The 72,089-nt window shown below is 37.1% G+C and overlaps 1 long non-coding RNA gene across 1 annotated transcript; it reads left to right on the top strand.

The window, feature by feature from the left end:
- The first annotated feature begins 19,643 nt into the window (after window positions 1–19,643).
- LOC146580678 (uncharacterized) lies at window positions 19,644–45,761 on the top strand. Its single transcript, XR_014891298.1, has 5 exons — window positions 19,644–19,807; window positions 21,333–21,514; window positions 21,609–22,025; window positions 22,579–22,735; window positions 43,468–45,761. It is a non-coding gene; the product is annotated as an uncharacterized LOC146580678 (long non-coding RNA).
- The last annotated feature ends 26,328 nt before the right edge of the window (window positions 45,762–72,089 follow it).

Here is a 72,089-nt window from a genome sequence, read left to right as displayed (position 1 = left end):
AAGTTACAGCGATTTATATGAAGTTGTTCAAAAACGCTTTCTTTCGCCAAGACAATGCGTTTCTCACTGTTACATGCATTTGAATGGGAAACTCACCCGAGACAAAGTATAGGTTTTCATTATGTGAATAATTTTAAAATCTTAGCTCAAACGGCTGCAAAACCTGTTTGCCCAGCACGGAGATATTGAGTTTTATAAGATAAAGCCATAAACATGTGTGTCTGAGTCTTCTATCAAAAGTTACAGCGATTTATATGAAGTTGTTCAAAAACGCTTTCTTTCGCCAAGACAATGCGTTTCTCACTGTTACATGCATTTGAATGGGAAACTCACCCTAGACAAAGTATAGGTTTTCATTATGTGAATAATTTTAAAATCTTAGCTCAAACGGGTGTAAAACCTGTTTGCCCAGCACGGAGATATTGAGTTTTATAAGATAAAGCCATAAACATGTTTGTCTGAGACCTCTATCAAAAGTTACAGCGATTTATATGAAGTTGTTCAAAAACGCTTTCTTTCGCCAAGACAATGCGTTTCTCACGGTTACATGCATTTGAATGGGAAACTCGCCTGAAACAAAGTATAGGTTTTCATTATGTGAATAATTTTAAAATCTTAGCTCAAACGGCTGCAAAACCTGTTTGCCCAGCACGGAGATATTGAGTTTTATAAGATAAAGCCATAAACATGTTTGTCTGAGACCTCTATCAAAAGTTACAGCGATTTATATGAAGTTGTTCAAAAACGCTTTCTTTCGCCAAGACAATGCGTTTCTCACGGTTACATGCATTTGAATGGGAAACTCGCCTGAAACAAAGTATAGGTTTTCATTATGTGAATAATTTTAAAATCTTAGCTCAAACGGCTGTAAAACCTGTTTGCCCAGCACGGAGATATTGAGTTTTATAAGATAAAGCCATAAACATGTTTGTCTGAGACCTCTATCAAAAGTTACAGCGATTTATATGAAGTTGTTCAAAAACGCTTTCTTTCGCCAAGACAATGCGTTTCTCACGGTTACATGCATTTGAATGGGAAACTTGCCTGAAACAAAGTATAGGTTTTCATTATGTGAATAATTTTAAAATCTTAGCTCAAACGGCTGCAAAACCTGTTTGCCCAGCACGGAGATATTGAGTTTTATAAGATAAAGCCATAAACATGTTTGTCTGAGTCTTCTATCAAAAGTTACAGCGATTTATATGAAGTTGTTCAAAAACGCTTTCTTTCGCCAAGACAATGCGTTTCTCACTGTTACATGCATTTGAATGGGAAACTCGCCCGAGACAAAGTATAGGTTTTCATTATGTGAATAATTTTAAAATCTTAGCTCAAACGGCTGCAAAACCTGTTTGCCCAGCACGGAGATATTGAGTTTTATAAGATAAAGCCATAAACATGTGTGTCTGAGTCTTCTATCAAAAGTTACAGCGATTTATATGAAGTTGTTCAAAAACGCTTTATTTCGCCAAGACAGTGTGTTTCTCACTGTTACATGCATTTGAATGGGAAACTCGCCCGAGACAAAGTATAGGTTTTCATTATGTGAATAATTTTAAAATCTTAGCTCAAACGGCTGCAAAACCTGTTTGCCCAGCACGGAGATATTGAGTTTTATAAGATAAAGCCATAAACATGTGTGTCTGAGTCTTCTATCAAAAGTTACAGCGATTTATATGAAGTTGTTCAAAAACGCTTTCTTTCGCCAAGACAATGCGTTTCTCACTGTTACATGCATTTGAATGGGGAACTCGACCGAAACAAAGTATAGGTTTTCATTATGTGTATAACTTGGAAATCTTAGCTCAAACAGCTGCAAATCCTGTTTTCCCAACACAGGGACCTTGAGTTCTATAAGATAAAGCCATAAACATGTTTGTCTGAGTCTTCTATCAAAAGTTACAGCTATTTATATGAAGTTGTACAAAAACGCTTTATTTCGCCAAGACAATGCGTTTCTCACTGTTACATGCATTTGAATGGGAAACTCGCCCGAGACAAAGTATAGGTTTTCATTATGTGAATAATTTTAAAATCTTAGCTCAAACGGCTGTAAAACCTGTTTGCCCAGCACGGAGATATTGAGTTTTATAAGATAAAGCCATAAACATGTTTGTCTGAGACCTCTATCAAAAGTTACAGCGATTTATATGAAGTTGTTCAAAAACGCTTTCTTTCGCCAAGACAATGCGTTTCTCACGGTTACATGCATTTGAATGGGAAACTCGCCTGAACCAAAGTATAGGTTTTCATTATGTGAATAATTTTAAAATCTTAGCTCAAACGGCTGCAAAACCTGTTTGCCCAGCACGGAGATATTGAGTTTTATAAGATAAAGCCATAAACATGTTTGTCTGAGACCTCTATCAAAAGTTACAGCGATTTATATGAAGTTGTTCAAAAACGCTTTCTTTCGCCAATACAATGCGTTTCTCACGGTTACATGCATTTGAATGGGAAACTCGCCTGAAACAAAGTATAGGTTTTCATTATGTGAATAATTTTAAAATCTTAGCTCAAACGGCTGCAAAACCTGTTTGCCCAGCACGGAGATATTGAGTTTTATAAGATAAAGCCATAAACATGTGTGTCTGAGTCTTCTATCAAAAGTTACAGCGATTTATATGAAGTTGTTCAAAAACGCTTTATTTCGCCAAGACAATGCGTTTCTCACTGTTACATGCATTTGAATGGGAAACTCGCCCCAGACAAAGTATAGGTTTTCATTATGTGAATAATTTTAAAATCTTTGCTCAAACGGCTGCAAAACCTTTTTGCCCAGCACGGAGATATTGAGTTTTATAAGATAAAGCCATAAACATGTGTGTCTGAGTCTTCTATCAAAAGTTACAGCGATTTATATGAAGTTGTTCAAAAACGCTTTCTTTCGCCAAGACAATGCGTTTCTCACTGTTACATGCATTTGAATGGGGAACTCGACCGAAACAAAGTATAGGTTTTCATTATGTGTATAACTTGGAAATCTTAGCTCAAACAGCTGCAAATCCTGTTTTCCCAACACAGGGACCTTGAGTTCTATAAGATAAAGCCATAAACATGTTTGTCTGAGTCTTCTATCAAAAGTTACAGCTATTTATATGAAGTTGTACAAAAACGCTTTATTTCGCCAAGACAATGCGTTTCTCACTGTTACATGCATTTGAATGGGAAACTCGCCTGAAACAAAGTATAGGTTTTCATTATGTGAATAATTTTAAAATCTTAGCTCAAACGGCTGCAAAACCTGTTTGCCCAGCACGGAGATATTGAGTTTTATAAGATAAAGCCATAAACATGTTTGTCTGAGACCTCTATCAAAAGTTACAGCGATTTATATGAAGTTGTTCAAAAACGCTTTCTTTCGCCAATACAATGCGTTTCTCACGGTTACATGCATTTGAATGGGAAACTCGCCTGAAACAAAGTATAGGTTTTCATTATGTGAATAATTTTAAAATCTTAGCTCAAACGGCTGCAAAACCTGTTTGCCCAGCACGGAGATATTGAGTTTTATAAGATAAAGCCATAAACATGTTTGTCTGAGTCTTCTATCAAAAGTTACAGCGATTTATATGAAGTTGTTCAAAAACGCTTTCTTTCGCCAAGACAATGCGTTTCTCACTGTTACATGCATTTGAATGGGAAACTCGCCCGAGCCAAAGTATAGGTTTTCATTATGTGAATAATTTTAAAATCTTAGCTTAAATGGCTTCAAAACCTGTTTGCCCAGCACGGAGATATTGAGTTTTATAAGATAAACCCATAAACATGTGTTTCTGAGTCCTCTATCAAAAGTTACAGCGATTTATATGAAGTTGTTCAAAAACGCTTTCTTTCGCCAAGACAATGCGTTTCTCACTGTTACATGCATTTGAATGGGAAACTCGCCTCAGACAAAGTATAGGTTTTCATTATGTGAATAATTTTAAAATCTTAGCTCAAACGGCTGCAAAACCTGTTTGCCCAGCACGGAGATATTGAGTTTTATAAGATAAAGCCATAAACATGTTTGTCTGAGTCTTCTATCAAAAGTTACAGCGATTTATATGAAGTTGTTCAAAAACGCTTTCTTTCGCCAAGACAATGCGTTTCTCACTGTTACATGCATTTGAATGGGAAACTCGCCCGAGCCAAAGTATAGGTTTTCATTATGTGAATAATTTTAAAATCTTAGCTTAAATGGCTTCAAAACCTGTTTGCCCAGCACGGAGATATTGAGTTTTATAAGATAAACCCATAAACATGTGTTTCTGAGTCCTCTATCAAAAGTTACAGCGATTTATATGAAGTTGTTCAAAAACGCTTTCTTTCGCCAAGACAATGCGTTTCTCACTGTTACATGCATTTGAATGGGAAACTCGCCTCAGACAAAGTATAGGTTTTCATTATGTGAATAATTTTAAAATCTTAGCTCAAACGGCTGCAAAACCTGTTTGCCCAGCACGGAGATATTGAGTTTTATAAGATAAAGCCATAAACATGTGTGTCTGAGTCCTCTATCAAAAGTTACAGCGATTTATATGAAGTTGTTCAAAAACGCTTTCTTTCGCCAAGACAATGCGTTTCTCACGGTTACATGCATTTGAATGGGAAACTCGCCTGAAACAAAGTATAGGTTTTCATTATGTGAATAATTTTAAAATCTTAGCTCAAACGGCTGCAAAACCTGTTTGCCCAGCACGGAGATATTGAGTTTTATAAGATAAAGCCATAAACATGTTTGTCTGAGTCTTCTATCAAAAGTTACAGCGATTTATATGAAGTTGTTCAAAATCGCTTTCTTTCGCCAAGACAATGCGTTTCTCACTGTTACATGCATTTGAATGGGAAACTCGCCCGAGCCAAAGTATAGGTTTTCATTATGTGAATAATTTTAAAATCTTAGCTTAAATGGCTTCAAAACCTGTTTGCCCAGCACGGAGATATTGAGTTTTATAAGATAAAGCCATAAACATGTGTTTCTGAGTCCTCTATCAAAAGTTACAGCGATTTATATGAAGTTGTTCAAAAACGCTTTCTTTCGCCAATACAATGCGTTTCTCACGGTTACATGCATTTGAATGGGAAACTCGCCTGAAACAAAGTATAGGTTTTCATTATGTGAATAATTTTAAAATCTTAGCTCAAACGGCTGCAAAACCTGTTTGCCCAGCACGGAGATATTGAGTTTTATAAGATAAAGCCATAAACATGTGTGTCTGAGTCTTCTATCAAAAGTTACAGCGATTTATATGAAGTTGTTCAAAAACGCTTTATTTCGCCAAGACAATGCGTTTCTCACTGTTACATGCATTTGAATGGGAAACTCGCCCCAGACAAAGTATAGGTTTTCATTATGTGAATAATTTTAAAATCTTTGCTCAAACGGCTGCAAAACCTTTTTGCCCAGCACGGAGATATTGAGTTTTATAAGATAAAGCCATAAACATGTGTGTCTGAGTCTTCTATCAAAAGTTACAGCGATTTATATGAAGTTGTTCAAAAACGCTTTCTTTCGCCAAGACAATGCGTTTCTCACTGTTACATGCATTTGAATGGGGAACTCGACCGAAACAAAGTATAGGTTTTCATTATGTGTATAACTTGGAAATCTTAGCTCAAACAGCTGCAAATCCTGTTTTCCCAACACAGGGACCTTGAGTTCTATAAGATAAAGCCATAAACATGTTTGTCTGAGTCTTCTATCAAAAGTTACAGCTATTTATATGAAGTTGTACAAAAACGCTTTATTTCGCCAAGACAATGCGTTTCTCACTGTTACATGCATTTGAATGGGAAACTCGCCTGAAACAAAGTATAGGTTTTCATTATGTGAATAATTTTAAAATCTTAGCTCAAACGGCTGCAAAACCTGTTTGCCCAGCACGGAGATATTGAGTTTTATAAGATAAAGCCATAAACATGTTTGTCTGAGACCTCTATCAAAAGTTACAGCGATTTATATGAAGTTGTTCAAAAACGCTTTCTTTCGCCAATACAATGCGTTTCTCACGGTTACATGCATTTGAATGGGAAACTCGCCTGAAACAAAGTATAGGTTTTCATTATGTGAATAATTTTAAAATCTTAGCTCAAACGGCTGCAAAACCTGTTTGCCCAGCACGGAGATATTGAGTTTTATAAGATAAAGCCATAAACATGTTTGTCTGAGTCTTCTATCAAAAGTTACAGCGATTTATATGAAGTTGTTCAAAAACGCTTTCTTTCGCCAAGACAATGCGTTTCTCACTGTTACATGCATTTGAATGGGAAACTCGCCCGAGCCAAAGTATAGGTTTTCATTATGTGAATAATTTTAAAATCTTAGCTTAAATGGCTTCAAAACCTGTTTGCCCAGCACGGAGATATTGAGTTTTATAAGATAAACCCATAAACACGTGTTTCTGAGTCCTCTATCAAAAGTTACAGCGATTTATATGAAGTTGTTCAAAAACGCTTTCTTTCGCCAAGACAATGCGTTTCTCACTGTTACATGCATTTGAATGGGAAACTCGCCTCAGACAAAGTATAGGTTTTCATTATGTGAATAATTTTAAAATCTTAGCTCAAACGGCTGCAAAACCTGTTTGCCCAGCACGGAGATATTGAGTTTTATAAGATAAAGCCATAAACATGTTTGTCTGAGTCTTCTATCAAAAGTTACAGCGATTTATATGAAGTTGTTCAAAAACGCTTTCTTTCGCCAAGACAATGCGTTTCTCACTGTTACATGCATTTGAATGGGAAACTCGCCCGAGCCAAAGTATAGGTTTTCATTATGTGAATAATTTTAAAATCTTAGCTTAAATGGCTTCAAAACCTGTTTGCCCAGCACGGAGATATTGAGTTTTATAAGATAAACCCATAAACATGTGTTTCTGAGTCCTCTATCAAAAGTTACAGCGATTTATATGAAGTTGTTCAAAAACGCTTTCTTTCGCCAAGACAATGCGTTTCTCACTGTTACATGCATTTGAATGGGAAACTCGCCTCAGACAAAGTATAGGTTTTCATTATGTGAATAATTTTAAAATCTTAGCTCAAACGGCTGCAAAACCTGTTTGCCCAGCACGGAGATATTGAGTTTTATAAGATAAAGCCATAAACATGTGTGTCTGAGTCCTCTATCAAAAGTTACAGCGATTTATATGAAGTTGTTCAAAAACGCTTTCTTTCGCCAAGACAATGCGTTTCTCACGGTTACATGCATTTGAATGGGAAACTCGCCTGAAACAAAGTATAGGTTTTCATTATGTGAATAATTTTAAAATCTTAGCTCAAACGGCTGCAAAACCTGTTTGCCCAGCACGGAGATATTGAGTTTTATAAGATAAAGCCATAAACATGTTTGTCTGAGTCTTCTATCAAAAGTTACAGCGATTTATATGAAGTTGTTCAAAATCGCTTTCTTTCGCCAAGACAATGCGTTTCTCACTGTTACATGCATTTGAATGGGAAACTCGCCCGAGCCAAAGTATAGGTTTTCATTATGTGAATAATTTTAAAATCTTAGCTTAAATGGCTTCAAAACCTGTTTGCCCAGCACGGAGATATTGAGTTTTATAAGATAAAGCCATAAACATGTGTTTCTGAGTCCTCTATCAAAAGTTACAGCGATTTATATGAAGTTGTTCAAAAACGCTTTCTTTCGCCAATACAATGCGTTTCTCACGGTTACATGCATTTGAATGGGAAACTCGCCTGAAACAAAGTATAGGTTTTCATTATGTGAATAATTTTAAAATCTTAGCTCAAACGGCTGCAAAACCTGTTTGCCCAGCACGGAGATATTGAGTTTTATAAGATAAAGCCATAAACATGTGTGTCTGAGTCTTCTATCAAAAGTTACAGCGATTTATATGAAGTTGTTCAAAAACGCTTTATTTCGCCAAGACAATGCGTTTCTCACTGTTACATGCATTTGAATGGGAAACTCGCCCCAGACAAAGTATAGGTTTTCATTATGTGAATAATTTTAAAATCTTTGCTCAAACGGCTGCAAAACCTTTTTGCCCAGCACGGAGATATTGAGTTTTATAAGATAAAGCCATAAACATGTGTGTCTGAGTCTTCTATCAAAAGTTACAGCGATTTATATGAAGTTGTTCAAAAACGCTTTCTTTCGCCAAGACAATGCGTTTCTCACTGTTACATGCATTTGAATGGGGAACTCGACCGAAACAAAGTATAGGTTTTCATTATGTGTATAACTTGGAAATCTTAGCTCAAACAGCTGCAAATCCTGTTTTCCCAACACAGGGACCTTGAGTTCTATAAGATAAAGCCATAAACATGTTTGTCTGAGTCTTCTATCAAAAGTTACAGCTATTTATATGAAGTTGTACAAAAACGCTTTATTTCGCCAAGACAATGCGTTTCTCACTGTTACATGCATTTGAATGGGAAACTCGCCTGAAACAAAGTATAGGTTTTCATTATGTGAATAATTTTAAAATCTTAGCTCAAACGGCTGCAAAACCTGTTTGCCCAGCACGGAGATATTGAGTTTTATAAGATAAAGCCATAAACATGTTTGTCTGAGACCTCTATCAAAAGTTACAGCGATTTATATGAAGTTGTTCAAAAACGCTTTCTTTCGCCAATACAATGCGTTTCTCACGGTTACATGCATTTGAATGGGAAACTCGCCTGAAACAAAGTATAGGTTTTCATTATGTGAATAATTTTAAAATCTTAGCTCAAACGGCTGCAAAACCTGTTTGCCCAGCACGGAGATATTGAGTTTTATAAGATAAAGCCATAAACATGTTTGTCTGAGTCTTCTATCAAAAGTTACAGCGATTTATATGAAGTTGTTCAAAAACGCTTTCTTTCGCCAAGACAATGCGTTTCTCACTGTTACATGCATTTGAATGGGAAACTCGCCCGAGCCAAAGTATAGGTTTTCATTATGTGAATAATTTTAAAATCTTAGCTTAAATGGCTTCAAAACCTGTTTGCCCAGCACGGAGATATTGAGTTTTATAAGATAAACCCATAAACATGTGTTTCTGAGTCCTCTATCAAAAGTTACAGCGATTTATATGAAGTTGTTCAAAAACGCTTTCTTTCGCCAAGACAATGCGTTTCTCACTGTTACATGCATTTGAATGGGAAACTCGCCTCAGACAAAGTATAGGTTTTCATTATGTGAATAATTTTAAAATCTTAGCTCAAACGGCTGCAAAACCTGTTTGCCCAGCACGGAGATATTGAGTTTTATAAGATAAAGCCATAAACATGTTTGTCTGAGTCTTCTATCAAAAGTTACAGCGATTTATATGAAGTTGTTCAAAAACGCTTTCTTTCGCCAAGACAATGCGTTTCTCACTGTTACATGCATTTGAATGGGAAACTCGCCCGAGCCAAAGTATAGGTTTTCATTATGTGAATAATTTTAAAATCTTAGCTTAAATGGCTTCAAAACCTGTTTGCCCAGCACGGAGATATTGAGTTTTATAAGATAAACCCATAAACATGTGTTTCTGAGTCCTCTATCAAAAGTTACAGCGATTTATATGAAGTTGTTCAAAAACGCTTTCTTTCGCCAAGACAATGCGTTTCTCACTGTTACATGCATTTGAATGGGAAACTCGCCTCAGACAAAGTATAGGTTTTCATTATGTGAATAATTTTAAAATCTTAGCTCAAACGGCTGCAAAACCTGTTTGCCCAGCACGGAGATATTGAGTTTTATAAGATAAAGCCATAAACATGTGTGTCTGAGTCCTCTATCAAAAGTTACAGCGATTTATATGAAGTTGTTCAAAAACGCTTTCTTTCGCCAAGACAATGCGTTTCTCACGGTTACATGCATTTGAATGGGAAACTCGCCTGAAACAAAGTATAGGTTTTCATTATGTGAATAATTTTAAAATCTTAGCTCAAACGGCTGCAAAACCTGTTTGCCCAGCACGGAGATATTGAGTTTTATAAGATAAAGCCATAAACATGTTTGTCTGAGTCTTCTATCAAAAGTTACAGCGATTTATATGAAGTTGTTCAAAATCGCTTTCTTTCGCCAAGACAATGCGTTTCTCACTGTTACATGCATTTGAATGGGAAACTCGCCCGAGCCAAAGTATAGGTTTTCATTATGTGAATAATTTTAAAATCTTAGCTTAAATGGCTTCAAAACCTGTTTGCCCAGCACGGAGATATTGAGTTTTATAAGATAAACCCATAAACATGTGTTTCTGAGTCCTCTATCAAAAGTTACAGCGATTTATATGAAGTTGTTCAAAAACGCTTTCTTTCGCCAAGACAATGCGTTTCTCACTGTTACATGCATTTGAATGGGAAACTCGCCTCAGACAAAGTATAGGTTTTCATTATGTGAATAATTTTAAAATCTTAGCTCAAACGGCTGCAAAACCTGTTTGCCCAGCACGGAGATATTGAGTTTTATAAGATAAAGCCATAAACATGTGTGTCTGAGTCTTCTATCAAAAGTTACAGCGATTTATATGAAGTTGTTCAAAAACGCTTTATTTCGCCAAGACAGTGTGTTTCTCACTGTTACATGCATTTGAATGGGAAACTCGCCCGAGACAAAGTATAGGTTTTCATTATGTGAATAATTTTAAAATCTTAGCTCAAACGGCTGCAAAACCTGTTTGCCCAGCACGGAGATATTGAGTTTTATAAGATAAAGCCATAAACATGTGTGTCTGAGTCTTCTATCAAAAGTTACAGCGATTTATATGAAGTTGTTCAAAAACGCTTTATTTCGCCAAGACAATGCGTTTCTCACTGTTACATGCATTTGAATGGGAAACTCGCCCCAGACAAAGTATAGGTTTTCATTATGTGAATAATTTTACAATCTTTGCTCAAACGGCTGCAAAACCTGTTTGCCCAGCACGGAGATATTGAGTTTTATAAGATAAAGCCATAAACATGTGTGTCTGAGTCTTCTATCAAAAGTTACAGCGATTTATATGAAGTTGTTCAAAAACGCTTTCTTTCGCCAAGACAATGCGTTTCTCACTGTTACATGCATTTGAATGGGGAACTCGACCGAAACAAAGTATAGGTTTTCATTATGTGTATAACTTGGAAATCTTAGCTCAAACAGCTGCAAATCCTGTTTTCCCAACACAGGGACCTTGAGTTCTATAAGATAAAGCCATAAACATGTTTGTCTGAGTCTTCTATCAAAAGTTACAGCTATTTATATGAAGTTGTACAAAAACGCTTTATTTCGCCAAGACAATGCGTTTCTCACTGTTACATGCATTTGAATGGGAAACTCGCCCGAGACAAAGTATAGGTTTTCATTATGTGAATAATTTTAAAATCTTAGCTCAAACGGCTGTAAAACCTGTTAGCCCAGCACGGAGATATTGAGTTTTATAAGATAAAGCCATAAACATGTTTGTCTGAGACCTCTATCAAAAGTTACAGCGATTTATATGAAGTTGTTCAAAAACGCTTTCTTTCGCCAAGACAATGCGTTTCTCACGGTTACATGCATTTGAATGGGAAACTCGCCTGAAACAAAGTATAGGTTTTCATTATGTGAATAATTTTAAAATCTTAGCTCAAACGGCTGCAAAACCTGTTTGCCCAGCACGGAGATATTGAGTTTTATAAGATAAAGCCATAAACATGTTTGTCTGAGTCTTCTATCAAAAGTTACAGCGATTTATATGAAGTTGTTCAAAAACGCTTTCTTTCGCCAAGACAATGCGTTTCTCACTGTTACATGCATTTGAATGGGAAACTCGCCCGAGCCAAAGTATAGGTTTTCATTATGTGAATAATTTTAAAATCTTAGCTTAAATGGCTTCAAAACCTGTTTGCCCAGCACGGAGATATTGAGTTTTATAAGATAAACCCATAAACATGTGTTTCTGAGTCCTCTATCAAAAGTTACAGCGATTTATATGAAGTTGTTCAAAAACGCTTTCTTTCGCCAAGACAATGCGTTTCTCACGGTTACATGCATTTGAATGGGAAACTCGCCTCAGACAAAGTATAGGTTTTCATTATGTGAATAATTTTAAAATCTTAGCTCAAACGGCTGCAAAACCTGTTTGCCCAGCACGGAGATATTGAGTTTTATAAGATAAAGCCATAAACATGTGTGTCTGAGTCTTCTATCAAAAGTTACAGCGATTTATATGAAGTTGTTCAAAAACGCTTTATTTCGCCAAGACAGTGTGTTTCTCACTGTTACATGCATTTGAATGGGAAACTCGCCCGAGACAAAGTATAGGTTTTCATTATGTGAATAATTTTAAAATCTTAGCTCAAACGGCTGCAAAACCTGTTTGCCCAGCACGGAGATATTGAGTTTTATAAGATAAAGCCATAAACATGTGTGTCTGAGTCTTCTATCAAAAGTTACAGCGATTTATATGAAGTTGTTCAAAAACGCTTTATTTCGCCAATACAATGCGTTTCTCACTGTTACATGCATTTGAATGGGAAACTCGCCCGAGACAAAGTATAGGTTTTCATTATGTGAATAATTTTAAAATCTTAGCTCAAACGGCTGCAAAACCTGTTTGCCCAGCACGGAGATATTGAGTTTTATAAGATAAAGCCATAAACATGTGTGTCTGAGTCTTCTATCAAAAGTTACAGCGATTTATATGAAGTTGTTCAAAAACGCTTTCTTTCGCCAAGACAATGCGTTTCTCACTGTTACATGCATTTGAATGGGAAACTCGCCCCAGACAAAGTATAGGTTTTCATTATGTGAATAATTTTAAAATCTTAGCTCAAACGGCTGCAAAACCTGTTTGCCCAGCACGGAGATATTGAGTTTTATAAGATAAAGCCATAGACATGTGTGTCTGAGTCTTCTATCAAAAGTTACAGCGATTTATATGAAGTTGTTCAAAAACGCTTTCTTTCGCCAAGACAGTGCGTTTCTCACTGTTACATGCATTTGAATGGGGAACTCGACCGAAACTAAGTATAGGTTTTCATTATGTGTATAACTTGAAAATCTTAGCTCAAAGAGCTGCAAATCCTATTTTCCCAGTACAGGGACCTTGAGTTCTATAAGATAAAGCCATAAACATGTTTGTCTGAGTCTTCTATCAAAAGTTACAGCTATTTATATGAAGTTGTACAAAAACGCTTTATTTCGCCAAGACAATGCGTTTCTCACTGTTACATGCATTTGAATGGGGAACTCGACCGAAACAAAGTATAGGTTTTCATTATGTGTATAACTTGGAAATCTTAGCTGAAACGGCTGCAAAACCTGTTTGCCCAGCACGGAGATATTGAGTTTTATAAGATAAAGCCATAAACATGTGTGTCTGAGTCTTCTATCAAAAGTTACAGCGATTTATATGAAGTTGTTCAAAAACGCTTTCTTTCGCCAAGACAATGCGTTTCTCACTGTTACATGCATTTGAATGGGAAACTCGCCCCAGACAAAGTATAGGTTTTCATTATGTGAATAATTTTAAAATCTTAGCTCAAACAGCTGCAAATCCTGTTTTCCCAGCACAGGGACCTTGAGTTCTATAAGATAAAGCCATAAACATGTTTGTCTGAGTCTTCTATCAAAAGTTACAGCTATTTATATGAAGTTGTACAAAAACGCTTTCTTTCGCCAAGACAGTGCGTTTCTCACTGTTACATGCATTTGAATGGGGAACTCGACCGAAACTAAGTATAGGTTTTCATTATGTGTATAACTTGAAAATCTTAGCTCAAACAGCTGCAAAACCTGTTTTCCCAGCACGGGGACCTTGAGTTCTATAAGTTAAAGCCATAAACATGTGTATCCGAGTCTCCTATCAAAAGTTACATTGATTTATATGAAGTTGTACAAAAACGCTTTCTTTCGCCAAGACAGTGCGTTTCTCACTGTTACATGCATTTGAATGGGAAACTCGCCCGAGACAAAGTATAGGTTTTCATTATGTGAATAATTTTAAAATCTTAGCTCAAACGGCTGCAAAACCTGTTTGCCCAGCACGGAGATATTGAGTTTTATAAGATAAAGCCATAAACATGTGTGTCTGAGTCTTCTATCAAAAGTTACAGCGATTTATATGAAGTTGTTCAAAAACGCTTTATTTCGCCAATACAATGCGTTTCTCACTGTTACATGCATTTGAATGGGAAACTCGCCCGAGACAAAGTATAGGTTTTCATTATGTGAATAATTTTAAAATCTTAGCTCAAACGGCTGCAAAACCTGTTTGCCCAGCACGGAGATATTGAGTTTTATAAGATAAAGCCATAAACATGTGTGTCTGAGTCTTCTATCAAAAGTTACAGCGATTTATATGAAGTTGTTCAAAAACGCTTTATTTCGCCAAGACAGTGTGTTTCTCACTGTTACATGCATTTGAATGGGAAACTCGCCCGAGACAAAGTATAGGTTTTCATTATGTGAATAATTTTAAAATCTTAGCTCAAACGGCTGCAAAACCTGTTTGCCCAGCACGGAGATATTGAGTTTTATAAGATAAAGCCATAAACATGTGTGTCTGAGTCTTCTATCAAAAGTTACAGCGATTTATATGAAGTTGTTCAAAAACGCTTTATTTCGCCAAGACAGTGTGTTTCTCACTGTTACATGCATTTGAATGGGAAACTCGCCCGAGACAAAGTATAGGTTTTCATTATGTGAATAATTTTAAAATCTTAGCTCAAACGGCTGCAAAACCTGTTTGCCCAGCACGGAGATATTGAGTTTTATAAGATAAAGCCATAAACATGTGTGTCTGAGTCTTCTATCAAAAGTTACAGCGATTTATATGAAGTTGTTCAAAAACGCTTTATTTCGCCAATACAATGCGTTTCTCACTGTTACATGCATTTGAATGGGAAACTCGCCCGAGACAAAGTATAGGTTTTCATTATGTGAATAATTTTAAAATCTTAGCTCAAACGGCTGCAAAACCTGTTTGCCCAGCACGGAGATATTGAGTTTTATAAGATAAAGCCATAAACATGTGTGTCTGAGTCTTCTATCAAAAGTTACAGCGATTTATATGAAGTTGTTCAAAAACGCTTTCTTTCGCCAAGACAGTGCGTTTCTCACTGTTACATGCATTTGAATGGGGAACTCGACCGAAACTAAGTATAGGTTTTCATTATGTGTATAACTTGAAAATCTTAGCTCAAAGAGCTGCAAATCCTATTTTCCCAGTACAGGGACCTTGAGTTCTATAAGATAAAGCCATAAACATGTTTGTCTGAGTCTTCTATCAAAAGTTACAGCTATTTATATGAAGTTGTTCAAAAACGCTTTCTTTCGCCAAGACAATGCGTTTCTCACTGTTACATGCATTTGAATGGGAAACTCGCCCCAGACAAAGTATAGGTTTTCATTATGTGAATAATTTTAAAATCTTAGCTCAAACAGCTGCAAATCCTGTTTTCCCAGCACAGGGACCTTGAGTTCTATAAGATAAAGCCATAAACATGTTTGTCTGAGTCTTCTATCAAAAGTTACAGCTATTTATATGAAGTTGTACAAAAACGCTTTCTTTCGCCAAGACAGTGCGTTTCTCACTGTTACATGCATTTGAATGGGGAACTCGACCGAAACTAAGTATAGGTTTTCATTATGTGTATAACTTGAAAATCTTAGCTCAAACAGCTGCAAAACCTGTTTTCCCAGCACGGGGACCTTGAGTTCTATAAGTTAAAGCCATAAACATGTGTATCCGAGTCTCCTATCAAAAGTTACATTGATTTATATGAAGTTGTACAAAAACGCTTTCTTTCGCCAAGACAGTGCGTTTCTCACTGTTACATGCATTTGAATGGGGAACTCGACCGAAACAAAGTATAGGTTTTCATTATGTGAATAACTTGGAAATCTTAGCTCAAACAGTTGTAAAACCTGTTTTCCCAACACGGGGACCTTGAGTTCTATACGTTAAAGCCATAAACATGTTTGTCTGAGTCTTCTATCAAAAGTTACATTGATTTATATGAAGTTGTCCAAAATGCTTTCTTTCGCCAAGACAGTGCGTTTCTCACTGTTACATGCATTTGAATGGGGAACTCGACCGAAACAAAGTATAGGTTTTCATTATGTGAATAACTTGGAAATCTTAGCTCAAACAGCTGCAAAACCTGTTTTCCCAGCACGGGGACTTTGAGTTCTATAAGATAAAGCCATAAACATGTGTATCCGAGTCTCCTATCAAAAGTTACATTGATTTATATGAAGTTGTACAAAAACGCTTTCTTTCGCCAAGACAATGCGTTTCTCACTGTTACATGCATTTGAATGGGGAACTCGACCGAAACAAAGTATAGGTTTTCATTATGTGAATAACTTGGAAATCTTAGCTCAAACAGCTGCAAAAACTGTTTTCCCAGCACGGGGACCTTGAGTTCTATAAGTTAAAGCCATAAACATGTGTATCCGAGTCTCCTATCAAAAGTTACATTGATTTATATGAAGTTGTACAAAAACGCTTTCTTTCGCCAAGACAGTGCGTTTCTCACTGTTACATGCATTTGAATGGGGAACTCCACCGAAACAAAGTATAGGTTTTCATTATGTGAATAACTTGGAAATCTTAGCTCAAACAGTTGCAAAACCTGTTTTCCCAACACGGGGACCTTGAGTTCTATAAGTTAAAGCCATAAACATGTTTGTCTGAGTCTTCTATCAAAAGTTACAGCTAATTCATATGAAGTTGTACAAAAACGCTTTCTTTCGCCAAGACAGTGCGTTTCTCACTGTTACATGCATTTGAATGGGGAACTCGCCCGAAACAAAGTATAGGTTTTCATTATGTGAATAAATTGAAAATCTTAGGTCAAACAGTTGCAAAACCTGTGTTCCCAGCACGGGGACCTTGAGTTCTATAAGATAAAGCCATAAACATGTGTATCCGAGTCTCCTATCAAAAGTTACATTGATTTATATGAAGTTGTACAAAAACGCTTTCTTTCGCCAAGACAGTGCGTTTCTCACTGTTACATGCATTTGAATGGGGAACTCGACCGAAACAAAGTATAGGTTTTCATTATGTGAATAACTTGGAAATCTTAGCTCAAACAGCTGCAAAACCTGTGTTCCCAGCACGGGGACCTTGAGTTCTATAAGATAAAGCCATAAACATGTGTATCCGAGTCTCCTATCAAAAGTTACATTGATTTATATGAAGTTGTACAAAAACGCTTTCTTTCGCCAAGACAGTGCGTTTCTCACTGTTACATGCATTTGAATGGGGAACTCGACCGAAACAAAGTATAGGTTTTCATTATGTGAATAACTTGGAAATCTTAGCTCAAACAGTTTCAAAACCTGTTTTCCCAACACGGGGACCTTGAGTTCTATAAGATAAAGCCATAAACATGTGTATCCGAGTCTCCTATCAAAAGTTACATTGATTTATATGAAGTTGTACAAAAACGCTTTCTTTCGCCAAGACAGTGCGTTTCTCACTGTTACATGCATTTGAATGGGGAACTCGACCGAAACAAAGTATAGGTTTTCATTATGTGAATAACTTGGAAATCTTAGCTCACACAGCTGCAAAACCTGTTTTCCCAGCACGGGGACCTTGAGTTCTATAAGTTAAAGCCATAAACATGTGTATCCGAGTCTCCTATCAAAAGTTACATTGATTTATATGAAGTTGTACAAAAACGCTTTCTTTCGCCAAGACAGTGCGTTTCTCACTGTTACATGCATTTGAATGGGGAACTCGCCCGAAACAAAGTATAGGTTTTCATTATGTGAATAAGTTGGAAATCTTAGCTCAAACAGTTGCAAAACCTGTTTTCCCAACACGGGGACCTTGAGTTCTATAAATTAAAGCCATAAACATGTTTGTCTGAGTCTTCTATCAAAAGTTATAGCTATTCATATGAAGTTGTACAAAAACGCTTTCTTTCGCCAAGACAGTGCGTTTCTCACTGTTACATGCATTTGAATGGGGAACTCGCCCGAAACAAAGTATAGGTTTTCATTATGTGAAATAGTTTAAAATCTTAGGTCAAACGGCTGCAAAACCTGTTTTCCCAGCATGGGGATATTGAAGTGTATAAGATAAAGCCATAAATATGTGTTTGTGAGTCTTCTATCAAAAGTTACAGCAAGATCTATGAAGTTGATGAAAAACGCTTTCTTTCGCGCATGTTTATGGCTTTATCTTATAGAACTCAATATCCCCGTGCTGGGCAAACAGGTTTTAAAGCTGTTTGAGCTAAGATTTTCAAGTTATTCACATAATGAAAACCTATACTTTGCGTCTGGCGAGAACTCCATTCAAATGCATGTAATAGCGAGTAACGCACTAACATGGTGAAATAAAGAGTTTTTTCATTAACTTCATAGATCCTTCCGCCTGTGGGCCCCCCTCCTATCTGTAACTATCAAAACTCTCATATTCTAAAACTATCATCTCATATCAAAACTATCATAATCACATTATCTGACTTTATCAGTTATGACAATGAGAAACGATAAACAATTTGGCAATTAAATGACTTATAATTGTTCTTACCTGGTCCAGATGATCCACAGCCCCTTTGGATTTGTTATAATCCAGGATGATGTGGGGCTTTCTCTTCCCAGAGTCCTGGACTTGTAGCTCACGGTGCCTGGTGCCCAATAAGACAACATTTTTTCTTTGCTTGGGGATGTAGGAAACCACAGCCATATCCCCCTTGTAGCGACCTGGACGGGAGAGACGATTATCGAATCTTACTGCCCGATTAATTTGCTCAAATCTTTTTTTTTTTGACATGGTAGCAGGAAACAGAAGAGCCCTGTCTCCCCATCCCACAGGCTTGTTGTCGTTTCATGTGAGACCTGTACAGGCCAGCCAGCATCACAAGCCCCATGTAAGCCTGCAACTCCTCCTCATCTATGTCCTTCCAGTCTTTTACTGACCTGTTGCCCTGCAGGTTGGTGAAATGCAGGATTAGCTGCATAATGTCCTCTGCAAAAAAAAGATGGAAAGTGCACACAGGGCTGCTGATCCTATGAATTGCATAATGGGTTGGTCCTGGGGTTAAAATGGGAGGAGGAAAAAATGGCAGGACCTCTTCATGTGTGGGTTGCCACATGATTTCTCCATTTTTAGATCTCCACTGGCCATCCTCTAGTCTTGTCTCTTCCTCCTGCTCTTCTTCCTCCTTCTCCTTCTCCTCCTCCGCACATGAGCTGCAAAGCTCCTCGGTGCCTGGCAAAAATTCTTCTTCGCTGTCAGAAGTATCTCCACTGCTTGTGGAGAGTGCAAAACTGCAGCAACAGCCTCCTCTAAACTGAGTGCACGCTTCATTGTGTCTGTGCAGAAATGACCACTCAGACCAGGCTGCAAAGTATTCTCATAGACTTCAAAGGTGCACCTGAATAAACATGCTACACCATATCCAATAAGAGAGAGGAGGCACACTCTTGATCAAGAAAAAACATAAACGCACGCCTTTGATCTCTCCCCCCCCCCCTCTCTCTCTCACACACACACACACACACACACACACACACACACGCACACACATGCACATACACACACAATACCATTTTATGGTGGTTAGCTGTTTTATTGTCATGCATTTTACAAGGTAAGATAACCATGTCCTGCATTCAAAACCACTGAAAATGTCTATCGTGGTGCTGTGCCTAATATTGTGCTGGTGTATGTTGGGTAATGGCACAGCTAGCGACTGGGTGACTTTATTCACCCGCTTCGGCTGTTATCAGTCCATACAATTGGGCGTTATTAGCACAAATCAGTCCCATAGATATGGACAAGCTCCTGCTAGATTGTTCAGAAGGTTGTTATCATCCATCCAGATGGAGGATCACTAACAGGAGCGTGGGAAGACTCCAGAATTCACTCTGGCTGGAATCCGGTGGATACAGCAGTGTTTACAGGTAAGACCGTTTAAACGGACAGCATTTATAGAACGACTATTAAAAGTCAGCGAGTGTCAATAATGTTAATGTGCTTATGTTAGTAATACACCGAGTGCTAATATAACAGCTTTAAGATGCATTTGTAGATGTTATTACGTGTTTTACCGTCTTTATGGTGCTAGCTTAAAGTTACGGTGTAAACGTTAGCTTATATTGGAGTAAAGCTGTTACTGTTTAAACGATGTTAGCACAGAAATATTAGCTTCTGTTATGACTGACGAAGTTACTAGTTAATAAAGTTTCCAGTAAACTGTTTAATCGCAGCCACAGATTGACAGCAAATATCTCGATTAGCTTCAGTGCATCTGTAATAAATATGTGCAAGTTTCAGTGCTTCGTTTAAACTGTATGATACTTATACTGACCCAGGGTCAATGTAAAATACAATCCTAGCTGTGTGAACAAAGCCTGGCTCCTTTAATCCTGCATGAAAAACCTCAGGATGCAGGCTATTATTACTCTTTCCTGCTGGCACACCTGTCACACCTGAGAGTCAGCTAGAAACGTACAGTGACGTGGACATCATGCAAAGACTGCCAGACTCTGTAATACTGCAAATGATCAGTGACTCAAGTTAACACTAAACTTTAAACAGCACCTCTGTGTCTCTGTGTGCTGAACATTTAGGATTGAGTCAGGCTGCATCTGTGTTAGTCCTCTGACAGACTGGTGACCTGTCCAGGTGTGCTCTACCTATGACTACTGGGACAGGCTCTAGCTCCTGTAATAGAAATTTTCTGTTATTCTCATTTAAAGTATTTAAGTGCTTATGACACTGTTATAGACTGTTCAGTGAAAGGTTCTAAAACTAGATGAACTTACTTCAGCAGTTTGAGAAAACAACTCCCTTTACAGGTGCTGATAAGGCCAAGGGCACAAAACAGCATAACCACTAATCCGTTAGGTTTCATAGCGAGACACGTGAAGTGTGGTAGGATCAGTTTGTAACTTCCTCCCTCTTCCTTGGAATGCATAAAGGAGTAGGAGCACAACTTCTGTGGCAGAGCTGACATGACTGAACTGTAATGTTTGATGTGTGTTTGCTCTCCTGTGCGCAGTAATAAATAGCTTGATCACAGCTCTTTCTGTGTTGCAGACTTTATTTAAAAAATTCCACGACACCCCCCACCCCACTGAATTGAATATTCAAAAGACATTTGTTTAAATAGTTCTAGAAATCTGAGCTGTTGGTGTGTCCTTGGATTGTGTGGTAATAATATTAGAGCCTGCAATCTTTCTTACTGAATCTCTACTATGAGTCATGTTACCTGAGATTAATTCTATGTTTACCTGTCAGCCTGGACGAATGTGCTGTGTGAAGGAAATTAAATTAAATCAGATCTGAACTGCGTACATTTAAGGAATCTGTTCATATTTAATTGAAATATGAACCAGTGTTTTTTTTGATTGCTGATTCCAAGATAGTCTTTGTGGAAATCCTCTTTGGCTTTTTGTTATTTTAATTCTCTTTTATGTTTTCCAGAACAGTTCTCCACAGTCACTGTCCACATGGGTCAGTGGGACCAAGAAGCACTCTGCTAATGTGTGGACTCTGACCAGCAACATCCAGCAAGACCCAGACAGCGTTTTCTATCTCCCAGCTGGAGGTTTTTGTTTGTCAGTGACTGGAGAGTCAGATTTTTGTTGAGCTTCACACTTGCAGAGGTAAGTCAGTTTGCAGAGATCCCTCCTACCCTGGCTTTTATGTGCTAGATTTCTTATCTGAAACAGTAATATTTCAGTGACTGCTGATCCACAGGTTAATACACGCTACTGATCCCTGATAGGAGATCCAACAAAGAAGCCTGGTGGATGTTTGTTTACAGTCTGATGATGGGACATCATGCTCTGCATCTTCAAAGTTTGTCTCTTGATTATTATTCATACCCAGTAATGTGAAGTATGCTCATATCTACTATAACTGAACCAACCTGGTGCTCTTCATTTATGGAGGCTGTTGAGTCTGAATGTTGGATGTTGTGTATCTCGTGTTCTCTGGGCTTTGTTGTCCTCAGTCTTTTTGCAGGATCAGAAAGCAAAACCAGGAGGCACGTAAATGTTTCTTCTCCATGATGTTTCTTCAAATGTTTCTTCTGGATGATGATAAGACTGTGACACGGGATGCCACCTTTGGTCTTGTGATGAAGCAAAGCTCAGGAAGAAGTGTGATTAAATGGTACCCACATGTGTGCTGCTGAGAAGGATGTACAGGGGCACCTGCAGCCAAATCCAAGCTTCAGCTTAGTTGTAGTTGCAGAATGCTATAGGACTGAGACATCTAAGGCATCAAATGTTTGATTAAACAGAAGAAAAAGAGAAGTTTTTTCCCTATAATTATCACTTCTTAAAATCTGTAGCAACTTCAAGTCTTTCAGCATGCTGAGCATGCTCAGAATGTGACAATATATTTTTGTTCAATATTTAATTTCTTTCAGTTGCAATAGTTAAATGAAAAAAAAAATATATATTCTTATAATTTAGCAAACGAATTTATCAAAAAAAAATATATATACATATATCTGTATTAGTTTTAATAAATTAATTTGACACCTGTATTGAAAATACCATATTGTATTCATATAGAATCAGTATGGTATCATTGTTTGTCTGCTCACTGATTGTTGAAACTAAGAGCTAGTTTGATCTGTTTAGATCTAAAGTATCCAAAGTTGAGCTCTAATGTTTCTTCACCCCTGTGTGTGTGATATGTGATTCCTACATGCTGGCAGAGCAGCAGTTTGTGCTCACAGATGGTGACGGTGTGGAGAGACGGTGGTGTTTCCTCAGAAGAACCAGCAGAGTCACAAAGGACACCAGTCCATCTCACAGCCTTGACTTGCTGACTGATGTTCGTCTGCACTGCACAGAGGAAATCAACTGACCGAGGTTTGTCCAGTGACGTGTTATGAAATGTATATTTGTTTTATGCTTACAGATATGTTTTTCTTGACAGAGGCTCTGCAGAGGTTAGACAAAGCAGAGAAAATATGTGCTTGTAACAGTGAGAAACGCATTGTCTTGGCGAAAGAAAGCGTTTTTGAACAACTTCATATAAATCGCTGTAACTTTTGATAGAGGTCTCAGACACACATGTTTATGGCTTTATCTTATAAAACTCAATATCTCCGTGCTGGGCAAACAGGTTTTGCAGCCGTTTGAGCTAAGATTTTAAAATTATTCACATAATGAAAACCTATACTTTGTTTCAGGCGAGTTTCCCATTCAAATGCATGTAACAGTGAGAAACACACTGTCTTGGCGAAATAAAGCGTTTTTGAACAACTTCATATAAATCGCTGTAACTTTTGATAGAGGTCTCAGACACACATGTTTATGGCTTTATCTTATAAAACTCAATATCTCCGTGTTGGGCAAACAGGTTTTGCAGCCGTTTGAGCTAAGATTTTAAAATTATTCACATAATGAAAACCTATACTTTGTCTCGGGCGAGTTTACCATTCAAATGCATGTAACAGTGAGAAACGCATTGTCTTGGCGAAAGAAAGAGGTTTTGCAGCCGTTTGAGCTAAGATTTTAAAATTATTCACATAATGAAAACCTATACTTTGTCTCGGGTGAGTTTCCCATTCAAATGCATGTAACAGTGAGAAACGCATTGTCTTGGCGAAAGAAAGCGTTTTTGAACAACTTCATATAAATCACTGTAACTTTTGATAGAAGACTCAGACAAACATGTTCATGGCTTTATCTTATAAAACTCAATATCTCCGTGCTGGGCAAACAGGTTTTGCAGCCGTTTGAGCTAAGATTTTAAAATTATTCACATAATGAAAACCTATACTTTTTTTCAGGCGAGTTTCCCATTCAAATGCATGTAACAGTGAGAAACGCATTGTCTTGGCGAAAGAAAGCGTTTTTGAACAACTTCATATAAATCGCTGTAACTTTTGATAGAAGACTCAGACACACATGTTTATGGCTTTATCTTATAAAACTCAATATCTCCGTGCTGGGCAAACAGGTTTTGCAGCAGTTTGAGCTAAGATTTTAAAATTATTCACATAATGAAAACCTATACTTTGTCTCGGGTGAGTTTCCCATTCAAATGCATGTAACAGTGAGAAACGCATTGTCTTGGCGAAAGAAAGCGTTTTTGAACAACTTCATATAAATCGCTGTAACTTTTGATAGAAGACTCAGACAAACATGTTCATGGCTTTATCTTATAAAACTCAATATCTCCGTGCTGGGCAAACAGGTTTTGCAGCCGTTTGAGCTAAGATTTTAAAATTATTCACATAATGAAAACCTATACTTTTCTTCAGGCGAGTTTCCCATTCAAATGCATGTAACAGTGAGAAACGCATTGTCTTGGCGAAAGAAAGCGTTTTTGAACAACTTCATATAAATCGCTGTAACTTTTGATAGAAGACTCAGACACACATGTTTATGGCTTTATCTTATAAAACTCAATATCTCCGTGCTGGGCAAACAGGTTTTGCAGCCGTTTGAGCTAAGATTTTAAAATTATTCACATAATGAAAACCTATACTTTGTTTCAGGCGAGTTTCCCATTCAAATGCATGTAACAGTGAGAAACGCATTGTCTTGGCGAAAGAAAACGTTTTTGAACAACTTCATATAAATCGCTGTAACTTTTGATAGAAGACTCAGACAAACATGTTTATGGCTTTATCTTATAAAACTCAATATCTCCGTGCTGGGCAAACAGGTTTTGCAGCCGTTTGAGCTAAGATTTTAAAATTATTCACATAATGAAAACCTATACTTTGTCTGAGGCGAGTTTCCCATTCAAATGCATGTAACCGTGAGAAACGCATTGTCTTGGCGAAAGAAAGCGTTTTTGAACAACTTCATATAAATCGCTGTAACTTTTGATAGGAGACTCAGACACACATGTTTATGGCTTTATCTTATAAAACTCAATATCTCCGTGCTGGGCAAACAGGTTTTGCAGCAGTTTGAGCTAAGATTTTAAAATTATTCACATAATGAAAACCTATACTTTGTCTCGGGTGAGTTTCCCATTCAAATGCATGTAACAGTGAGAAACGCATTGTCTTGGCGAAAGAAAGCGTTTTTGAACAACTTCATATAAATCGCTGTAACTTTTGATAGAAGACTCAGACAAACATGTTCATGGCTTTATCTTATAAAACTCAATATCTCCGTGCTGGGCAAACAGGTTTTGCAGCCGTTTGAGCTAAGATTTTAAAATTATTCACATAATGAAAACCTATACTTTTCTTCAGGCGAGTTTCCCATTCAAATGCATGTAACAGTGAGAAACGCATTGTCTTGGCGAAAGAAAGCGTTTTTGAACAACTTCATATAAATCACTGTAACTTTTGATAGAAGACTCAGACACACATGTTTATGGCTTTATCTTATAAAACTCAATATCTCCGTGCTGGGCAAACAGGTTTTGCAGCCGTTTGAGCTAAGATTTTAAAATTATTCACATAATGAAAACCTATACTTTGTTTCAGGCGAGTTTCCCATTCAAATGCATGTAACAGTGAGAAACGCATTGTCTTGGCGAAAGAAAGCGTTTTTGAACAACTTCATATAAATCGCTGTAACTTTTGATAGAAGACTCAGACAAACATGTTTATGGCTTTATCTTATAAAACTCAATATCTCCGTGCTGGGCAAACAGGTTTTGCAGCCGTTTGAGCTAAGATTTTAAAATTATTCACATAATGAAAACCTATACTTTGTCTGAGGCGAGTTTCCCATTCAAATGCATGTAACCGTGAGAAACGCATTGTCTTGGCGAAATAAAGCGTTTTTGAACAACTTCATATAAATCGCTGTAACTTTTGATAGAAGACTCAGACAAACATGTTTATGGCTTTATCTTATAGAACTTAATATCCCCGTGCTGGGCAAACATGTTTTGCAGCCGTTTGAGCTAAGATTTTAAAATTATTCACATAATGAAAACCTATACTTTGTCTCGGGTGAGTTTCCCATTCAAATGCATGTAACAGTGAGAAACGCATTGTCTTGGCGAAAGAAAGCGTTTTTGAACAACTTCATATAAATCGCTGTAACTTTTGATAGAAGACTCAGACAAACATGTTCATGGCTTTATCTTATAAAACTCAATATCTCCGTGCTGGGCAAACAGGTTTTGCAGCCGTTTGAGCTAAGATTTTAAATTTATTCACATAATGAAAACCTATACTTTGTTTCAGGCGAGTTTCCCATTCAAATGCATGTAACAGTGAGAAACGCATTGTCTTGGCGAAAGAAAGCGTTTTTGAACAACTTCATATAAATCGCTGTAACTTTTGATAGAGGACTCAGACAAACATGTTTATGGCTTTATCTTATAGAACTCAATATCTCCGTGCTGGGCAAACAGGTTTTGCAGCCGTTTGAGCTAAGATTTTAAAATTATTCACATAATGAAAACCTATACTTTGTCTCGGGCGAGTTTCCCATTCAAATGCATGTAACCGTGAGAAACGCATTGTCTTGGCGAAAGAAAGCGTTTTTGAACAACTTCATATAAATCGCTGTAACTTTTGATAGAAGACTCAGACAAACATGTTCATGGCTTTATCTTATAAAACTCAATATCTCCGTGCTGGGCAAACAGGTTTTGCAGCCGTTTGAGCTAAGATTTTAAAATTATTCACATAATGAAAACCTATACTTTGTCTCGGGTGAGTTTCCCATTCAAATGCATGTAACAGTGAGAAACGCATTGTCTTGGCGAAAGAAAGCGTTTTTGAACAACTTCATATAAATCGCTGTAACTTTTGATAGAAGACTCAGACAAACATGTTCATGGCTTTATCTTATAAAACTCAATATCTCCGTGCTGGGCAAACAGGTTTTGCAGCCGTTTGAGCTAAGATTTTAAAATTATTCACATAATGAAAACCTATACTTTGTCTCGGGCGAGTTTCCCATTCAAATGCATGTAACAGTGAGAAACGCATTGTCTTGGCGAAAGAAAGCGTTTTTGAACAACTTCATATAAATCGCTGTAACTTTTGATAGAAGACTCAGACAAACATGTTCATGGCTTTATCTTATAAAACTCAATATCTCCGTGCTGGGCAAACAGGTTTTGCAGCCGTTTGAGCTAAGATTTTAAAATTATTCACATAATGAAAACCTATACTTTGTCTCGGGTGAGTTTCCCATTCAAATGCATGTAACAGTGAGAAACGCATTGTCTTGGCGAAAGAAAGAGGTTTTGCAGCCGTTTGAGCTAAGATTTTAAAATTATTCACATAATGAAAACCTATACTTTGTCTGGGGCGAGTTTCCCATTCAAATGCATGTAACAGTGAGAAACGCATTGTCTTGGCGAAAGAAAGAGGTTTTGCAGCCGTTTGAGCTAAGATTTTAAAATTATTCACATAATGAAAACCTATACTTTGTCTAGGGTGAGTTTCCCATTCAAATGCATGTAACAGTGAGAAACGCATTGTCTTGGCGAAAGAAAGCGTTTTTGAACAACTTCATATAAATCGCTGTAACTTTTGATAGAAGACTCAGACACACATGTTTATGGCTTTATCTTATAAAACTCAATATCTCCGTGCTGGGCAAACAGGTTTTGCAGCCGTTTGAGCTAAGATTTTAAAATTATTCACATAATGAAAACCTATACTTTTTTTCAGGCGAGTTTCCCATTCAAATGCATGTAACAGTGAGAAACGCATTGTCTTGGCGAAAGAAAGCGTTTTTGAACAACTTCATATAAATCGCTGTAACTTTTGATAGAAGACTCAGACACACATGTTTATGGCTTTATCTTATAAAACTCAATATCTCCGTGCTGGGCAAACAGGTTTTGCAGCAGTTTGAGCTAAGATTTTAAAATTATTCACATAATGAAAACCTATACTTTGTCTCGGGTGAGTTTCCCATTCAAATGCATGTAACAGTGAGAAACGCATTGTCTTGGCGAAAGAAAGCGTTTTTGAACAACTTCATATAAATCGCTGTAACTTTTGATAGAAGACTCAGACAAACATGTTCATGGCTTTATCTTATAAAACTCAATATCTCCGTGCTGGGCAAACAGGTTTTGCAGCCGTTTGAGCTAAGATTTTAAAATTATTCACATAATGAAAACCTATACTTTTTTTCAGGCGAGTTTCCCATTCAAATGCATGTAACAGTGAGAAACGCATTGTCTTGGCGAAAGAAAGCGTTTTTGAACAACTTCATATAAATCGCTGTAACTTTTGATAGAAGACTCAGACACACATGTTCATGGCTTTATCTTATAAAACTCAATATCTCCGTGCTGGGCAAACAGGTTTTGCAGCCGTTTGAGCTAAGATTTTAAAATTATTCACATAATGAAAACCTATACTTTTTTTCAGGCGAGTTTCCCATTCAAATGCATGTAACAGTGAGAAACGCATTGTCTTGGCGAAAGAAAGCGTTTTTGAACAACTTCATATAAATCTCTGTAACTTTTGATAGAAGACTCAGACACACATGTTTATGGCTTTATCTTATAAAACTCAATATCTCCGTGCTGGGCAAACAGGTTTTGCAGCCGTTTGAGCTAAGATTTAAAAATTATTCACATAATGAAAACCTATACTTTGTTTCAGGCGAGTTTCCCATTCAAATGCATGTAACAGTGAGAAACGCATTGTCTTGGCGAAAGAAAGCGTTTTTGAACAACTTCATATAAATCGCTGTAACTTTTGATAGAAGACTCAGACAAACATGTTTATGGCTTTATCTTATAAAACTCAATATCCCCGTGCTGGGCAAACATGTTTTGCAGCCGTTTGAGCTAAGATTTTAAAATTATTCACATAATGAAAACCTATACTTTGTCTCGGGTGAGTTTCCCATTCAAATGCATGTAACAGTGAGAAACGCATTGTCTTGGCGAAAGAAAGCGTTTTTGAACAACTTCATATAAATCGCTGTAACTTTTGATAGAAGACTCAGACAAACATGTTCATGGCTTTATCTTATAAAACTCAATATCTCCGTGCTGGGCAAACAGGTTTTGCAGCCGTTTGAGCTAAGATTTTAAATTTATTCACATAATGAAAACCTATACTTTGTTTCAGGCGAGTTTCCCATTCAAATGCATGTAACAGTGAGAAACGCATTGTCTTGGCGAAAGAAAGCGTTTTTGAACAACTTCATATAAATCGCTGTAACTTTTGATAGAAGACTCAGACAAACATGTTCATGGCTTTATCTTATAAAACTCAATATCTCCGTGCTGGGCAAACAGGTTTTGCAGCCGTTTGAGCTAAGATTTTAAAATTATTCACATAATGAAAACCTATACTTTGTCTCGGGTGAGTTTCCCATTCAAATGCATGTAACAGTGAGAAACGCATTGTCTTGGCGAAAGAAAGCGTTTTTGAACAACTTCATATAAATCGCTGTAACTTTTGATAGAAGACTCAGACAAACATGTTTATGGCTTTATCTTATAGAACTCAATATCTCCGTGCTGGGCAAACAGGTTTTGCAGCCGATTGAGCTAGGATTTTAAAATTATTCACATAATGAAAACCTATACTTTGTCTCGGGCGAGTTTCCCATTCAAATGCATGTAACAGTGAGAAACGCATTGTCTTGGCGAAAGAAAGCGTTTTTGAACAACTTCATATAAATCGCTGTAACTTTTGATAGAAGACTCAGACACACATGTTTATGGCTTTATCTTATAAAACTCAATATCTCCGTGCTGGGCAAACAGGTTTTGCAGCCGTTTGAGCTAAGATTTTAAAATTATTCACATAATGAAAACCTATACTTTGTCTCGGGCAAGTTTCCCATTCAAATGCATGTAACAGTGAGAAACGCATTGTCTTGGCGAAAGAAAGAGGTTTTGCAGCCGTTTGAGCTAAGATTTTAAAATTATTCACATAATGAAAACCTATACTTTGTCTGGGGCGAGTTTCCCATTCAAATGCATGTAACAGTGAGAAACGGATTGTCTTGGCGAAAGAAAGAGGTTTTGCAGCCGTTTGAGCTAAGATTTTAAAATTATTCACATAATGAAAACCTATACTTTGTCTAGGGTGAGTTTCCCATTCAAATGCATGTAACAGTGAGAAACGCATTGTCTTGGCGAAAGAAAGCGTTTTTGAACAACTTCATATAAATCGCTGTAACTTTTGATAGAAGACTCAGACACACATGTTTATGGCTTTATCTTATAAAACTCAATATCTCCGTGCTGGGCAAACAGGTTTTGCAGCCGTTTGAGCTAAGATTTTAAAATTATTCACATAATGAAAACCTATACTTTGTCTCGGGTGAGTTTCCCATTCAAATGCATGTAACAGTGAGAAACGCATTGTCTTGGCGAAAGAAAGCGTTTTTGAACAACTTCATATAAATCGCTGTAACTTTTGATAGAAGACTCAGACAAACATGTTCATGGCTTTATCTTATAAAACTCAATATCTCCGTGCTGGGCAAACAGGTTTTGCAGCCGTTTGAGCTAAGATTTTAAAATTATTCACATAATGAAAACCTATACTTCTTCTGAGGCGAGTTTCCCATTCAAATGCATGTAACCGTGAGAAACGCATTGTCTTGGCGAAAGAAAGCGTTTTTGAACAACTTCATATAAATCGCTGTAACTTTTGATAGAGGACTCAGACAAACATGTTTATGGCTTTATCTTATAGAACTCAATATCTCCGTGCTGGGCAAACAGGTTTTGCAGCCGTTTGAGCTAAGATTTTAAAATTATTCACATAATGAAAACCTATACTTTGTCTGGGGCGAGTTTCCCATTCAAATGCATGTAACAGTGAGAAACGCATTGTCTTGGCGAAAGAAAGAGGTTTTGCAGCCGTTTGAGCTAAGATTTTAAAATTATTCACATAATGAAAACCTATACTTTGTCTGGGGCGAGTTTCCCATTCAAATGCATGTAACAGTGAGAAACGCATTGTCTTGGCGAAAGAAAGAGGTTTTGCAGCCGTTTGAGCTAAGATTTTAAAATTATTCACATAATGAAAACCTATACTTTGTCTCGGGTGAGTTTCCAATTCAAATGCATGTAACAGTGAGAAACGCATTGTCTTGGCGAAATAAAGCGTTTTTGAACAACTTCATATAAATCGCTGTAACTTTTGATAGAAGACTCAGACAAACATGTTCATGGCTTTATCTTATAAAACTCAATATCTCCGTGCTGGGCAAACAGGTTTTGCAGCCATTTGAGATAAGATTTTAAAATTATTCACATAATGAAAACCTATACTTTTTTTCAGGCGAGTTTCCCATTCAAATGCATGTAACAGTGAGAAACGCATTGTCTTGGCGAAAGAAAGCGTTTTTGAACAACTTCATATAAATCGCTGTAACTTTTGATAGAAGACTCAGACAAACATGTTTATGGCTTTATCTTATAAAACTCAATATCTCCGTGCTGGGCAAACAGGTTTTGCAGCCGTTTGAGCTAAGATTTTAAAATTATTCACATAATGAAAACCTATACTTTGTCTGAGGCGAGTTTCCCATTCAAATGCATGTAACCGTGAGAAACGCATTGTCTTGGCGAAAGAAAGCGTTTTTGAACAACTTCATATAAATCGCTGTAACTTTTGATAGAGGACTCAGACAAACATGTTTATGGCTTTATCTTATAGAACTCAATATCCCCGTGCTGGGCAAACAGGTTTTGCAGCCGTTTGAGCTAAGATTTTAAAATTATTCACATAATGAAAACCTATACTTTGTCTCGGGCGAGTTTCCCATTCAAATGCATGTAACAGTGAGAAATGCATTGTCTTGGCGAAATAAAGCGTTTTTGAACAACTTCATATAAATCGCTATAACTTTTGATAGAGGACTCAGACAAACATGTTTATGGCTTTATCTTATAGAACTCAATATCTCCGTGCTGGGCAAACAGGTTTTGCAGCCGATTGAGCTAGGATTTTAAAATTATTCACATAATGAAAACCTATACTTTGTCTCGGGCGAGTTTCCCATTCAAATGCATGTAACAGTGAGAAACGCATTGTCTTGGCGAAAGAAAGCGTTTTTGAACAACTTCATATAAATCGCTGTAACTTTTGATAGAAGACTCAGACACACATGTTTATGGCTTTATCTTATAAAACTCAATATCTCCGTGCTGGGCAAACAGGTTTTGCAGCCGTTTGAGCTAAGATTTTAAAATTATTCACATAATGAAAACCTATACTTTGTCTCGGGCGAGTTTCCCATTCAAATGCATGTAACAGTGAGAAACGCATTGTCTTGGCGAAAGAAAGAGGTTTTGCAGCCGTTTGAGCTAAGATTTTAAAATTATTCACATAATGAAAACCTATACTTTGTCTGGGGCGAGTTTCCCATTCAAATGCATGTAACAGTGAGAAACGCATTGTCTTGGCGAAAGAAAGAGGTTTTGCAGCCGTTTGAGCTAAGATTTTAAAATTATTCACATAATGAAAACCTATACTTTGTCTCGGGTGAGTTTCCCATTCAAATGCATGTAACAGTGAGAAACGCATTGTCTTGGCGAAAGAAAGCGTTTTTGAACAACTTCATATAAATCGCTGTAACTTTTGATAGAAGACTCAGACAAACATGTTCATGGCTTTATCTTATAAAACTCAATATCTCTGTGCTGGGCAAACAGGTTTTGCAGCCGTTTGAGCTAAGATTTTAAAATTATTCACATAATGAAAACCTATACTTTTTTTCAGGCGAGTTTCCCATTCAAATGCATGTAACAGTGAGAAACGCATTGTCTTGGCGAAAGAAAGCGTTTTTGAACAACTTCATATAAATCGCTGTAACTTTTGATAGAGGACTCAGACAAACATGTTTATGGCTTTATCTTATAGAACTCAATATCTCCGTGCTGGGCAAACAGGTTTTGCAGCCGTTTGAGCTAAGATTTTAAAATTATTCACATAATGAAAACCTATACTTTGTCTGGGGCGAGTTTCCCATTCAAATGCATGTAACAGTGAGAAACGCATTGTCTTGGCGAAAGAAAGAGGTTTTGCAGCCGTTTGAGCTAAGATTTTAAAATTATTCACATAATGAAAACCTATACTTTGTCTCGGGTGAGTTTCCCATTCAAATGCATGTAACAGTGAGAAACGCATTGTCTTGGCGAAATAAAGCGTTTTTGAACAACTTCATATAAATCGCTGTAACTTTTGATAGAAGACTCAGACAAACATGTTCATGGCTTTATCTTATAAAACTCAATATCTCCGTGCTGGGCAAACAGGTTTTGCAGCCGTTTGAGCTAAGATTTTAAAATTATTCACATAATGAAAACCTATACTTTTTTTCAGGCGAGTTTCCCATTCAAATGCATGTAACAGTGAGAAACGCATTGTCTTGGCGAAAGAAAGCGTTTTTGAACAACTTCATATAAATCGCTGTAACTTTTGATAGAAGACTCAGACACACATGTTTATGGCTTTATCTTATAAAACTCAATATCTCCGTGCTGGGCAAACAGGTTTTGCAGCCGTTTGAGCTAAGATTTTAAAATTATTCACATAATGAAAACCTATACTTTGTCTCGGGTGAGTTTCCCATTCAAATGCATGTAACAGTGAGAAACGCATTGTCTTGGCGAAAGAAAGCGTTTTTGAACAACTTCATATAAATCGCTGTAACTTTTGATAGAAGACTCAGACAAACATGTTTATGGCTTTATCTTATAAAACTCAATATCTCCGTGCTGGGCAAACAGGTTTTGCAGCCGTTTGAGCTAAGATTTTAAAATTATTCACATAATGAAAACCTATACTTTGTCTGAGGCGAGTTTCCCATTCAAATGCATGTAACAGTGAGAAACGCATTGTCTTGGCGAAAGAAAGCGTTTTTGAACAACTTCATATAAATCGCTGTAACTTTTGATAGAGGACTCAGACAAACATGTTTATGGCTTTATCTTATAGAACTCAATATCCCCGTGCTGGGCAAACAGGTTTTGCAGCCGTTTGAGCTAAGATTTTAAAATTATTCACATAATGAAAACCTATACTTTGTCTCGGGCGAGTTTCCCATTCAAATGCATGTAACAGTGAGAAATGCATTGTCTTGGCGAAATAAAGCGTTTTTGAACAACTTCATATAAATCGCTGTAACTTTTGATAGAGGACTCAGACAAACATGTTTATGGCTTTATCTTATAGAACTCAATATCTCCGTGCTGGGCAAACAGGTTTTGCAGCCGATTGAGCTAGGATTTTAAAATTATTCACATAATGAAAACCTATACTTTGTCTCGGGCGAGTTTCCCATTCAAATGCATGTAACAGTGAGAAACGCATTGTCTTGGCGAAAGAAAGCGTTTTTGAACAACTTCATATAAATTGCTGTAACTTTTGATAGAAGACTCAGACACACATGTTTATGGCTTTATCTTATAAAACTCAATATCTCCGTGCTGGGCAAACAGGTTTTGCAGCCGTTTGAGCTAAGATTTTAAAATTATTCACATAATGAAAACCTATACTTTGTCTGGGGCGAGTTTCCCATTCAAATGCATGTAACAGTGAGAAACGCATTGTCTTGGCGAAAGAAAGAGGTTTTGCAGCCGTTTGAGCTAAGATTTTAAAATTATTCACATAATGAAAACCTATACTTTGTCTGGGGCGAGTTTCCCATTCAAATGCATGTAACAGTGAGAAACGCATTGTCTTGGCGAAAGAAAGAGGTTTTGCAGCCGTTTGAGCTAAGATTTTAAAATTATTCACATAATGAAAACCTATACTTTGTCTCGGGTGAGTTTCCCATTCAAATGCATGTAACAGTGAGAAACGCATTGTCTTGGCGAAAGAAAGCGTTTTTGAACAACTTCATATAAATCGCTGTAACTTTTGATAGAAGACTCAGACAAACATGTTCATGGCTTTATCTTATAAAACTCAATATCTCCGTGCTGGGCAAACAGGTTTTGCAGCCGTTTGAGCTAAGATTTTAAAATTAATCACATAATGAAAACCTATACTTTTTTTCAGGCGAGTTTCCCATTCAAATGCATGTAACAGTGAGAAACGCATTGTCTTGGCGAAAGAAAGCGTTTTTGAACAACTTCATATAAATCGCTGTAACTTTTGATAGAAGACTCAGACACACATGTTTATGGCTTTATCTTATAAAACTCAATATCTCCGTGCTGGGCAAACAGGTTTTGCAGCCGTTTGAGCTAAGATTTTAAAATTATTCACATAATGAAAACCTATACTTTGTCTCGGGTGAGTTTCCCATTCAAATGCATGTAACAGTGAGAAACGCATTGTCTTGGCGAAAGAAAGCGTTTTTGAACAACTTCATATAAATCGCTGTAACTTTTGATAGAAGACTCAGACAAACATGTTCATGGCTTTATCTTATAAAACTCAATATCCCTGTGCTGGGCAAACAGGTTTTGCAGCCGTTTGAGCTAAGATTTTAAAATTATTCACATAATGAAAACCTATACTTTTTTTCAGGCGAGTTTCCCATTCAAATGCATGTAACAGTGAGAAACGCATTGTCTTGGCGAAAGAAAGCGTTTTTGAACAACTTCATATAAATCGCTGTAACTTTTGATAGAAGACTCAGACACACATGTTTATGGCTTTATCTTATAAAACTCAATATCTCCGTGCTGGGCAAACAGGTTTTGCAGCCGTTTGAGCTAAGATTTTAAAATTATTCACATAATGAAAACCTATACTTTGTCTGGGGCGAGTTTCCCATTCAAATGCATGTAACAGTGAGAAACGCATTGTCTTGGCGAAAGAAAGAGGTTTTGCAGCCGTTTGAGCTAAGATTTTAAAATTATTCACATAATGAAAACCTATACTTTGTCTCGGGTGAGTTTCCCATTCAAATGCATGTAACAGTGAGAAACGCATTGTCTTGGCGAAATAAAGCGTTTTTGAACAACTTCATATAAATCGCTGTAACTTTTGATAGAAGACTCAGACAAACATGTTCATGGCTTTATCTTATAAAACTCAATATCTCCGTGCTGGGCAAACAGGTTTTGCAGCCGTTTGAGCTAAGATTTTAAAATTATTCACATAATGAAAACCTATACTTTTTTTCAGGCGAGTTTCCCATTCAAATGCATGTAACAGTGAGAAACGCATTGTCTTGGCGAAAGAAAGCGTTTTTGAACAACTTCATATAAATCGCTGTAACTTTTGATAGAAGACTCAGACACACATGTTTATGGCTTTATCTTATAAAACTCAATATCTCCGTGCTGGGCAAACAGGTTTTGCAGCCGTTTGAGCTAAGATTTTAAAATTATTCACATAATGAAAACCTATACTTTGTCTCGGGTGAGTTTCCCATTCAAATGCATGTAACAGTGAGAAACGCATTGTCTTGGCGAAAGAAAGCGTTTTTGAACAACTTCATATAAATCGCTGTAACTTTTGATAGAAGACTCAGACAAACATGTTTATGGCTTTATCTTATAAAACTCAATATCTCCGTGCTGGGCAAACAGGTTTTGCAGCCGTTTGAGCTAAGATTTTAAAATTATTCACATAATGAAAACCTATACTTTGTCTGAGGCGAGTTTCCCATTCAAATGCATGTAACAGTGAGAAACGCATTGTCTTGGCGAAAGAAAGCGTTTTTGAACAACTTCATATAAATCGCTGTAACTTTTGATAGAGGACTCAGACAAACATGTTTATGGCTTTATCTTATAGAACTCAATATCCCCGTGCTGGGCAAACAGGTTTTGCAGCCGTTTGAGCTAAGATTTTAAAATTATTCACATAATGAAAACCTATACTTTGTCTCGGGCGAGTTTCCCATTCAAATGCATGTAACAGTGAGAAATGCATTGTCTTGGCGAAATAAAGCGTTTTTGAACAACTTCATATAAATCGCTGTAACTTTTGATAGAGGACTCAGACAAACATGTTTATGGCTTTATCTTATAGAACTCAATATCTCCGTGCTGGGCAAACAGGTTTTGCAGCCGATTGAGCTAGGATTTTAAAATTATTCACATAATGAAAACCTATACTTTGTCTCGGGCGAGTTTCCCATTCAAATGCATGTAACAGTGAGAAACGCATTGTCTTGGCGAAAGAAAGCGTTTTTGAACAACTTCATATAAATTGCTGTAACTTTTGATAGAAGACTCAGACACACATGTTTATGGCTTTATCTTATAAAACTCAATATCTCCGTGCTGGGCAAACAGGTTTTGCAGCCGTTTGAGCTAAGATTTTAAAATTATTCACATAATGAAAACCTATACTTTGTCTGGGGCGAGTTTCCCATTCAAATGCATGTAACAGTGAGAAACGCATTGTCTTGGCGAAAGAAAGAGGTTTTGCAGCCGTTTGAGCTAAGATTTTAAAATTATTCACATAATGAAAACCTATACTTTGTCTGGGGCGAGTTTCCCATTCAAATGCATGTAACAGTGAGAAACGCATTGTCTTGGCGAAAGAAAGAGGTTTTGCAGCCGTTTGAGCTAAGATTTTAAAATTATTCACATAATGAAAACCTATACTTTGTCTCGGGTGAGTTTCCCATTCAAATGCATGTAACAGTGAGAAACGCATTGTCTTGGCGAAAGAAAGCGTTTTTGAACAACTTCATATAAATCGCTGTAACTTTTGATAGAAGACTCAGACAAACATGTTCATGGCTTTATCTTATAAAACTCAATATCTCCGTGCTGGGCAAACAGGTTTTGCAGCCGTTTGAGCTAAGATTTTAAAATTAATCACATAATGAAAACCTATACTTTTTTTCAGGCGAGTTTCCCATTCAAATGCATGTAACAGTGAGAAACGCATTGTCTTGGCGAAAGAAAGCGTTTTTGAACAACTTCATATAAATCGCTGTAACTTTTGATAGAAGACTCAGACACACATGTTTATGGCTTTATCTTATAAAACTCAATATCTCCGTGCTGGGCAAACAGGTTTTGCAGCCGTTTGAGCTAAGATTTTAAAATTATTCACATAATGAAAACCTATACTTTGTCTCGGGTGAGTTTCCCATTCAAATGCATGTAACAGTGAGAAACGCATTGTCTTGGCGAAAGAAAGCGTTTTTGAACAACTTCATATAAATCGCTGTAACTTTTGATAGAAGACTCAGACAAACATGTTCATGGCTTTATCTTATAAAACTTAATATCTCTGTGCTGGGCAAACAGGTTTTGCAGCCGTTTGAGCTAAGATTTTAAAATTATTCACATAATGAAAACCTATACTTTTTTTCAGGCGAGTTTCCCATTCAAATGCATGTAACAGTGAGAAACGCATTGTCTTGGCGAAAGAAAGCGTTTTTGAACAACTTCATATAAATCGCTGTAACTTTTGATAGAAGACTCAGACACACATGTTTATGGCTTTATCTTATAAAACTCAATATCTCCGTGCTGGGCAAACAGGTTTTGCAGCCGTTTGAGCTAAGATTTTAAAATTATTCACATAATGAAAACCTATACTTCTTCTGAGGCAAGTTTCCCATTCAAATGCATGTAACCGTGAGAAACGCATTGTCTTGGCGAAAGAAAGCGTTTTTGAACAACTTCATATAAATCGCTGTAACTTTTGATAGAGGACTCAGACAAACATGTTTATGGCTTTATCTTATAGAACTCAATATCTCCGTGCTGGGCAAACAGGTTTTGCAGCCGTTTGAGCTAAGATTTTAAAATTATTCACATAATGAAAACCTATACTTTGTCTGGGGCGAGTTTCCCATTCAAATGCATGTAACAGTGAGAAACGCATTGTCTTGGCGAAAGAAAGAGGTTTTGCAGCCGTTTGAGCTAAAATTTTAAAATTATTCACATAATGAAAACCTATACTTTGTCTGAGGCGAGTTTCCCATTCAAATGCATGTAACAGTGAGAAACGCATTGTCTTGGCGAAAGAAAGAGGTTTTGCAGCCGTTTGAGCTAAGATTTTAAAATTATTCACATAATGAAAACCTATACTTTGTCTGGGGCGAGTTTCCCATTCAAATGCATGTAACAGTGAGAAACGCATTGTCTTGGCGAAAGAAAGAGGTTTTGCAGCCGTTTGAGCTAAGATTTAAAAATTATTCACATAATGAAAACCTATACTTTGTCTCGGGTGAGTTTCCCATTCAAATGCATGTAACAGTGAGAAACGCATTGTCTTGGCGAAAGAAAGCGTTTTTGAACAACTTCATATAAATCGCTGTAACTTTTGATAGAAGACTCAGACAAACATTTTCATGGCTTTATCTTATAAAACTCAATATCTCCGTGCTGGGCAAACAGGTTTTGCAGCCCTTTGAGCTAAGATTTTAAAATTATTCACATAATGAAAACCTATACTTTTTTTCAGGCGAGTTTCCCATTCAAATGCATGTAACAGTGAGAAACGCATTGTCTTGGCGAAAGAAAGCGTTTTTGAACAACTTCATATAAATCGCTGTAACTTTTGATAGAAGACTCAGACACACATGTTTATGGCTTTATCTTATAAAACTCAATATCTCCGTGCTGGGCAAACAGGTTTTGCAGCCGTTTGAGCTAAGATTTTAAAATTATTCACATAATGAAAACCTATACTTTGTCTCGGGTGAGTTTCCCATTCAAATGCATGTAACAGTGAGAAACGCATTGTCTTGGCGAAAGAAAGCGTTTTTGAACAACTTCATATAAATCGCTGTAACTTTTGATAGAAGACTCAGACACACATGTTTATGGCTTTATCTTATAAAACTCAATATCTCCGTGCTGGGCAAACAGGTTTTGCAGCCGTTTGAGCTAAGATTTTAAAATTATTCACATAATGAAAACCTATACTTTGTCTGAGGCGAGTTTCCCATTCAAATGCATGTAACCGTGAGAAACGCATTGTCTTGGCTAAAGAAAGCGTTTTTGAACAACTTCATATAAATCGTTGTAACTTTTGATAGAAGACTCAGACACACATGTTTATGGCTTTATCTTATAAAACTCAATATCTCCGTGCTGGGCAAACAGGTTTTGCAGCCGTTTGAGCTAAGATTTTAAAATTATTCACATAATGAAAACCTATACTTTGTCTGGGGCGAGTTTCCCATTCAAATGCATGTAACAGTGAGAAACGCATTGTCTTGGCGAAAGAAAGAGGTTTTGCAGCCGTTTGAGCTAAGATTTTAAAATTATTCACATAATGAAAACCTATACTTTGTCTCGGGTGAGTTTCCCATTCAAATACATGTAACAGTGAGAAACGCATTGTCTTGGCGAAAGAAAGCGTTTTTGAACAACTTCATATAAATCGCTGTAACTTTTGATAGAAGACTCAGACAAACATGTTCATGGCTTTATCTTATAAAACTCAATATCTCCGTGCTGGGCAAACAGGTTTTGCAGCCGTTTGAGCTAAGATTTTAAAATTATTCACATAATGAAAACCTATACTTTTTTTCAGGCGAGTTTCCCATTCAAATGCATGTAACAGTGAGAAACGCATTGTCTTGGCGAAAGAAAGCGTTTTTGAACAACTTCATATAAATCGCTGTAACTTTTGATAGAAGACTCAGACACACATGTTTATGGCTTTATCTTATAAAACTCAATATCTCCGTGCTGGGCAAACAGGTTTTGCAGCCGTTTGAGCTAAGATTTTAAAATTATTCACATAATGAAAACCTATACTTCTTCTGAGGCAAGTTTCCCATTCAAATGCATGTAACCGTGAGAAACGCATTGTCTTGGCGAAAGAAAGCGTTTTTGAACAACTTCATATAAATCGCTGTAACTTTTGATAGAGGACTCAGACAAACATGTTTATGGCTTTATCTTATAGAACTCAATATCTCCGTGCTGGGCAAACAGGTTTTGCAGCCGTTTGAGCTAAGATTTTAAAATTATTCACATAATGAAAACCTATACTTTGTCTGGGGCGAGTTTCCCATTCAAATGCATGTAACAGTGAGAAACGCATTGTCTTGGCGAAAGAAAGAGGTTTTGCAGCCGTTTGAGCTAAAATTTTAAAATTATTCACATAATGAAAACCTATACTTTGTCTGAGGCGAGTTTCCCATTCAAATGCATGTAACAGTGAGAAACGCATTGTCTTGGCGAAAGAAAGAGGTTTTGCAGCCGTTTGAGCTAAGATTTTAAAATTATTCACATAATGAAAACCTATACTTTGTCTGGGGCGAGTTTCCCATTCAAATGCATGTAACAGTGAGAAACGCATTGTCTTGGCGAAAGAAAGAGGTTTTGCAGCCGTTTGAGCTAAGATTTAAAAATTATTCACATAATGAAAACCTATACTTTGTCTCGGGTGAGTTTCCCATTCAAATGCATGTAACAGTGAGAAACGCATTGTCTTGGCGAAAGAAAGCGTTTTTGAACAACTTCATATAAATCGCTGTAACTTTTGATAGAAGACTCAGACAAACATTTTCATGGCTTTATCTTATAAAACTCAATATCTCCGTGCTGGGCAAACAGGTTTTGCAGCCCTTTGAGCTAAGATTTTAAAATTATTCACATAATGAAAACCTATACTTTTTTTCAGGCGAGTTTCCCATTCAAATGCATGTAACAGTGAGAAACGCATTGTCTTGGCGAAAGAAAGCGTTTTTGAACAACTTCATATAAATCGCTGTAACTTTTGATAGAAGACTCAGACACACATGTTTATGGCTTTATCTTATAAAACTCAATATCTCCGTGCTGGGCAAACAGGTTTTGCAGCCGTTTGAGCTAAGATTTTAAAATTATTCACATAATGAAAACCTATACTTTGTCTCGGGTGAGTTTCCCATTCAAATGCATGTAACAGTGAGAAACGCATTGTCTTGGCGAAAGAAAGCGTTTTTGAACAACTTCATATAAATCGCTGTAACTTTTGATAGAAGACTCAGACACACATGTTTATGGCTTTATCTTATAAAACTCAATATCTCCGTGCTGGGCAAACAGGTTTTGCAGCCGTTTGAGCTAAGATTTTAAAATTATTCACATAATGAAAACCTATACTTTGTCTGAGGCGAGTTTCCCATTCAAATGCATGTAACCGTGAGAAACGCATTGTCTTGGCTAAAGAAAGCGTTTTTGAACAACTTCATATAAATCGTTGTAACTTTTGATAGAAGACTCAGACACACATGTTTATGGCTTTATCTTATAAAACTCAATATCTCCGTGCTGGGCAAACAGGTTTTGCAGCCGTTTGAGCTAAGATTTTAAAATTATTCACATAATGAAAACCTATACTTTGTCTGGGGCGAGTTTCCCATTCAAATGCATGTAACAGTGAGAAACGCATTGTCTTGGCGAAAGAAAGAGGTTTTGCAGCCGTTTGAGCTAAGATTTTAAAATTATTCACATAATGAAAACCTATACTTTGTCTCGGGTGAGTTTCCCATTCAAATACATGTAACAGTGAGAAACGCATTGTCTTGGCGAAAGAAAGCGTTTTTGAACAACTTCATATAAATCGCTGTAACTTTTGATAGAAGACTCAGACAAACATGTTCATGGCTTTATCTTATAAAACTCAATATCTCCGTGCTGGGCAAACAGGTTTTGCAGCCGTTTGAGGTAAGATTTTAAAATTATTCACATAATGAAAACCTATACTTTGTCTGAGGCGAGTTTCCCATTCAAATGCATGTAACAGTGAGAAACGCACTGTCTTGGCGAAAGAAAGCGTTTTTGAACAACTTCATATAAATCGCTGTAACTTTTGATAGAAGACTCAGACAAACATGTTCATGGCTTTATCTTATAAAACTCAATATCTCCGTGCTGGGCAAACAGGTTTTGCAGCCGTTTGAGCTAAGATTTTAAAATTATTCACATAATGAAAACCTATACTTTGTCTCGGGTGAGTTTCCCATTCAAATGCATGTAACAGTGAGAAACACTGTCTTGGCGAAAGAAAGCATTTTCGTACAACTTCATATAAATCGCTGTAACTTTTGATAGAAGACTCAGACAAACATGTTTATGGCTTTATCTTATAAAACTCAATATCTCCGTGCTGGGCAAACAGGTTTTGCAGCCGTTTGAGCTAAGATTTTAAAATTATTCACATAATGAAAACCTATACTTTGTCTGAGGCGAGTTCCCCATTCAAATGCATGTAACAGTGAGAAACGCACTGTCTTGGCGAAAGAAAGCGTTTTTGTACAACTTCATATAAATCGCTGTAACTTTTGATAGAGGACTCGGATACACGTGTTTATGGCTTTATCTTATAGAACTCAATATCCCCGTGCTGGGAAAAGAGAACAGGTTTTGCAGCCGTTTGAGCTAAGATTTCCAAGTTATACACATAATGAAAACCTATACTTTGTCTCGGTCGAGTTTCCCATTCAAATGCATGTAACAGTGAGAAACGCACTGTCTTGGCGAAAGAAAGCGTTTTTGTACAACTTCATATAAATAGCTGTAACTTTTGATAGAAGACTCGGATACACATGTTTATGGCTTTTTCTTATAGAACTCAAGGTCCCCGTGCTGGGAAAACAGGATTTGCAGCTGTTTGAGCTAAGATTTTCAAGTTATACACATAATGAAAACCTATACTTTGTTTCGGTCGAGTTCCCCATTCAAATGCATGTAACAGTGAGAAACGCATTGTCTTGGCGAAATAAAGCGTTTTTGTACAACTTCTGGGAGAGCCAGGTGTTAAGCAAACTTAATATGCAACACACGCTAACATCTTTTATTGCAGGGTTACGGAGCTACTCCAGAGGAGATGCCCTGATGTTGCCTGGGACGTGATCTAGCTAATCTTTTTCTTTAAGACAGGGATCCAGGTTTGGTGAGTTGACGCATGGGAATGTCCATGCGTCAAGAGGTGGAGTGCAAGGATTAACATTAAACAATGTTTACTATTATTGTTGCAGTGATTTGTGTGATTAGCCGTTTATTTACAAGTATTAAACCTATGCAAGTGGTGCACCCATGTTCAGATGAGGCTTTGATGGCCTATAAGTGAAGTTCACTGAACTAAAGAATGTGGTTTGATGATTGTTGACATGCTCTCCAAATAGAAGTTTTTCTTCTTAGCAAGGAAATACAGGTGCAGCAGTAATCTCCTGAGAAATCTTCAGAGGCCCAGTGAGAAGCGTGAACCATTCCAGGCATAGCTGACAGCCAGGCAGTGGTTGAGGTCAAAGGTCAAGCTGGTTGGGGCCCATCATGAGATCAGACCTTGGAGCCACAGCAAGGACCATGAAACTGCCTGCAAAATAGAGGAGAGGATCGTCCACAAGATGGGAGCTGAGGCCAGGAGAGAGGCTTCAGGAGGATCAGAGATCATCTTCAGCACAGCAGACATCACACAGAGAGCTGTGCTACTGAGTTTCCAGGAGATTTTAAATAAAATGAAAGATTCAATATTGACGCTGAGGAAGACAACTAAGGTGTACGACGTGCTCTGCCTTAAACCTTCAGCAGCGTTGGAACATGAAAACTCGTGGGATGAGGGGAGCGTGCCAAGCTCCATCGACAGCGCAGAAGGAGTTCGAGGATGACATCATGATTCTGTGAAAGCACAGGAACCAGAAGCTATGGTGGTGATGACAGCAGTTTCCTATGAACATCACCTAATGCTGTGCCACTATACTGTGCATACGATGACACTCTGAAGGCTGCTGTAAGACAACTGAACCCTGCACCCTTTCCACAGAGGTGTTTCTCTGCAGAGCGTGGACAATGAAGGAGTCATAAATATCCCCCTCGCAGGATGAAGGCCTGAAGTGAGGTGATGGGAGGCCATAAAACTAGAGTGCTGAGAGGTCTGCAGCTTTGGAAATAGCTGAGACCCATGTTGACAAACAACAAAACTAACTGGTATGTTTGAATGTTTATTCTACATACATTTGGACTCTGGTCCTATGGACAACGAAACAACTAGAAGAGACATTCATGACGCCCTGCAGAACTCAAACCACTCTGCAGAGAGACATGTGATTTGCACACCCGGAGGAAGCATCACCAAGCTGAGATGTTTTTGAAAATGTTACTTTCTTAGTTTCACTATTAAATTAACAATTTCTTTGGTTGCTCGTAAGATGCAGTTTGCCATGAGATGAGCTCAATGAATGGGGTAACTGCTAATACATTTATTAAACTGTGTAACTTTTACAGTAATTTAGGGTGATTTGACATATGCCGAGTAAAAAAAATGTTTGCATTGAAACTGTCAGACATGAGGTATGCATAACTGGGAACTTTCTAGCATAAAGGTCAAAAACGGGGGAATGTTAGAGTTTGTATTGTTGATTGTTATTTATGCTTAGAAATATTTAACCATACATGCATAGAGGTGTATAATCAATTGTGTAGTGATAAGTTGTGTGATCTTTAACAGGCTACAGAGGCTTGGTGTGTATTCCACACTAGAATGCACACCTATATCCTGGGAGCATGGGAAAGTTCGTACCTTGTCTTAATTGTTTTATGGTAGGATTAACGTAGCTACGTCTGTTCTAGTCTAAGTGCTTTTCTGTTTAGATGAACTGCTGGACTTCCTCACCGGGGGGGGTCTAGTCTACCCTCTTCCTGACCAAGGATGTTTGACCCTTTGATCAGCAACACACACACACACACACACACACACACAGGCAAGGTACTCTTTGTTTGTATGTAGACGTCGTATGTTAATGAACCTATGCATATTCATGTAACCTCAATAAAAGGACAGTGTTACGGGAGGACGGACGAGAGCGACTGGGGTCAAGCGAAGGGACGGCGCACGAGTAACATGAAGAACTTTGCCTATTTGTGTCTTGCTTAGCAGTGTAATTATATTGTCTTCAACGTTCCAGCGGATGGGTTCAAGCTACAAACCTATCACTGGGAAAACAGGTTTTGCAGCTGTTTGAGCTAAGATTTCCAAGTTATACACATAATGAAAACCTATACTTTGTTTCGGGCGAGTTCCCCATTCAAATGCATGTAACAGTGAGAAATGCACTGTCTTGGCGAAAGAAAGCGTTTTTGTACAACTTCATATAAATAGCTGTAACTTTTGATAGAAGACTCAGACAAACATGTTTATGGCTTTATCTTATAGAACTCAAGGTCCCTGTGCTGGGAAAACAGGATTTGCAGCTGTTTGAGCTAAGATTTCCAAGTTATACACATAATGAAAACCTATACTTTGTTTCGGGCGAGTTCCCCATTCAAATGCATGTAACAGTGAGAAACGCATTGTCTTGGCGAAATAAAGCGTTTTTGTACAACTTCATATAAATAGCTGTAACTTTTGATAGAAGACTCAGACAAACATGTTTATGGCTTTATCTTATAGAACTCAAGGTCCCTGTGCTGGGAAAACAGGATTTGCAGCTGTTTGAGCTAAGATTTTCAAGTTATACGCATAATGAAAACCTATACTTTGTTTCGGTCGAGTTCCCCATTCAAATGCATGTAACAGTGAGAAACGCACTGTCTTGGCGAAAGAAAGCGTTTTTGTACAACTTCATATAAATAGCTGTAACTTTTGATAGAATACTCGGATACACATGTTTATGGCTTTATCTTATAAAACTCAATATCTCCGTGCTGGGCAAACAGGTTTTGCAGCCGTTTGAGCTAAGATTTTAAAATTATTCACATAATGAAAACCTATACTTTGTCTGAGGCGAGTTTCCCATTCAAATGCATGTAACCGTGAGAAACGCATTGTCTTGGCGAAAGAAAGCGTTTTTGAACAACTTCATATAAATCGCTGTAACTTTTGATAGAAGACTCAGACACACATGTTTATGGCTTTATCTTATAGAACTCAAGGTTCCTGTGCTGGGAAAACAGGATTTGCAGCTGTTTGAGCTAAGATTTTCAAGTTATTCACATAATGAAAACCTATACTTTGTTTCGGTCGAGTTCCCCATTCAAATGCATGTAACAGTGAGAAACGCATTGTCTTGGCGAAATAAAGCGTTTTTGAACAACTTCATATAAATCGCTGTAACTTTTGATAGAAGACTCAGACAAACATGTTCATGGCTTTATCTTATAAAACTCAATATCTCCGTGCTGGGCAAACAGGTTTTGCAGCCGTTTGAGCTAAGATTTTAAAATTATTCACATAATGAAAACCTATACTTTGTCTGGGGCGAGTTTCCCATTCAAATGCATGTAACAGTGAGAAACGCATTGTCTTGGCGAAAGAAAGCGTTTTTGAACAACTTCATATAAATCGCTGTAACTTTTGATAGAAGACTCAGACACACATGTTTATGGCTTTATCTTATAAAACTCAATATCTCCGTGCTGGGCAAACAGGTTTTGCAGCCGTTTGAGCTAAGATTTTAAAATTATTCACATAATGAAAACCTATACTTTGTCTCGGGTGAGTTTCCCATTCAAATGCATGTAACTGTGAGAAACGCATTGTCTTGGCGAAAGAAAGCGTTTTTGAACAACTTCATATAAATCGCTGTAACTTTTGATAGAGGACTCAGAAACACATGTTTATGGCTTTATCTTATAAAACTCAATATCTCCGTGCTGGGCAAACAGGTTTTGCAGCCGTTTGAGCTAAGATTTTAAAATTATTCACATAATGAAAACCTATACTTTGTCTGAGGCGAGTTTCCCATTCAAATGCATGTAACCGTGAGAAACGCATTGTCTTGGCGAAAGAAAGCGTTTTTGAACAACTTCATATAAATCGCTGTAACTTTTGATAGAGGACTCAAAAACAAATGTTTATGGCTTTATCTTTTAGAACTCAAGGTCCCTGTGCTGGGAAAATAGGATTTGTAGCTGTTTGAGCTAAGATTTTCAAGTTATACACATAATGAAAACCTATACTTAGTTTCGGTCGAGTTCCCCATTCAAATGCATGTAACAGTGAGAAACGCACTGTCTTGGCGAAAGAAAGCGTTTTTGTACAACTTCATATAAATAGCTGTAACTTTTGATAGAAGACTCAGACAAACATGTTTATGGCTTTATCTTATAGAACTCAAGGTCCCTGTGCTGGGAAAACAGGATTTGCAGCTGTTTGAGCTAAGATTTTCAAGTTATACACATAATGAAAACCTATACTTTGTCTCGGGCGAGTTTCCCATTCAAATGCATGTAACAGTGAGAAACGCATTGTCTTGGCGAAATAAAGCGTTTTTGAACAACTTCATATAAATCGCTGTAACTTTTGATAGAAGACTCAGACAAACATGTTCATGGCTTTATCTTATAAAACTCAAGGTTCCTGTGCTGGGCAAACAGGTTTTGCAGCCGTTTGAGCTAAGATTTTAAAATTATTCACATAATGAAAACCTATACTTTGTCTGGGGCGAGTTTCCCATTCAAATGCATGTAACAGTGAGAAACGCATTGTCTTGGCGAAATAAAGCGTTTTTGAACAACTTCATATAAATCGCTGTAACTTTTGATAGAAGACTCAGACAAACATGTTTATGGCTTTATCTTATAGAACTCAAGGTCCCTGTGCTGGGAAAACAGGTTTTGCAGCCATTTGAGCTAAGATTTTCAAGTTATACACATAATGAAAACCTATACTTTGTTTCGGTCGAGTTCCCCATTCAAATGCATGTAACAGTGAGAAACGCACTGTCTTGGCGAAAGAAAGCGTTTTTGTACAACTTCATATAAATCGCTGTAACTTTTGATAGAATACTCGGATACACATGTTTATGGCTTTATCTTATAAAACTCAATATCTCCGTGCTGGGCAAACAGGTTTTGCAGCCGTTTGAGCTAAGATTTTAAAATTATTCACATAATGAAAACCTATACTTTGTCTGAGGCGAGTTTCCCATTCAAATGCATGTAACAGTGAGAAACGCATTGTCTTGGCGAAATAAAGCGTTTTTGTACAACTTCATATAAATAGCTGTAACTTTTGATAGAAGACTCAGACAAACATGTTTATGGCTTTATCTTATAGAACTCAAGGTCCCTGTGCTGGGAAAACAGGTTTTGCAGCCGTTTGAGCTAAGATTTTAAAATTATTCACATAATGAAAACCTATACTTTGTCTCGGGTGAGTTTCCCATTCAAATGCATGTAACAGTGAGAAACGCATTGTATTGGCGAAATAAAGCGTTTTTGAACAACTTCATATAAATCGCTGTAACTTTTGATAGAAGACTCAGACACACATGTTTATGGCTTTATCTTATAAAACTCAATATCTCCGTGCTGGGCAAACAGGTTTTGCAGCCGTTTGAGCTAAGATTTTAAAATTATTCACATAATGAAAACCTATACTTTGTCTCGGGCGAGTTTCCCATTCAAATGCATGTAACAGTGAGAAACGCATTGTCTTGGCGAAAGAAAGCGTTTTTGAACAACTTCATATAAATCGCTGTAACTTTTGATAGAGGACTCAGACACACATGTTTATGGCTTTATCTTATAAAACTCAATATCTCCGTGCTGGGCAAACAGGTTTTGAAGCCATTTGAGCTAAGATTTTAAAATTATTCACATAATGAAAACCTATACTTTGTCTCGGGTGAGTTTCCCATTCAAATGCATGTAACAGTGAGAAACGCATTGTCTTGACGAAATAAAGCGTTTTTGTACAACTTCATATAAATAGCTGTAACTTTTGATAGAAGACTCAGACAAACATGTTTATGGCTTTATCTTATAGAACTCAAGGTCCCTGTGCTGGGAAAATAGGTTTTGCAGCTGTTTGAGCTAAGATTTCCAAGTTATACACATAATGAAAACCTATACTTAGTTTCGGTCGAGTTCCCCATTCAAATGCATGTAACAGTGAGAAACGCATTGTCTTGGCGAAATAAAGCGTTTTTGTACAACTTCATATAAATAGCTGTAACTTTTGATAGAAGACTCAGACAAACATGTTTATGGCTTTATCTTATAGAACTCAAGGTCCCTGTGCTGGGAAAACAGGATTTGCAGCTGTTTGAGCTAAGATTTCCAAGTTATACACATAATGAAAACCTATACTTAGTTTCGGTCGAGTTCCCCATTCAAATGCATGTAACAGTGAGAAACGCACTGTCTTGGCGAAAGAAAGCGTTTTTGTACAACTTCATATAAATAGCTGTAACTTTTGATAGAAGACTCAGACAAACATGTTTATGGCTTTATCTTATAGAACTCAAGGTCCCTGTGCTGGGAAAACAGGATTTGCAGCTGTTTGAGCTAAGATTTCCAAGTTATACACATAATGAAAACCTATACTTTGTTTCGGTCGAGTTCCCCATTCAAATGCATGTAACAGTGAGAAACGCATTGTCTTGGCGAAAGAAAGCGTTTTTGAACAACTTCATATAAATCGCTGTAACTTTTGATAGAAGACTCAGACACACATGTTTATGGCTTTATCTTATAAAACTCAATATCTCCGTGCTGGGCAAACAGGTTTTGCAGCCGTTTGAGCTAAGATTTTAAAATTATTCACATAATGAAAACCTATACTTTGTTTCAGGCGAGTTTCCCATTCAAATGCATGTAACCGTGAGAAACGCATTGTATTGGCGAAAGAAAGCGTTTTTGAACAACTTCATATAAATCGCTGTAACTTTTGATAGAAGACTCAGACACACATGTTTATGGCTTTATCTTATAAAACTCAATATCTCCGTGCTGGGCAAACAGGTTTTGCAGCCGTTTGAGCTAAGATTTTAAAATTATTCACATAATGAAAACCTATACTTTGTCTCGGGCGAGTTTCCCATTCAAATGCATGTAACAGTGAGAAACGCATTGTCTTGGCGAAAGAAAGCGTTTTTGAACAACTTCATATAAATCGCTGTAACTTTTGATAGAGGTCTCAGACAAACATGTTTATGGCTTTATCTTATAAAACTCAATATCTCCGTGCTGGGCAAACAGGTTTTGCAGCTGTTTGAGCTAAGATTTTCAAGTTATACACATAATGAAAACCTATACTTAGTTTCGGTCGAGTTTCCCATTCAAATGCATGTAACAGTGAGAAACGCACTGTCTTGGCGAAAGAAAGCGTTTTTGTACAACTTCATATAAATCGCTGTAACTTTTGCTAGAAGACTCAGACAAACATGTTTATGGCTTTATCTTATAGAACTCAAGGTCCCTGTGCTGGGAAAACAGGATTTGCAGCCGTTTGAGCTAAGATTTTAAAATTATTCACATAATGAAAACCTATACTTTGTCTGAGGCGAGTTTCCCATTCAAATGCATGTAACCGTGAGAAACACACTGTCTTGGCGAAATAAAGCGTTTTTGAACAACTTCATATAAATCGCTGTAACTTTTGATAGAGGACTCAGACACACATGTTTATGGCTTTATCTTATAAAACTCAATATCTCCGTGCTGGGCAAACAGGTTTTGAAGCCATTTGAGCTAAGATTTTAAAATTATTCACATAATGAAAACCTATACTTTGTTTCGGTCGAGTTCCCCATTCAAATGCATGTAACAGTGAGAAACGCATTGTCTTGGCGAAATAAAGCGTTTTTGTACAACTTCATATAAATAGCTGTAACTTTTGATAGAAGACTCAGACAAACATGTTTATGGCTTTATCTTATAGAACTCAAGGTCCCTGTGCTGGGAAAATAGGTTTTGCAGCTGTTTGAGCTAAGATTTTCAAGTTATACACATAATGAAAACCTATACTTAGTTTCGGTCGAGTTCCCCATTCAAATGCATGTAACAGTGAGAAACGCACTGTCTTGGCGAAAGAAAGCGTTTTTGTACAACTTCATATAAATAGCTGTAACTTTTGATAGAAGACTCAGACAAACATGTTTATGGCTTTATCTTATAGAACTCAAGGTCCCTGTGCTGGGAAAACAGGATTTGCAGCTGTTTGAGCTAAGATTTCCAAGTTATACACATAATGAAAACCTATACTTTGTTTCGGTCGAGTTCCCCATTCAAATGCATGTAACAGTGAGAAACGCATTGTCTTGGCGAAAGAAAGCGTTTTTGAACAACTTCATATAAATCGCTGTAACTTTTGATAGAGGTCTCAGACAAACATGTTTATGGCTTTATCTTATAGAACTCAATATCCCCATGCTGGGCAAACAGGTTTTGCAGCCGTTTGAGCTAAGATTTTAAAATTATTCACATAATGAAAACCTATACTTTGTCTCAGGCGAGTTTCCCATTCAAATGCATGTAACCGTGAGAAACGCATTGTCTTGGCGAAAGAAAGCGTTTTTGAACAACTTCATATAAATCGCTGTAACTTTTGATAGAAGACTCAGACAAACATGTTTATGGCTTTATCTTATAGAACTCAATATCTCCGTGCTGGGCAAACAGGTTTTGCAGCCGTTTGAGCTAAGATTTTAAAATTATTCACATAATGAAAACCTATACTTTGTCTGAGGCGAGTTTCCCATTCAAATGCATGTAACCGTGAGAAACACACTGTCTTGGCGAAATAAAGCGTTTTTGAACAACTTCATATAAATCGCTGTAACTTTTGATAGAGGACTCAGACACACATGTTTATGGCTTTATCTTATAAAACTCAATATCTCCGTGCTGGGCAAGCAGGTTTTGAAGCCATTTGAGCTAAGATTTTAAAATTATTCACATAATGAAAACCTATACTTTGTTTCGGTCGAGTTCCCCATTCAAATGCATGTAACAGTGAGAAACGCATTGTCTTGGCGAAATAAAGCGTTTTTGTACAACTTCATATAAATAGCTGTAACTTTCGATAGAAGACTCAGACAAACATGTTTATGGCTTTATCTTATAGAACTCAAGGTCCCTGTGCTGGGAAAATAGGTTTTGCAGCTGTTTGAGCTAAGATTTTCAAGTTATACACATAATGAAAACCTATACTTAGTTTCGGTCGAGTTCCCCATTCAAATGCATGTAACAGTGAGAAACGCACTGTCTTGGCGAAAGAAAGCGTTTTTGTACAACTTCATATAAATAGCTGTAACTTTTGATAGAAGACTCAGACAAACATGTTTATGGCTTTATCTTATAGAACTCAAGGTCCCTGTGCTGGGAAAACAGGATTTGCAGCCGTTTGAGCTAAGATTTTAAAATTATTCACATAATGAAAACCTATACTTTGTCTCAGGCGAGTTTCCCATTCAAATGCATGTAACCGTGAGAAACGCATTGTCTTGGCGAAAGAAAGCGTTTTTGAACAACTTCATATAAATCGCTGTAACTTTTGATAGAGGTCTCAGACAAACATGTTTATGGCTTTATCTTATAAAACTCAATATCTCCGTGCTGGGCAAACAGGTTTTGCAGCCGTTTGAGCTAAGATTTTAAAATTATTCACATAATGAAAACCTATACTTTGTCTCGGGCGAGTTTCCCATTCAAATGCATGTAACAGTGAGAAACGCATTGTCTTGGCGAAAGAAAGCGTTTTTGAACAACTTCATATAAATCGCTGTAACTTTTGATAGAGGTCTCAGACAAACATGTTTATGGCTTTATCTTATAAAACTCAATATCTCCGTGCTGGGCAAACAGGTTTTGCAGCCGTTTGAGCTAAGATTTTAAAATTATTCACATAATGAAAACCTATACTTTGTTTCAGGCGAGTTTCCCATTCAAATGCATGTAACCGTGAGAAACGCATTGTCTTGGCGAAAGAAAGCGTTTTTGAACAACTTCATATAAATCGCTGTAACTTTTGATAGAAGACTCAGACAAACATGTTCATGGCTTTATCTTATAAAACTCAATATCTCCGTGCTGGGCAAACAGGTTTTGCAGCCGTTTGAGCTAAGATTTTAAAATTATTCACATAATGAAAACCTATACTTTTTTTCAGGCGAGTTTCCCATTCAAAATGCATGTAACAGTGAGAAACGCATTGTCTTGGCGAAAGAAAGCGTTTTTGAACAACTTCATATAAATCGCTGTAACTTTTGCTAGAAGACTCGGATACACATGTTTATGGCTTTTTCTTATAGAACTCAAGGTCCCCGTGCTGGGCAAAAAGGTTTTGCAGCTGTTTGAGCTAAGATTTTCAAGTTATACACATAATGAAAACCTATACTTTGTTTCGGGCGAGTTCCCCATTCAAATGCATGTAACAGTGAGAAACGCACTGTCTTGGCGAAAGAAAGCGTTTTTGTACAACTTCATATAAATAGCTGTAACTTTTGATAGAAGACTCGGATACACATGTTTATGGCTTTTTCTTATAGAACTCAAGGTCCCCGTGCTGGGAAAACAGGTTTTGCAGCTGTTTGAGGTAAGATTTTCAAGTTATACACATAATGAAAACCTATACTTTGTTTCGGTCGAGTTCCCCATTCAAATGCATGTAACAGTGAGAAACGCATTGTCTTGGCGAAAGAAAGCGTTTTTGAACAACTTCATATAAATCGCTGTAACTTTTGCTAGAAGACTGGGATACACATGTTTATGGCTTTATCTTATAGAACTCAAGGTCCCCATGCTGGGCAAAAAGGTTTTGCAGCTGTTTGAGCTAAGCTTTTCAAGTTATACACATAATGAAAACCTATACTTTGTTTCGGTCGAGTTCCCCATTCAAATGCATGTAACAGTGAGAAACGCACTGTCTTGGCGAAAGAAAGCGTTTTTGTACAACTTCATATAAATAGCTGTAACTTTTGATAGAAGACTCAGACAAACATGTTTATGGCTTTATCTTATAGAACTCAAGGTCCCTGTGCTGGGAAAACAGGATTTGCAGCTGTTTGAGCTAAGATTTCCAAGTTATACACATAATGAAAACCTATACTTTGTTTCGGTCGAGTTCCCCATTCAAATGCATGTAACAGTGAGAAACGCATTGTCTTGGCGAAAGAAAGCGTTTTTGAACAACTTCATATAAATCGCTGTAACTTTTGATAGAGGTCTCAGACAAACATGTTTATGGCTTTATCTTATAGAACTCAATATCCCCATGCTGGGCAAACAGGTTTTGCAGCCGTTTGAGCTAAGATTTTAAAATTATTCACATAATGAAAACCTATACTTTGTCTCAGGCGAGTTTCCCATTCAAATGCATGTAACCGTGAGAAACGCATTGTCTTGGCGAAAGAAAGCGTTTTTGAACAACTTCATATAAATCGCTGTAACTTTTGATAGAAGACTCAGACAAACATGTTTATGGCTTTATCTTATAGAACTCAATATCTCCGTGCTGGGCAAACAGGTTTTGCAGCCGTTTGAGCTAAGATTTTAAAATTATTCACATAATGAAAACCTATACTTTGTTTCGGTCGAGTTCCCCATTCAAATGCATGTAACAGTGAGAAACGCATTGTCTTGGCGAAATAAAGCGTTTTTGAACAACTTCATATAAATCGCTGTAACTTTTGATAGAAGACTCAGACAAACATGTTTATGGCTTTATCTTATAGAACTCAATATCTCCGTGCTGGGCAAACAGGTTTTGCAGCCGTTTGAGCTAAGATTTTAAAATTATTCACATAATGAAAACCTATACTTTGTTTCGGTCGAGTTCCCCATTCAAATGCATGTAACCGTGAGAAACACACTGTCTTGGCGAAATAAAGCGTTTTTGAACAACTTCATATAAATCGCTGTAACTTTTGATAGAGGACTCAGACACACATGTTTATGGCTTTATCTTATAAAACTCAATATCTCCGTGCTGGGCAAGCAGGTTTTGAAGCCATTTGAGCTAAGATTTTAAAATTATTCACATAATGAAAACCTATACTTTGTTTCGGTCGAGTTCCCCATTCAAATGCATGTAACAGTGAGAAACGCATTGTCTTGGCGAAATAAAGCGTTTTTGTACAACTTCATATAAATAGCTGTAACTTTCGATAGAAGACTCAGACAAACATGTTTATGGCTTTATCTTATAGAACTCAAGGTCCCTGTGCTGGGAAAATAGGTTTTGCAGCTGTTTGAGCTAAGATTTTCAAGTTATACACATAATGAAAACCTATACTTAGTTTCGGTCGAGTTCCCCATTCAAATGCATGTAACAGTGAGAAACGCACTGTCTTGGCGAAAGAAAGCGTTTTTGTACAACTTCATATAAATAGCTGTAACTTTTGATAGAAGACTCAGACAAACATGTTTATGGCTTTATCTTATAGAACTCAAGGTCCCTGTGCTGGGAAAACAGGATTTGCAGCCGTTTGAGCTAAGATTTTAAAATTATTCACATAATGAAAACCTATACTTTGTCTCAGGCGAGTTTCCCATTCAAATGCATGTAACCGTGAGAAACGCATTGTCTTGGCGAAAGAAAGCGTTTTTGAACAACTTCATATAAATCGCTGTAACTTTTGATAGAGGTCTCAGACAAACATGTTTATGGCTTTATCTTATAAAACTCAATATCTCCGTGCTGGGCAAACAGGTTTTGCAGCCGTTTGAGCTAAGATTTTAAAATTATTCACATAATGAAAACCTATACTTTGTCTCGGGCGAGTTTCCCATTCAAATGCATGTAACAGTGAGAAACGCATTGTCTTGGCGAAAGAAAGCGTTTTTGAACAACTTCATATAAATCGCTGTAACTTTTGATAGAGGTCTCAGACAAACATGTTTATGGCTTTATCTTATAAAACTCAATATCTCCGTGCTGGGCAAACAGGTTTTGCAGCCGTTTGAGCTAAGATTTTAAAATTATTCACATAATGAAAACCTATACTTTGTTTCAGGCGAGTTTCCCATTCAAATGCATGTAACCGTGAGAAACGCATTGTCTTGGCGAAAGAAAGCGTTTTTGAACAACTTCATATAAATCGCTGTAACTTTTGATAGAAGACTCAGACAAACATGTTCATGGCTTTATCTTATAAAACTCAATATCTCCGTGCTGGGCAAACAGGTTTTGCAGCCGTTTGAGCTAAGATTTTAAAATTATTCACATAATGAAAACCTATACTTTTTTTCAGGCGAGTTTCCCATTCAAAATGCATGTAACAGTGAGAAACGCATTGTCTTGGCGAAAGAAAGCGTTTTTGAACAACTTCATATAAATCGCTGTAACTTTTGCTAGAAGACTCGGATACACATGTTTATGGCTTTTTCTTATAGAACTCAAGGTCCCCGTGCTGGGCAAAAAGGTTTTGCAGCTGTTTGAGCTAAGATTTTCAAGTTATACACATAATGAAAACCTATACTTTGTTTCGGGCGAGTTCCCCATTCAAATGCATGTAACAGTGAGAAACGCACTGTCTTGGCGAAAGAAAGCGTTTTTGTACAACTTCATATAAATAGCTGTAACTTTTGATAGAAGACTCGGATACACATGTTTATGGCTTTTTCTTATAGAACTCAAGGTCCCCGTGCTGGGAAAACAGGTTTTGCAGCTGTTTGAGGTAAGATTTTCAAGTTATACACATAATGAAAACCTATACTTTGTTTCGGTCGAGTTCCCCATTCAAATGCATGTAACAGTGAGAAACGCATTGTCTTGGCGAAAGAAAGCGTTTTTGAACAACTTCATATAAATCGCTGTAACTTTTGATAGAGGTCTCAGACAAACATGTTTATGGCTTTATCTTATAAAACTCAATATCTCCGTGCTGGGCAAACAGGTTTTGCAGCCGTTTGAGCTAAGATTTTAAAATTATTCACATAATGAAAACCTATACTTTGTTTCAGGCGAGTTTCCCATTCAAATGCATGTAACCGTGAGAAACGCATTGTCTTGGCGAAAGAAAGCGTTTTTGAACAACTTCATATAAATCGCTGTAACTTTTGATAGAAGACTCAGACAAACATGTTCATGGCTTTATCTTATAAAACTCAATATCTCCGTGCTGGGCAAACAGGTTTTGCAGCCGTTTGAGCTAAGATTTTAAAATTATTCACATAATGAAAACCTATACTTTTTTTCAGGCGAGTTTCCCATTCAAAATGCATGTAACAGTGAGAAACGCATTGTCTTGGCGAAAGAAAGCGTTTTTGAACAACTTCATATAAATCGCTGTAACTTTTGCTAGAAGACTCGGATACACATGTTTATGGCTTTATCTTATAGAACTCAAGGTCCCCGTGCTGGGCAAAAAGGTTTTGCAGCTGTTTGAGCTAAGATTTTCAAGTTATACACATAATGAAAACCTATACTTTGTTTCGGGCGAGTTCCCCATTCAAATGCATGTAACAGTGAGAAACGCACTGTCTTGGCGAAAGAAAGCGTTTTTGTACAACTTCATATAAATAGCTGTAACTTTTGATAGAAGACCCGGATACACATGTTTATGGCTTTATCTTATAGAACTCAAGGTTCCTGTGCTGGGAAAACAGGATTTGCAGCTGTTTGAGCTAAGATTTTCAAGTTATACACATAATGAAAACCTATACTTTGTCTCGGGCGAGTTTCCCATTCAAATGCATGTAACAGTGAGAAACGCATTGTCTTGGCGAAATAAAGCGTTTTTGAACAACTTCATATAAATCGCTGTAATTTTTGATAGAAGACTCAGACAAACATGTTCATGGCTTTATCTTATAAAACTCAAGGTTCCTGTGCTGGGCAAACAGGTTTTGCAGCCGTTTGAGCTAAGATTTTAAAATTATTCACATAATGAAAACCTATACTTTGTCTGGGGCGAGTTTCCCATTCAAATGCATGTAACAGTGAGAAACGCATTGTCTTGGCGAAATAAAGCGTTTTTGAACAACTTCATATAAATCTCTGTAACTTTTGATAGAAGACTCAGACACACATGTTTATGGCTTTATCTTATAGAACTCAATATCTCCGTGCTGGGCAAACAGGTTTTGCAGCCGTTTGAGCTAAGATTTTAAAATTATTCACATAATGAAAACCTATACTTTGTCTCGGGTGAGTTTCCCATTCAAATGCATGTAACAGTGAGAAACGCATTGTCTTGGCGAAAGAAAGCGTTTTTGAACAACTTCATATAAATCGCTGTAACTTTTGATAGAAGACTCAGACAAACATGTTCATGGCTTTATCTTATAAAACTCAATATCTCCGTGCTGGGCAAACAGGTTTTGCAGCCGTTTGAGCTAAGATTTTAAAATTATTCACATAATGAAAACCTATACTTTTTTTCAGGCGAGTTTCCCATTCAAAATGCATGTAACAGTGAGAAACGCATTGTCTTGGCGAAAGAAAGCGTTTTTGAACAACTTCATATAAATCGCAGTAACTTTTGCTAGAAGACTCGGATACACATGTTTATGGCTTTTTCTTATAGAACTCAAGGTCCCCGTGCTGGGAAAACAGGATTTGCAGCTGTTTGAGCTAAGATTTTCAAGTTATACACATAATGAAAATCTATACTTTGTTTCGGTCGAGTTTCCCATTCAAATGCATGTAACAGTGAGAAACACACTGTCTTGGCGAAATAAAGCGTTTTTCAACCTCTTCATATAAATCGCTGTAACTTTTGATAGAAGACTCAGACAAACGTGTTTATGGCTTTATCTTATAAAACTAAATATCTCCGTGCTGGGCAAACAGGTTTTGCAGCCGTTTGAGCTAAGATTTTAAAATTATTCACATAATGAAAACCTATACTTTGTCTCGGGTGAGTTTCCCATTCAAATGCATGTAACAGTGAGAAACGCATTGTCTTGGCGAAAGAAAGAGGTTTTGCAGCCGTTTGAGCTAAGATTTTAAAATTATTCACATAATGAAAACCTATACTTTGTCTCGGGTGAGTTTCCCATTCAAATGCATGTAACAGTGAGAAACGCATTGTCTTGGCGAAAGAAAGCGTTTTTGAACAACTTCATATAAATCGCTGTAACTTTTGATAGAAGACTCAGACAAACATGTTCATGGCTTTATCTTATAAAACTCAATATCTCCGTGCTGGGCAAACAGGTTTTACAGCCGTTTGAGCTAAGATTTTAAAATTATTCACATAATGAAAACCTATACTTTTTTTCAGGCGAGTTTCCCATTCAAAATGCATGTAACAGTGAGAAACGCATTGTCTTGGCGAAAGAAAGCGTTTTTGAACAACTTCATATAAATCGCTGTAACTTTTGCTAGAAGACTCGGATACACATGTTTATGGCTTTTTCTTATAGAACTCAAGGTCCCCGTGCTGGGCAAAAAGGTTTTGCAGCTGTTTGAGCTAAGATTTTAAAATTATTCACATAATGAAAACCTATACTTTGTTTCGGTCGAGTTCCCCATTCAAATGCATGTAACAGTGAGAAACGCACTGTCTTGGCGAAAGAAAGCGTTTTTGTACAACTTCATATAAATCGCTGTAACTTTTGATAGAATACTCGGATACACATGTTTATGGCTTTATCTTATAAAACTCAATATCTCCGTGCTGGGAAAACAGGATTTGCAGCTGTTTGAGCTAAGATTTTCAAGTTATTCACATAATGAAAACCTATACTTTGTTTCGGTCGAGTTCCCCATTCAAATGCATGTAACAGTGAGAAACGCATTGTCTTGGCGAAATAAAGCGTTTTTGAACAACTTCATATAAATCGCTGTAACTTTTGATAGAAGACTCAGACAAACATGTTTATGGCTTTATCTTATAGAACTCAATATCTCCGTGCTGGGCAAACAGGTTTTGCAGCCGTTTGAGCTAAGATTTTAAAATTATTCACATAATGAAAACCTATACTTTGTCTCGGGCGAGTTTCCCATTCAAATGCATGTAACAGTAAGAAACGCATTGTATTGGCGAAATAAAGCGTTTTTGTACAACTTCATATAAATAGCTGTAACTTTTGATAGAAGACTCAGACAAACATGTTTATGGCTTTATCTTATAGAACTCAATATCTCCGTGCTGGGAAAACAGGATTTGCAGCCGTTTGAGCTAAGATTTCCAAGTTATACACATAATGAAAACCTATACTTTGTGTCGGTCGAGTTCCCCATTCAAATGCATGTAACAGTGAGAAACGCACTGTCTTGGCGAAAGAAAGCGTTTTTGTACAACTTCATATAAATCAATGTAACTTTTGATAGGAGACTCGGATACACATGTTTGTGGCTTTATCTTATAGAACTCAAGGTCCCCGTGCTGGGAACACAGGTTTTGCAGCTGTTTGAGCTAAGATTTCCAAGTTATTCACATAATGAAAACCTATACTTTGTGTCGGTCGAGTTCCCCATTCAAATGCATGTAACAGTGAGAAACTCACTGTCTTGGCGAAAGAAAGCGTTTTTGTACAACTTCATATAAATCAATGTAACTTTTGATAGGAGACTCGGATACACATGTTTATGGCTTTATCTTATAGAACTCAAGGTTCCCGTGCTGGGAACACAGGTTTTGCAGCTGTTTGAGCTAAGATTTCCAAGTTATTCACATAATGAAAACCTATACTTTGTGTCGGTCGAGTTCCCCATTCAAATGCATGTAACAGTGAGAAACTCACTGTCTTGGCGAAAGAAAGCGTTTTTGTACAACTTCATATAAATCAATGTAACTTTTGATAGGAGACTCGGATACACATGTTTATGGCTTTATCTTATAGAACTCAAGGTCCCCGTGCTGGGAACATAGGTTTTGCAACTGTTTGAGCTAAGATTTCCAAGTTATTCACATAATGAAAACCTATACTTTGTGTCGGTCGAGTTCCCCATTCAAATGCATGTAACAGTGAGAAACGCACTGTCTTGGCGAAAGAAAGCGTTTTTGTACAACTTCATATAAATCAATGTAACTTTTGATAGGAGACTCGGATACACATGTTTGTGGCTTTATCTTATAGAACTCAAGGTCCCCGTGCTGGGAACACAGGTTTTGCAGCTGTTTGAGCTAAGATTTCCAAGTTATTCACATAATGAAAACCTATACTTTGTGTCGGTCGAGTTCCCCATTCAAATGCATGTAACAGTGAGAAACGCACTGTCTTGGCGAAAGAAAGCGTGTTTGTACAACTTCATATGAATAGCTGTAACTTTTGATAGAAGACTCAGACAAACATGTTTATGGCTTTAACTTATAGAACTCAAGGTCCCCGTGTTGGGAAAACAGGTTTTGCAACTGTTGGAGCTAAGATTTCCAAGTTATACACATAATGAAAACCTATACTTTGTTTCGGTCGAGTTCCCCATTCAAATGCATGTAACCGTGAGAAACGCATTGTATTGGCGAAAGAAAGCGATTTTGAACAACTTCATATAAATCGCTGTAACTTTTGATAGAGGTCTCAGACAAACATGTTTATGGCTTTATCTTATAGAACTCAATATCCCCATGCTGGGCAAACAGGTTTTGCAGCCGTTTGAGCTAAGATTTTAAAATTATTCACATAATGAAAACCTATACTTTGTCTCAGGCGAGTTTCCCATTCAAATGCATGTAACAGTGAGAAACGCATTGTCTTGGCGAAAGAAAGCGTTTTTGAACAACTTCATATAAATCGCTGTAACTTTTGATATAGGACTCAGAAACACATGTTTATGGCTTTATCTTATAGAACTCAATATCTCCGTGCTGGGCAAACAGGTTTTGCAGCCGTTTGAGCTAAGATTTTAAAATTATTCACATAATGAAAACCTATACTTTGTTTCAGGCGAGTTTCCCATTCAAATGCATGTAACAGTGAGAAACACACTGTCTTGGCGAAATAAAGCGTTTTTGAACAACTTCATATAAATCGCTGTAACTTTTGATAGAAGACTCAGACACACATGTTTATGGCTTTATCTTATAAAACTCAATATCTCCGTGCTGGGCAAACAGGTTTTGCAGCCGTTTGAGCTAAGATTTTAAAATTATTCACATAATGAAAACCTATACTTTGTCTCGGGCGAGTTTCCCATTCAAATGCATGTAACAGTGAGAAACGCATTGTCTTGGCGAAAGAAAGCGTTTTTGAACAACTTCATATAAATCGCTGTAACTTTTGATAGAAGACTCAGACAAACATGTTTATGGCTTTATCTTATAAAACTCAATATCTCCGTGCTGGGCAAACAGGTTTTGCAGCCGTTTGAGCTAAGATTTTAAAATTATTCACATAATGAAAACCTATACTTTGTTTCAGGCAAGTTTCCCATTCAAATGCATGTAACCGTGAGAAACGCATTGTCTTGGCGAAAGAAAGCGTTTTTGAACAACTTCATATAAATCGCTGTAACTTTTGATAGAGGTCTCAGACAAACATGTTTATGGCTTTATCTTATAAAACTCAATATCTCCGTGCTGGGCAAACAGGTTTTACAGCCGTTTGAGCTAAGATTTTAAAATTATTCACATAATGAAAACCTATACTTTGTCTCGGGCGAGTTTCCCATTCAAATGCATGTAACAGTGAGAAACGCATTGTCTTGGCGAAATAAAGCGTTTTTGTACAACTTCATATAAATAGCTGTAACTTTTGATAGAAGACTCAGACAAACATGTTTATGGCTTTATCTTATAGAACTCAATATCTCCGTGCTGGGAAAACAGGATTTGCAGCTGTTTGAGCTAAGATTTCCAAGTTATACACATAATGAAAACCTATACTTTGTTTCGGTCGAGTTCCCCATTCAAATGCATGTAACAGTGAGAAACGCATTGTCTTGGCGAAAGAAAGCGTTTTTGAACAACTTCATATAAATCGCTGTAACTTTTGATAGAAGACTCAGACACACATGTTTATGGCTTTATCTTATAAAACTCAATATCTCCGTGCTGGGCAAACAGGTTTTGCAGCCGTTTGAGCTAAGATTTTAAAATTATTCACATAATGAAAACCTATACTTTGTTTCAGGCGAGTTTCCCATTCAAATGCATGTAACCGTGAGAAACGCATTGTATTGGCGAAAGAAAGCGATTTTGAACAACTTCATATAAATCGCTGTAACTTTTGATAGAGGTCTCAGACAAACATGTTTATGGCTTTATCTTATAAAACTCAATATCTCCGTGCTGGGCAAACAGGTTTTGCAGCCGTTTGAGCTAAGATTTTAAAATTATTCACATAATGAAAACCTATACTTTGTCTCAGGCGAGTTTCCCATTCAAATGCATGTAACAGTGAGAAACGCATTGTCTTGGCGAAAGAAAGCGTTTTTGAACAACTTCATATAAATCGCTGTAACTTTTGATAGAGGACTCAGAAACACATGTTTATGGCTTTATCTTATAGAACTCAAGGTCCCCGTGCTGGGAACACAGGTTTTGCAGCTGTTTGAGCTAAGATTTCCAAGTTATTCACATAATGAAAACCTATACTTTGTGTCGGTCGAGTTCCCCATTCAAATGCATGTAACAGTGAGAAACTCACTGTCTTGGCGAAAGAAAGCGTTTTTGTACAACTTCATATAAATCAATGTAACTTTTGATAGGAGACTCGGATACACATGTTTATGGCTTTATCTTATAGAACTCAAGGTCCCCGTGCTGGGAACATAGGTTTTGCAACTGTTTGAGCTAAGATTTCCAAGTTATTCACATAATGAAAACCTATACTTTGTGTCGGTCGAGTTCCCCATTCAAATGCATGTAACAGTGAGAAACGCACTGTCTTGGCGAAAGAAAGCGTTTTTGTACAACTTCATATAAATCAATGTAACTTTTGATAGGAGACTCGGATACACATGTTTGTGGCTTTATCTTATAGAACTCAAGGTCCCCGTGCTGGGAACACAGGTTTTGCAGCTGTTTGAGCTAAGATTTCCAAGTTATTCACATAATGAAAACCTATACTTTGTGTCGGTCGAGTTCCCCATTCAAATGCATGTAACAGTGAGAAACTCACTGTCTTGGCGAAAGAAAGCGTTTTTGTACAACTTCATATAAATCAATGTAACTTTTGATAGGAGACTCGGATACACATGTTTATGGCTTTATCTTATAGAACTCAATATCCCCATGCTGGGCAAACAGGTTTTGCAGCCGTTTGAGCTAAGATTTTAAAATTATTCACATAATGAAAACCTATACTTTGTCTCAGGCGAGTTTCCCATTCAAATGCATGTAACAGTGAGAAACGCATTGTCTTGGCGAAAGAAAGCGTTTTTGAACAACTTCATATAAATCGCTGTAACTTTTGATATAGGACTCAGAAACACATGTTTATGGCTTTATCTTATAGAACTCAATATCTCCGTGCTGGGCAAACAGGTTTTGCAGCCGTTTGAGCTAAGATTTTAAAATTATTCACATAATGAAAACCTATACTTTGTTTCAGGCGAGTTTCCCATTCAAATGCATGTAACAGTGAGAAACACACTGTCTTGGCGAAATAAAGCGTTTTTGAACAACTTCATATAAATCGCTGTAACTTTTGATAGAAGACTCAGACACACATGTTTATGGCTTTATCTTATAAAACTCAATATCTCCGTGCTGGGCAAACAGGTTTTGCAGCCGTTTGAGCTAAGATTTTAAAATTATTCACATAATGAAAACCTATACTTTGTCTCGGGCGAGTTTCCCATTCAAATGCATGTAACAGTGAGAAACGCATTGTCTTGGCGAAAGAAAGCGTTTTTGAACAACTTCATATAAATCGCTGTAACTTTTGATAGAAGACTCAGAAACACATGTTTATGGCTTTATCTTATAGAACTCAATATCTCCGTGCTGGGCAAACAGGTTTTGCAGCCGTTTGAGCTAAGATTTTAAAATTATTCACATAATGAAAACCTATACTTTGTTTCAGGCGAGTTTCCCATTCAAATGCATGTAACAGTGAGAAACACACTGTCTTGGCGAAATAAAGCGTTTTTGAACAACTTCATATAAATCGCTGTAACTTTTGATAGAAGACTCAGACACACATGTTTATGGCTTTATCTTATAAAACTCAATATCTCCGTGCTGGGCAAACAGGTTTTGCAGCCGTTTGAGCTAAGATTTTAAAATTATTCACATAATGAAAACCTATACTTTGTCTCGGGCGAGTTTCCCATTCAAATGCATGTAACAGTGAGAAACGCATTGTCTTGGCGAAAGAAAGCGTTTTTGAACAACTTCATATAAATCGCTGTAACTTTTGATAGAAGACTCAGACAAACATGTTTATGGCTTTATCTTATAAAACTCAATATCTCCGTGCTGGGCAAACAGGTTTTGCAGCCGTTTGAGCTAAGATTTTAAAATTATTCACATAATGAAAACCTATACTTTGTTTCAGGCAAGTTTCCCATTCAAATGCATGTAACCGTGAGAAACGCATTGTCTTGGCGAAAGAAAGCGTTTTTGAACAACTTCATATAAATCGCTGTAACTTTTGATAGAGGTCTCAGACAAACATGTTTATGGCTTTATCTTATAAAACTCAATATCTCCGTGCTGGGCAAACAGGTTTTACAGCCGTTTGAGCTAAGATTTTAAAATTATTCACATAATGAAAACCTATACTTTGTCTCGGGCGAGTTTCCCATTCAAATGCATGTAACAGTGAGAAACGCATTGTCTTGGCGAAATAAAGCGTTTTTGTACAACTTCATATAAATAGCTGTAACTTTTGATAGAAGACTCAGACAAACATGTTTATGGCTTTATCTTATAGAACTCAATATCTCCGTGCTGGGAAAACAGGATTTGCAGCTGTTTGAGCTAAGATTTCCAAGTTATACACATAATGAAAACCTATACTTTGTTTCGGTCGAGTTCCCCATTCAAATGCATGTAACAGTGAGAAACGCATTGTCTTGGCGAAAGAAAGCGTTTTTGAACAACTTCATATAAATCGCTGTAACTTTTGATAGAAGACTCAGACACACATGTTTATGGCTTTATCTTATAAAACTCAATATCTCCGTGCTGGGCAAACAGGTTTTGCAGCCGTTTGAGCTAAGATTTTAAAATTATTCACATAATGAAAACCTATACTTTGTTTCAGGCGAGTTTCCCATTCAAATGCATGTAACCGTGAGAAACGCATTGTATTGGCGAAAGAAAGCGATTTTGAACAACTTCATATAAATCGCTGTAACTTTTGATAGAGGTCTCAGACAAACATGTTTATGGCTTTATCTTATAAAACTCAATATCTCCGTGCTGGGCAAACAGGTTTTGCAGCCGTTTGAGCTAAGATTTTAAAATTATTCACATAATGAAAACCTATACTTTGTCTCAGGCGAGTTTCCCATTCAAATGCATGTAACAGTGAGAAACGCATTGTCTTGGCGAAAGAAAGCGTTTTTGAACAACTTCATATAAATCGCTGTAACTTTTGATAGAGGACTCAGAAACACATGTTTATGGCTTTATCTTATAGAACTCAAGGTCCCCGTGCTGGGAACATAGGTTTTGCAACTGTTTGAGCTAAGATTTCCAAGTTATTCACATAATGAAAACCTATACTTTGTGTCGGTCGAGTTCCCCATTCAAATGCATGTAACAGTGAGAAACGCACTGTCTTGGCGAAAGAAAGCGTTTTTGTACAACTTCATATAAATCAATGTAACTTTTGATAGGAGACTCGGATACACATGTTTGTGGCTTTATCTTATAGAACTCAAGGTCCCCGTGCTGGGAACACAGGTTTTGCAGCTGTTTGAGCTAAGATTTCCAAGTTATTCACATAATGAAAACCTATACTTTGTGTCGGTCGAGTTCCCCATTCAAATGCATGTAACAGTGAGAAACTCACTGTCTTGGCGAAAGAAAGCGTTTTTGTACAACTTCATATAAATCAATGTAACTTTTGATAGGAGACTCGGATACACATGTTTATGGCTTTATCTTATAGAACTCAAGGTCCCCGTGCTGGGAACATAGGTTTTGCAACTGTTTGAGCTAAGATTTCCAAGTTATTCACATAATGAAAACCTATACTTTGTGTCGGTCGAGTTCCCCATTCAAATGCATGTAACAGTGAGAAACGCACTGTCTTGGCGAAAGAAAGCGTTTTTGTACAACTTCATATAAATCAATGTAACTTTTGATAGGAGACTCGGATACACATGTTTGTGGCTTTATCTTATAGAACTCAAGGTCCCCGTGCTGGGAACACAGGTTTTGCAGCTGTTTGAGCTAAGATTTCCAAGTTATTCACATAATGAAAACCTATACTTTGTGTCGGTCGAGTTCCCCATTCAAATGCATGTAACAGTGAGAAACTCACTGTCTTGGCGAAAGAAAGCGTTTTTGTACAACTTCATATAAATCAATGTAACTTTTGATAGGAGACTCGGATACACATGTTTATGGCTTTATCTTATAGAACTCAAGGTTCCCGTGCTGGGAACACAGGTTTTGCAGCTGTTTGAGCTAAGATTTCCAAGTTATTCACATAATGAAAACCTATACTTTGTGTCGGTCGAGTTCCCCATTCAAATGCATGTAACAGTGAGAAACTCACTGTCTTGGCGAAAGAAAGCGTTTTTGTACAACTTCATATAAATCAATGTAACTTTTGATAGGAGACTCGGATACACATGTTTATGGCTTTATCTTATAGAACTCAAGGTCCCCGTGCTGGGAACATAGGTTTTGCAACTGTTTGAGCTAAGATTTCCAAGTTATTCACATAATGAAAACCTATACTTTGTGTCGGTCGAGTTCCCCATTCAAATGCATGTAACAGTGAGAAACGCACTGTCTTGGCGAAAGAAAGCGTTTTTGTACAACTTCATATAAATCAATGTAACTTTTGATAGGAGACTCGGATACACATGTTTGTGGCTTTATCTTATAGAACTCAAGGTCCCCGTGCTGGGAACACAGGTTTTGCAGCTGTTTGAGCTAAGATTTCCAAGTTATTCACATAATGAAAACCTATACTTTGTGTCGGTCGAGTTCCCCATTCAAATGCATGTAACAGTGAGAAACGCACTGTCTTGGCGAAAGAAAGCGTGTTTGTACAACTTCATATGAATAGCTGTAACTTTTGATAGAAGACTCAGACAAACATGTTTATGGCTTTAACTTATAGAACTCAAGGTCCCCGTGTTGGGAAAACAGGTTTTGCAACTGTTGGAGCTAAGATTTCCAAGTTATACACATAATGAAAACCTATACTTTGTTTCGGTCGAGTTCCCCATTCAAATGCATGTAACCGTGAGAAACGCATTGTATTGGCGAAAGAAAGCGATTTTGAACAACTTCATATAAATCGCTGTAACTTTTGATAGAGGTCTCAGACAAACATGTTTATGGCTTTATCTTATAGAACTCAATATCCCCATGCTGGGCAAACAGGTTTTGCAGCCGTTTGAGCTAAGATTTTAAAATTATTCACATAATGAAAACCTATACTTTGTCTCAGGCGAGTTTCCCATTCAAATGCATGTAACAGTGAGAAACGCATTGTCTTGGCGAAAGAAAGCGTTTTTGAACAACTTCATATAAATCGCTGTAACTTTTGATAGAAGACTCAGAAACACATGTTTATGGCTTTATCTTATAGAACTCAATATCTCCGTGCTGGGCAAACAGGTTTTGCAGCCGTTTGAGCTAAGATTTTAAAATTATTCACATAATGAAAACCTATACTTTGTTTCAGGCGAGTTTCCCATTCAAATGCATGTAACAGTGAGAAACACACTGTCTTGGCGAAATAAAGCGTTTTTGAACAACTTCATATAAATCGCTGTAACTTTTGATAGAAGACTCAGACACACATGTTTATGGCTTTATCTTATAAAACTCAATATCTCCGTGCTGGGCAAACAGGTTTTGCAGCCGTTTGAGCTAAGATTTTAAAATTATTCACATAATGAAAACCTATACTTTGTCTCGGGCGAGTTTCCCATTCAAATGCATGTAACAGTGAGAAACGCATTGTCTTGGCGAAAGAAAGCGTTTTTGAACAACTTCATATAAATCGCTGTAACTTTTGATAGAAGACTCAGACAAACATGTTTATGGCTTTATCTTATAAAACTCAATATCTCCGTGCTGGGCAAACAGGTTTTGCAGCCGTTTGAGCTAAGATTTTAAAATTATTCACATAATGAAAACCTATACTTTGTTTCAGGCAAGTTTCCCATTCAAATGCATGTAACCGTGAGAAACGCATTGTCTTGGCGAAAGAAAGCGTTTTTGAACAACTTCATATAAATCGCTGTAACTTTTGATAGAGGTCTCAGACAAACATGTTTATGGCTTTATCTTATAAAACTCAATATCTCCGTGCTGGGCAAACAGGTTTTACAGCCGTTTGAGCTAAGATTTTAAAATTATTCACATAATGAAAACCTATACTTTGTCTCGGGCGAGTTTCCCATTCAAATGCATGTAACAGTGAGAAACGCATTGTCTTGGCGAAATAAAGCGTTTTTGTACAACTTCATATAAATAGCTGTAACTTTTGATAGAAGACTCAGACAAACATGTTTATGGCTTTATCTTATAGAACTCAATATCTCCGTGCTGGGAAAACAGGATTTGCAGCTGTTTGAGCTAAGATTTCCAAGTTATACACATAATGAAAACCTATACTTTGTTTCGGTCGAGTTCCCCATTCAAATGCATGTAACAGTGAGAAACGCATTGTCTTGGCGAAAGAAAGCGTTTTTGAACAACTTCATATAAATCGCTGTAACTTTTGATAGAAGACTCAGACACACATGTTTATGGCTTTATCTTATAAAACTCAATATCTCCGTGCTGGGCAAACAGGTTTTGCAGCCGTTTGAGCTAAGATTTTAAAATTATTCACATAATGAAAACCTATACTTTGTTTCAGGCGAGTTTCCCATTCAAATGCATGTAACCGTGAGAAACGCATTGTATTGGCGAAAGAAAGCGATTTTGAACAACTTCATATAAATCGCTGTAACTTTTGATAGAGGTCTCAGACAAACATGTTTATGGCTTTATCTTATAGAACTCAATATCCCCATGCTGGGCAAACAGGTTTTGCAGCCGTTTGAGCTAAGATTTTAAAATTATTCACATAATGAAAACCTATACTTTGGCTCGGGCGAGTTTCCCATTCAAATGCATGTAACAGTGAGAAACGCATTGTCTTGGCGAAAGAAAGCGTTTTTGAACAACTTCATATAAATCGCTGTAACTTTTGATAGAAGACTCAGACAAACATGTTTATGGCTTTATCTTATAAAACTCAATATCTCCGTGCTGGGCAAACAGGTTTTGCAGCCGTTTGAGCTAAGATTTTAAAATTATTCACATAATGAAAACCTATACTTTGTCTCAGGCGAGTTTCCCATTCAAATGCATGTAACAGTGAGAAACGCATTGTCTTGGCGAAAGAAAGCGTTTTTGAACAACTTCATATAAATCGCTGTAACTTTTGATAGAGGTCTCAGACAAACATGTTTATGGCTTTATCTTATAGAACTCAATATCCCCATGCTGGGCAAACAGGTTTTGCAGCCGTTTGAGCTAAGATTTTAAAATTATTCACATAATGAAAACCTATACTTTGTCTCGGGCGAGTTTCCCATTCAAATGCATGTAACAGTGAGAAACGCATTGTCTTGGCGAAATAAAGCGTTTTTGTACAACTTCATATAAATAGCTGTAACTTTTGATAGAAGACTCAGACAAACATGTTTATGGCTTTATCTTATAGAACTCAATATCTCCGTGCTGGGAAAACAGGATTTGCAGCTGTTTGAGCTAAGATTTCCAAGTTATACACATAATGAAAACCTATACTTTGTTTCGGTCGAGTTCCCCATTCAAATGCATGTAACAGTGAGAAACGCATTGTCTTGGCGAAAGAAAGCGTTTTTGAACAACTTCATATAAATCGCTGTAACTTTTGATAGAAGACTCAGACACACATGTTTATGGCTTTATCTTATAAAACTCAATATCTCCGTGCTGGGCAAACAGGTTTTGCAGCCGTTTGAGCTAAGATTTTAAAATTATTCACATAATGAAAACCTATACTTTGTTTCAGGCGAGTTTCCCATTCAAATGCATGTAACCGTGAGAAACGCATTGTATTGGCGAAAGAAAGCGATTTTGAACAACTTCATATAAATCGCTGTAACTTTTGATAGAGGTCTCAGACAAACATGTTTATGGCTTTATCTTATAGAACTCAATATCCCCATGCTGGGCAAACAGGTTTTGCAGCCGTTTGAGCTAAGATTTTAAAATTATTCACATAATGAAAACCTATACTTTGGCTCGGGCGAGTTTCCCATTCAAATGCATGTAACAGTGAGAAACGCATTGTCTTGGCGAAAGAAAGCGTTTTTGAACAACTTCATATAAATCGCTGTAACTTTTGATAGAAGACTCAGACAAACATGTTTATGGCTTTATCTTATAAAACTCAATATCTCCGTGCTGGGCAAACAGGTTTTGCAGCCGTTTGAGCTAAGATTTTAAAATTATTCACATAATGAAAACCTATACTTTGTTTCAGGCGAGTTTCCCATTCAAATGCATGTAACCGTGAGAAACGCATTGTATTGGCGAAAGAAAGCGATTTTGAACAACTTCATATAAATCGCTGTAACTTTTGATAGAGGTCTCAGACAAACATGTTTATGGCTTTATCTTATAAAACTCAATATCTCCGTGCTGGGCAAACAGGTTTTGCAGCCGTTTGAGCTAAGATTTTAAAATTATTCAC

The sequence above is a fragment of the Mchenga conophoros genome, linkage group LG3 (assembly GCF_057382185.1).
Source record: "Mchenga conophoros isolate Kocher_MC1m ecotype Shallow Benthic linkage group LG3, M_conophoros_male_GT1.1, whole genome shotgun sequence".
In the NCBI taxonomy this organism is placed as follows: Eukaryota; Metazoa; Chordata; class Actinopteri; order Cichliformes; family Cichlidae; genus Mchenga; species Mchenga conophoros.
The sequence above is the reverse complement of the archived record's forward strand: the minus strand, read 5'-3'. Positions and strand labels throughout refer to the sequence as shown.